Source organism: Cervus elaphus, chromosome 19 (assembly GCF_910594005.1).
Source record: "Cervus elaphus chromosome 19, mCerEla1.1, whole genome shotgun sequence".
Classification (NCBI taxonomy): domain Eukaryota; kingdom Metazoa; phylum Chordata; class Mammalia; order Artiodactyla; family Cervidae; genus Cervus; species Cervus elaphus.
In genome coordinates, this window is record NC_057833.1 from 100,613,770 (window position 1) to 100,685,858 (window position 72,089).

Here is a 72,089-nt window from a genome sequence, read left to right on the forward strand (position 1 = left end):
AAAATCCCGAGTTGTCCCTCGCAACTAGGCAGGAGTCCTGACGTCGCTGAACAAACACGTGGGTGGAAGGGCCATCCCCGTCGTAACTCGAGAATATACCCCAGGTTCCCGCCGCAACTCGAGAAAAACCATGAGACTTCCCCTCGCCGTGAGATGAGGCCCGATTCCCCTGCACTGCATGCAGAGCAATTCCATGTTGCACATCACACATGAAAGGAGCCTTGATTTCCTTGATGGCACTCCAGAGAAACCCCAAGAACACTCTTTCAAGCCTAGAGGGATCCTGAGGTCACTGTAGCAACACGAAAGAGCTCCGTGGACTAAAAATCAACTGGAGATGAGAGGTTAGTCCCTGGCTTCGACTCCAGAGGAATACCACCTTACCACAAGTACCTCAAAAGGAGGATTCTCTCAGCTCTAGGTATGTGAGAGGGACCCTGAGTTTGCGGTCTCCAGTGGAATGCGCACCGCGATGCCCTGACTCGAAATAAGGCCGGATATCCCTGCAGTGACTTGAATGCAGGCTCGTCTTGCATCTCCCAAGATGAAAGGATGTCTGAATCCCCTGTGGAGACTGCAGAGAAAGAGGTAGTTCCGCACTTCATCGCGACCGGAGGACTCACATCCTTTGAAAACTCCAGAGGTACCTGGAGGTCAGTGCCTCCAAAGGAGACGATGCCTCACTCCTCGTGAAACTTGATAGGAGTCCCAGGATTCCTGTGCCAGGTGGAAAGGGACACTTGGTCTCCCGCCTCAGCTGGATAGGCGTCCCAATTGCAATGCCAAGCCTCGAGGAGAATCCCGAGTTGTCCCTCGTAACTAGGCAAGAGTCCTGACGTGGCTGAACAAACACGTGGGTGGAAGGGCCATCCCCGTTGTAACTCGAGAATATACCACAGGTTCCCGCCACAACTCGAGAAAAACCATGAGACTTCCCCCTCGCCGCGAGATGAGGGCCAATTCCCCTGCACTGCGTGCAGAGCAATTCCGTGTTGCACATCACACATGAAAGGAGCATTGATTTCCTTCATGGCACTCCAGAGAAACCCCAAGAACACTGTTTCAAGGCTAGAGGGATCCTGAGGTCACTGTAGCAACACGAAAGAGCTCCGTCGCCCAAAAATCAACTCGAGATGAGACGTTAGTCCCTGCCTTCGACTTCAGAGGAATACCACCTTACCACAAGCACCTCAAGAGGAGGCTTCTCTCAGCTCTAGGTATGTGAGAGGGACCCTGAGTTTGCGGCCAAAAGTGGAATGGACACCGCGATGCCCTGACTCAAAATGAGGCCGGATATCCCTGCAGTGACTTGAATGCAGGCTCGTCTTGCATCTCGCAAGATGAAAGGATGTCTGAATCCCCTGTGGAGACCACAGAGAAAGACCTAGTTCCCCACCTCATCGCGACCGGACGCCTCACATCCTTTGATAACTCCAGAGGTACGCAGAGATCAGTGCCTCTAAAGGAGACGATGCCTGACTCCTCGTGAAACTTGATAGGAGTCCCAGGATTCCTGTGGCACGTGGAAAGGGACCCTTGGTCTCCCGCCTCAGCTGGATAGGCGTCCCAATTGCCCTGCCAAGCCTCGAGGAGAATCCGGAGTTGTCCCTCGCAACTAGGCTGGAATCCTGACGAGGCTGAACAAACATGTGTGTGGAAGGGCCATCCCCGTCGTAACTCGAGAATGTACCCCAGGTTCCCACCGCAACTCGAGAAAAACCATGAGACTTCCCCCTCGCCGTGAGATGAGGCTCGATTCCCCTGCACTGCGTGCAGAACAATTCCGTGTTGCACATCACACATGAATGGAGCCTTGATTTCCTTGATGGCACTCCAGAGAAACCCCAAGAACACTGTTTCACGGCTAGAGGGATCCTGAGGTCACTGTAGCAACACGAAAGAGCTCCGTGGACCAAAAAACAACTCGAGATGAGAGGTTAGTCCCTGGCTTCGACTCCAGAGGAATACCACCTTACCACAAGCACCTCAAGAGGAGGCTTCTCTCAGCTCTAGGTATGTGAGAGGGACCCTGAGTTTGCGGCCTCAAGTGGAATGGACACCGCGATGCCCTGACTGGAAATAAGGCCGGATATCCCTGCAGTGACTTGAATGCAGGCTCGTCTTGCATCTCCCAAGACAAAAGGGTGTCTGAATCCCCTTGGAGACCACAGAGAAGACCTAGTTCCCCACCTCATCGCAACCGGAGGCCTCACATTCTTTGAAAACTTCAGAGGTACGCGGAGATCAGTGCCTCCAAAGGAGACGATGCCTGACTCCTCGTGAAACTTGATAGGAGTCCCAGGATTCCTGTGGCACGTGGAAAGGGTCCCTTGGTCTCCCGCCTCAGCTGGAGAGGCGTCCCAATTGCCCTGCCAAGCCTCGAGCAGAATCCCGAGTTGTCCCTCGCAACTAGGCTGGAATCCTGACGAGGCTGAACAAACATGTGTGTGGAAGGGCCATCCCCGTCGTAACTCGAGAATGTACCCCAGGTTCCCACCGCAACTCGAGAAAAACCATGAGACTTCCCCCTCGCCGTGAGATGAGGCTCGATTCCCTTGCACTGCGTGCAGAACAATTCCGTGTTGCACATCACACATGAAAGGAGCCTTGATTTCCTTGATGGCACTCCAGAGAAACCCCAAGAACACTGTTTCACGGCTAGAGGGATCCTGAGGTCACTGTAGCAACACGAAAGAGCTCCGTGGACCAAAAAACAACTCGAGATGAGAGGTTAGTCCCTGGCTTCGACTCCAGAGGAATACCACCTTACCACAAGCACCTCAAGAGGAGGCTTCTCTCAGCTCTAGGTATGTGAGAGGGACCCTGAGTTTGCGGCCTCAAGTGGAATGGACACCGCGATGCCCTGACTGGAAATAAGGCCGGATATCCATGCAGTGACTTGAATGCAGGCTCGTCTTGCATCTCCCAAGACAAAAGGGTGTCTGAATCCCCTTGGAGACCACAGAGAAGTCCAATTCCCCACCTCATCGCAACCGGAGGCCTCACATTCTTTGAAAACTCCAGAGGTACGCGGAGATCAGTGCCTCCAAAGGAGACGATGCCTGACTCCTCGTGAAACTTGATTGGAGTCCCAGGATTCCTGTGGCACGTGGAAAGGGACCCTTGGTCTCCCGCCTCAGCTGGAGAGGCGTCCCAATTGCCCTGCCAAGCCTCGAGCAAAATCCCGAGTTGTCCCTCGCAACTAGGCAGGAGTCCTGACGTCGCTGAACAAACACGTGGGTGGAAGGGCCATCCCCGTCGTAACTCGAGAATATACCCCAGGTTCCCGCCGCAACTCGAGAAAAACCATGAGACTTCCCCTCGCCGTGAGATGAGGCCCGATTCCCCTGCACTGCATGCAGAGCAATTCCATGTTGCACATCACACATGAAAGGAGCCTTGATTTCCTTGATGGCACTCCAGAGAAACCCCAAGAACACTCTTTCAAGCCTAGAGGGATCCTGAGGTCACTGTAGCAACACGAAAGAGCTCCGTGGACGAAAAATCAACTGGAGATGAGAGGTTAGTCCCTGGCTTCGACTCCAGAGGAATACCACCTTGCCACAAGTACCTCAAAAGGAGGATTCTCTCAGCTCTAGGTATGTGAGAGGGACCCTGAGTTTGCGGTCTCCAGTGGAATGCGCACCGCGATGCCCTGACTCGAAATAAGGCCGGATATCCCTGCAGTGACTTGAATGCAGGCTCGTCTTGCATCTCCCAAGATGAAAGGATGTCTGAATCCCCTGTGGAGACTGCAGAGAAAGAGGTAGTTCCGCACTTCATCGCGACCGGAGGACTCACATCCTTTGAAAACTCCAGAGGTACGTGGAGGTCAGTGCCTCCAAAGGAGACGATGCCTCACTCCTCGTGAAACTTGATAGGAGTCCCAGGATTCCTGTGCCAGGTGGAAAGGGACACTTGGTCTCCCGCCTCAGCTGGATAGGCGTCCCAATTGCAATGCCAAGCCTCGAGGAGAATCCCGAGTTGTCCCTCGTAACTAGGCAAGAGTCCTGACGTGGCTGAACAAAGACGTGGGTGGAAGGGCCATCCCCGTTGTAACTCGAGAATATACCACAGGTTCCCGCCACAACTCGAGAAAAACCATGAGACTTCCCCCTCGCCGCGAGATGAGGGCCAATTCCCCTGCACTGCGTGCAGAGCAATTCCGTGTTGCACATCACATATGAAAGGAGCATTGATTTCCTTCATGGCACTCCAGAGAAACCCCAAGAACACTGTTTCAAGGCTAGAGGGATCCTGAGGTCACTGTAGCAACACGAAAGAGCTCCGTCGCCCAAAAATCAACTCGAGATGAGACGTTAGTCCCTGCCTTCGACTTCAGAGGAATACCACCTTACCACAAGCACCTCAAGAGGAGGCTTCTCTCAGCTCTAGGTATGTGAGAGGGACCCTGAGTTTGCGGCCACAAGTGGAATGGACACCGCGATGCCCTGACTCAAAATGAGGCCGGATATCCCTGCAGTGACTTGAATGCAGGCTCGTCTTGCATCTCGCAAGATGAAAGGATGTCTGAATCCCCTGTGGAGACCACAGAGAAAGACCTAGTTCCCCACCTCATCGCGACCGGACGCCTCACATCCTTTGATAACTCCAGAGGTACGCAGAGATCAGTGCCTCTAAAGGAGACGATGCCTGACTCCTCGTGAAACTTGATAGGAGTCCCAGGATTCCTGTGGCACGTGGAAAGGGACCCTTGGTCTCCCGCCTCAGCTGGATAGGCGTCCCAATTGCCCTGCCAAGCCTCGAGGAGAATCCGGAGTTGTCCCTCGCAACTAGGCTGGAATCCTGACGAGGCTGAACAAACATGTGTGTGGAAGGGCCATCCCCGTCGTAACTCGAGAATGTACCCCAGGTTCCCACCGCAACTCGAGAAAAACCATGAGACTTCCCCCTCGCCGTGAGATGAGGCTCGATTCCCCTGCACTGCGTGCAGAACAATTCCGTGTTGCACATCACACATGAAAGGAGCCTTGATTTCCTTGATGGCACTCCAGAGAAACCCCAAGAACACTGTTTCACGGCTAGAGGGATCCTGAGGTCACTGTAGCAACACGAAAGAGCTCCGTGGACCAAAAAACAACTCGAGATGAGAGGTTAGTCCCTGGCTTCGACTCCAGAGGAATACCACCTTACCACAAGCACCTCAAGAGGAGGCTTCTCTCAGCTCTAGGTATGTGAGAGGGACCCTGAGTTTGCGGCCTCAAGTGGAATGGACACCGCGATGCCCTGACTGGAAATAAGGCCGGATATCCCTGCAGTGACTTGAATGCAGGCTCGTCTTGCATCTCCCAAGACAAAAGGGTGTCTGAATCCCCTTGGAGACCACAGAGAAGACCTAGTTCCCCACCTCATCGCAACCGGAGGCCTCACATTCTTTGAAAACTTCAGAGGTACGCGGAGATCAGTGCCTCCAAAGGAGACGATGCCTGACTCCTCGTGAAACTTGATAGGAGTCCCAGGATTCCTGTGGCACGTGGAAAGGGTCCCTTGGTCTCCCGCCTCAGCTGGAGAGGCGTCCCAATTGCCCTGCCAAGCCTCGAGCAGAATCCCGAGTTGTCCCTCGCAACTAGGCTGGAATCCTGACGAGGCTGAACAAACATGTGTGTGGAAGGGCCATCCCCGTCGTAACTCGAGAATGTACCCCAGGTTCCCACCGCAACTCGAGAAAAACCATGAGACTTCCCCCTCGCCGTGAGATGAGGCTCGATTCCCTTGCACTGCGTGCAGAACAATTCCGTGTTGCACATCACACATGAAAGGAGCCTTGATTTCCTTGATGGCACTCCAGAGAAACCCCAAGAACACTGTTTCACGGCTAGAGGGATCCTGAGGTCACTGTAGCAACACGAAAGAGCTCCGTGGACCAAAAAACAACTCGAGATGAGAGGTTAGTCCCTGGCTTCGACTCCAGAGGAATACCACCTTACCACAAGCACCTCAAGAGGAGGCTTCTCTCAGCTCTAGGTATGTGAGAGGGACCCTGAGTTTGCGGCCTCAAGTGGAATGGACACCGCGATGCCCTGACTGGAAATAAGGCCGGATATCCATGCAGTGACTTGAATGCAGGCTCGTCTTGCATCTCCCAAGACAAAAGGGTGTCTGAATCCCCTTGGAGACCACAGAGAAGTCCAATTCCCCACCTCATCGCAACCGGAGGCCTCACATTCTTTGAAAACTCCAGAGGTACGCGGAGATCAGTGCCTCCAAAGGAGACGATGCCTGACTCCTCGTGAAACTTGATTGGAGTCCCAGGATTCCTGTGGCACGTGGAAAGGGACCCTTGGTCTCCCGCCTCAGCTGGAGAGGCGTCCCAATTGCCCTGCCAAGCCTCGAGCAAAATCCCGAGTTGTCCCTCGCAACTAGGCAGGAGTCCTGACGTCGCTGAACAAACACGTGGGTGGAAGGGCCATCCCCGTCGTAACTCGAGAATATACCCCAGGTTCCCGCCGCAACTCGAGAAAAACCATGAGACTTCCCCTCGCCGTGAGATGAGGCCCGATTCCCCTGCACTGCATGCAGAGCAATTCCATGTTGCACATCACACATGAAAGGAGCCTTGATTTCCTTGATGGCACTCCAGAGAAACCCCAAGAACACTCTTTCAAGCCTAGAGGGATCCTGAGGTCACTGTAGCAACACGAAAGAGCTCCGTGGACGAAAAATCAACTGGAGATGAGAGGTTAGTCCCTGGCTTCGACTCCAGAGGAATACCACCTTGCCACAAGTACCTCAAAAGGAGGATTCTCTCAGCTCTAGGTATGTGAGAGGGACCCTGAGTTTGCGGTCTCCAGTGGAATGCGCACCGCGATGCCCTGACTCGAAATAAGGCCGGATATCCCTGCAGTGACTTGAATGCAGGCTCGTCTTGCATCTCCCAAGATGAAAGGATGTCTGAATCCCCTGTGGAGACTGCAGAGAAAGAGGTAGTTCCGCACTTCATCGCGACCGGAGGACTCACATCCTTTGAAAACTCCAGAGGTACGTGGAGGTCAGTGCCTCCAAAGGAGACGATGCCTCACTCCTCGTGAAACTTGATAGGAGTCCCAGGATTCCTGTGCCAGGTGGAAAGGGACACTTGGTCTCCCGCCTCAGCTGGATAGGCGTCCCAATTGCAATGCCAAGCCTCGAGGAGAATCCCGAGTTGTCCCTCGTAACTAGGCAAGAGTCCTGACGTGGCTGAACAAAGACGTGGGTGGAAGGGCCATCCCCGTTGTAACTCGAGAATATACCACAGGTTCCCGCCACAACTCGAGAAAAACCATGAGACTTCCCCCTCGCCGCGAGATGAGGGCCAATTCCCCTGCACTGCGTGCAGAGCAATTCCGTGTTGCACATCACATATGAAAGGAGCATTGATTTCCTTCATGGCACTCCAGAGAAACCCCAAGAACACTGTTTCAAGGCTAGAGGGATCCTGAGGTCACTGTAGCAACACGAAAGAGCTCCGTCGCCCAAAAATCAACTCGAGATGAGACGTTAGTCCCTGCCTTCGACTTCAGAGGAATACCACCTTACCACAAGCACCTCAAGAGGAGGCTTCTCTCAGCTCTAGGTATGTGAGAGGGACCCTGAGTTTGCGGCCACAAGTGGAATGGACACCGCGATGCCCTGACTCAAAATGAGGCCGGATATCCCTGCAGTGACTTGAATGCAGGCTCGTCTTGCATCTCGCAAGATGAAAGGATGTCTGAATCCCCTGTGGAGACCACAGAGAAAGACCTAGTTCCCCACCTCATCGCGACCGGACGCCTCACATCCTTTGATAACTCCAGAGGTACGCAGAGATCAGTGCCTCTAAAGGAGACGATGCCTGACTCCTCGTGAAACTTGATAGGAGTCCCAGGATTCCTGTGGCACGTGGAAAGGGACCCTTGGTCTCCCGCCTCAGCTGGATAGGCGTCCCAATTGCCCTGCCAAGCCTCGAGGAGAATCCGGAGTTGTCCCTCGCAACTAGGCTGGAATCCTGACGAGGCTGAACAAACATGTGTGTGGAAGGGCCATCCCCGTCGTAACTCGAGAATGTACCCCAGGTTCCCACCGCAACTCGAGAAAAACCATGAGACTTCCCCCTCGCCGTGAGATGAGGCTCGATTCCCCTGCACTGCGTGCAGAACAATTCCGTGTTGCACATCACACATGAAAGGAGCCTTGATTTCCTTGATGGCACTCCAGAGAAACCCCAAGAACACTGTTTCACGGCTAGAGGGATCCTGAGGTCACTGTAGCAACACGAAAGAGCTCCGTGGACCAAAAAACAACTCGAGATGAGAGGTTAGTCCCTGGCTTCGACTCCAGAGGAATACCACCTTACCACAAGCACCTCAAGAGGAGGCTTCTCTCAGCTCTAGGTATGTGAGAGGGACCCTGAGTTTGCGGCCTCAAGTGGAATGGACACCGCGATGCCCTGACTGGAAATAAGGCCGGATATCCCTGCAGTGACTTGAATGCAGGCTCGTCTTGCATCTCCCAAGACAAAAGGGTGTCTGAATCCCCTTGGAGACCACAGAGAAGACCTAGTTCCCCACCTCATCGCAACCGGAGGCCTCACATTCTTTGAAAACTTCAGAGGTACGCGGAGATCAGTGCCTCCAAAGGAGACGATGCCTGACTCCTCGTGAAACTTGATAGGAGTCCCAGGATTCCTGTGGCACGTGGAAAGGGTCCCTTGGTCTCCCGCCTCAGCTGGAGAGGCGTCCCAATTGCCCTGCCAAGCCTCGAGCAGAATCCCGAGTTGTCCCTCGCAACTAGGCTGGAATCCTGACGAGGCTGAACAAACATGTGTGTGGAAGGGCCATCCCCGTCGTAACTCGAGAATGTACCCCAGGTTCCCACCGCAACTCGAGAAAAACCATGAGACTTCCCCCTCGCCGTGAGATGAGGCTCGATTCCCTTGCACTGCGTGCAGAACAATTCCGTGTTGCACATCACACATGAAAGGAGCCTTGATTTCCTTGATGGCACTCCAGAGAAACCCCAAGAACACTGTTTCACGGCTAGAGGGATCCTGAGGTCACTGTAGCAACACGAAAGAGCTCCGTGGACCAAAAAACAACTCGAGATGAGAGGTTAGTCCCTGGCTTCGACTCCAGAGGAATACCACCTTACCACAAGCACCTCAAGAGGAGGCTTCTCTCAGCTCTAGGTATGTGAGAGGGACCCTGAGTTTGCGGCCTCAAGTGGAATGGACACCGCGATGCCCTGACTGGAAATAAGGCCGGATATCCATGCAGTGACTTGAATGCAGGCTCGTCTTGCATCTCCCAAGACAAAAGGGTGTCTGAATCCCCTTGGAGACCACAGAGAAGTCCTAGTTCCCCACCTCATCGCAACCGGAGGCCTCACATTCTTTGAAAACTCCAGAGGTACGCGGAGATCAGTGCCTCCAAAGGAGACGATGCCTGACTCCTCGTGAAACTTGATTGGAGTCCCAGGATTCCTGTGGCACGTGGAAAGGGACCCTTGGTCTCCCGCCTCAGCTGGAGAGGCGTCCCAATTGCCCTGCCAAGCCTCGAGCAAAATCCCGAGTTGTCCCTCGCAACTAGGCAGGAGTCCTGACGTCGCTGAACAAACACGTGGGTGGAAGGGCCATCCCCGTCGTAACTCGAGAATATACCCCAGGTTCCCGCCGCAACTCGAGAAAAACCATGAGACTTCCCCTCGCCGTGAGATGAGGCCCGATTCCCCTGCACTGCATGCAGAGCAATTCCATGTTGCACATCACACATGAAAGGAGCCTTGATTTCCTTGATGGCACTCCAGAGAAACCCCAAGAACACTCTTTCAAGCCTAGAGGGATCCTGAGGTCACTGTAGCAACACGAAAGAGCTCCGTGGACTAAAAATCAACTGGAGATGAGAGGTTAGTCCCTGGCTTCGACTCCAGAGGAATACCACCTTACCACAAGTACCTCAAAAGGAGGATTCTCTCAGCTCTAGGTATGTGAGAGGGACCCTGAGTTTGCGGTCTCCAGTGGAATGCGCACCGCGATGCCCTGACTCGAAATAAGGCCGGATATCCCTGCAGTGACTTGAATGCAGGCTCGTCTTGCATCTCCCAAGATGAAAGGATGTCTGAATCCCCTGTGGAGACTGCAGAGAAAGAGGTAGTTCCGCACTTCATCGCGACCGGAGGACTCACATCCTTTGAAAACTCCAGAGGTACGTGGAGGTCAGTGCCTCCAAAGGAGACGATGCCTCACTCCTCGTGAAACTTGATAGGAGTCCCAGGATTCCTGTGCCAGGTGGAAAGGGACACTTGGTCTCCCGCCTCAGCTGGATAGGCGTCCCAATTGCAATGCCAAGCCTCGAGGAGAATCCCGAGTTGTCCCTCGTAACTAGGCAAGAGTCCTGACGTGGCTGAACAAAGACGTGGGTGGAAGGGCCATCCCCGTTGTAACTCGAGAATATACCACAGGTTCCCGCCACAACTCGAGAAAAACCATGAGACTTCCCCCTCGCCGCGAGATGAGGGCCAATTCCCCTGCACTGCGTGCAGAGCAATTCCGTGTTGCACATCACATATGAAAGGAGCATTGATTTCCTTCATGGCACTCCAGAGAAACCCCAAGAACACTGTTTCAAGGCTAGAGGGATCCTGAGGTCACTGTAGCAACACGAAAGAGCTCCGTCGCCCAAAAATCAACTCGAGATGAGACGTTAGTCCCTGCCTTCGACTTCAGAGGAATACCACCTTACCACAAGCACCTCAAGAGGAGGCTTCTCTCAGCTCTAGGTATGTGAGAGGGACCCTGAGTTTGCGGCCACAAGTGGAATGGACACCGCGATGCCCTGACTCAAAATGAGGCCGGATATCCCTGCAGTGACTTGAATGCTGGCTCGTCTTGCATCTAGCAAGATGAAAGGATGTCTGAATCCCCTGTGGAGACCACAGAGAAAGACCTAGTTCCCCACCTCATCGCGACCGGACGCCTCACATCCTTTGATAACTCCAGAGGTACGCAGAGATCAGTGCCTCTAAAGGAGACGATGCCTGACTCCTCGTGAAACTTGATAGGAGTCCCAGGATTCCTGTGGCACGTGGAAAGGGACCCTTGGTCTCCCGCCTCAGCTGGATAGGCGTCCCAATTGCCCTGCCAAGCCTCGAGGAGAATCCGGAGTTGTCCCTCGCAACTAGGCTGGAATCCTGACGAGGCTGAACAAACATGTGTGTGGAAGGGCCATCCCCGTCGTAACTCGAGAATGTACCCCAGGTTCCCACCGCAACTCGAGAAAAACCATGAGACTTCCCCCTCGCCGTGAGATGAGGCTCGATTCCCCTGCACTGCGTGCAGAACAATTCCGTGTTGCACATCACACATGAAAGGAGCCTTGATTTCCTTGATGGCACTCCAGAGAAACCCCAAGAACACTGTTTCACGGCTAGAGGGATCCTGAGGTCACTGCAGCAACACGAAAGAGCTCCGTGGACCAAAAAACAACTCGAGATGAGAGGTTAGTCCCTGGCTTCGACTCCAGAGGAATACCACCTTACCACAAGCACCTCAAGAGGAGGCTTCTCTCAGCTCTAGGTATGTGAGAGGGACCCTGAGTTTGCGGCCTCAAGTGGAATGGACACCGCGATGCCCTGACTGGAAATAAGGCCGGATATCCCTGCAGTGACTTGAATGCAGGCTCGTCTTGCATCTCCCAAGACAAAAGGGTGTCTGAATCCCCTTGGAGACCACAGAGAAGACCTAGTTCCCCACCTCATCGCAACCGGAGGCCTCACATTCTTTGAAAACTTCAGAGGTACGCGGAGATCAGTGCCTCCAAAGGAGACGATGCCTGACTCCTCGTGAAACTTGATAGGAGTCCCAGGATTCCTGTGGCACGTGGAAAGGGTCCCTTGGTCTCCCGCCTCAGCTGGAGAGGCGTCCCAATTGCCCTGCCAAGCCTCGAGCAGAATCCCGAGTTGTCCCTCGCAACTAGGCAGAAGTCCTGACGTCGCTGAACAAACACGTGGGTGGAAGGGCCATCCCCGTCGTAACTCGAGAATATACCCCAGGTTCCCGCCGCAACTCGAGAAAAACCATGAAACCTCCCCCTCGCCGCGAGATGAGGCCCGATTCCCCTGCACTGCATGCAGAGCAAATCCGTGTTGCACATCACACATGAAAGGAGCCTTGATTTCCTTGATGGCACTCCAGAGAAACCCCAGGAACACTGTTTCAAGGCTAGAGGCATCCTGAGGTCACTGTAGCAACACGAAAGGGCTCCGTGGACCAAAAATCAACTCGAGATGAAAGATTATTCCCTGGCTTCGACTCCAGAGGAATACCACCTTACCACAAGCACCTCAAGAGGAGGCTTCTCTCAGCTCTAGGTATGTGAGAGGGACCCTGAGTTTGCAGCCTCAAGTGGAATGGACACCGCGATGCCCTGACTCGAAATAAGGCCGGATATCCCTGCAGTGACTTGAATGCAGGCTCGTCTTTCATCTCCCAAGATGAAAGGATGTCTGAATCCCCTGTGGTGACCACAGAGAAAGACCTAGTTACCCACCTCATCGCGACCGGAGGCCTCACATCCTTTGAAAAGTCCAGAGGTACGCGGAGGTCAGTGCCTCCAAAGGAAACGATGGCTGACTCCTCATCAAACTTGATAGGAGTCCCATGATTCCTGTGGCACGTGGAAAGGGACCCTTGGTCTCCCGCTTCAGCTGGAGAGGCATCCCAATTGCCCTGCCAAGCCTCGAGGAGAATCCCGAGTTGTCCCTTGCAACTAGGCAGGAGTCCTGACGTCGCTGAACAAACACGTGGGTGGAAGGGCCATCCCCGTCGTAACTCGAGAATATACCCCAGGTTCCCGCCGCAACTCGAGAAAAACCATGAGACTTCCCCCTCGCCGCGAGATGAGGCCCGATTCCCCTGCACTGCGTGCAGAGCAATTCCGTGTTGCACATCACACATGAAAGGAGCCTTGATTTCCTTGATGGCACTCCAGAGAAACCCCAAGAACACTGTTTCAAGGCTAGAGGGATCCTGAGGTCACTGTAGCAAAACGAAAGAGCTCTGTGGACCAAGAATCAACTCGAGATGAGAGGTTAGTCCCTGGCTTCGACTCCAGAGGAATACCACCTTACCACAAGCACCTCAAGAGGAGGCTTCTCTCAGCTCTAGGTATGTGAGAGGGACCCTGAGTTTGCGGCCTCAAGTGGAATGGACACCGGGATGCCCTGACTCGATATAAGGCCGGATATCCCTGCAGTGACTTGAATGCAGGCTCGTCTTGCATCTCCCAAGATGAAAGTATGTCTGAATCCCCTGTGGAGACCACAGAGAAAGACCTAGTTCCCCACCTCATCGCGACCGGAGGCCTCACATTCTTTGAAAACTCCAGAGGTACGCGGAGATCAGTGCCTCCAAAGGAGACGATGCCTGACTCCTCGTGAAACTTGATAGGAGTCCCAGGATTCCTGTGGCACGTGGAAAGGGACGCTTGGTCTCCCGCCTCAGCTGGAGAGGCGTCCCAATTGCCCTGCCAAGCCTCGAGGAGAATCCCGAGTTGTCCCTTGCAACTAGGCAGGAGTCCTGACGTCGCTGAACAAACACGTGGGTGTAAGGGCCATCCCCGTCGTAACTCGAAAATATACCCCAGGTTACCGCCGCAACTCGGGAAAAACCATGAGACTTCCCCCTCGCCGCGAGATCAGGCCTGATTCCCCTGCACTGCGTGTAGAGCAATTCCGTGTTGCACATCACACATGAAAGGAGCCATGATTTCCTTGATGGCACTCCAGAGAAACCCCAAGAACACTGTTTCAAGGCTAGAGGGATCCTGAGGTCACTGTAGCCACACTAAAGAGCTCCGTGGACCAAAAATCAACTCGAGATGAGAGGTTAGTCCCTGGCTTCGACTTCAGAGGAATACCACCTTACCACAAGCACCTCAGGAGGAGGCTTCTCTCAGCTCTAGGTATGTGAGAGGGACCCTGAGTTTGCGGCCTCAAGTGGAATGAACACCGCGATGCCCTGACTCGAAATAAGGCCGGATATCCCTGCAGTGACTTGAATGCAGGCTCGTCTTGCATCTCCCAAGACGAAAGGATGTCTGAATCCCCTGTGGAGACCATAGAGAAAGACCTAGTTCCCCACGTCATCGCGACCGGAGGCCTCACATTCTTTGAAAACTCCAGAGGTATGCGGAGATAAGTGCCTCCAAAGGAGACGATGCCTGACTCCTCGTGAAACTTGATAGGAGTCCCAGGATTCCTGTGGCATGTGGAAAGGGACCCTTGGTCTCCCGCCTCAGCTGGAGAGGCGTCCCAGTTGCCCTGCCAAGCCTCGAGGAGAATCCTGAGTTGTCCCTCGCAACTAGGCAGGAGTCCTGACGTCGGTGAACAAACACGTGGGTGGAAGGGCCATCCCCGTCGTAACTCGAAAATATACCCCAGGTTCCCGCCGCAACTCGAGAAAAACCATGAGACTTCCCCCTCGCCGCGAGATGAGGCCCGATTCCCCTGCACTGCGTGCAGAGCAATTCCGTGTTGTATGTCACACATGAAAGAAGCCTTGATTTCCTTGATGGCACTCCAGAGAAACCCCAAGAACACTGTTTCAAGGCTAGAGGGATCCTAAGGTCACTGTAGCCACACTAAAGAGCTCCGTGGACCAAAAATCAACTCGAGATGAGAGGTTAGTCCCTGGCTTCGACTCCAGTGGAATACCACCTTACCACAAGTACCTCAAGAGGAGGCTTCTCTCAGCTCTAGGTATGTGAGAGGGACCCTGAGTTTGCGGCCTCAAGTGGAATGGACACCGCGATGCCCTGACTCGAAATAAGGCCGGATATCCCTGCAGTGACTTGAATGCAGGCTCGTCTTCCATCTCCCAAGACGAAAGGATGTCTGAATCCCCTGTGGAGACCACAGAAAAAGACCTAGTTCCCCACCTCATCGCGACCGGAGGCCTCACATCCTTTGAAAACTCCAGAGGTACGCGGAGATCAGTGCCTCCAAAGGAAACGATTCCTGACTCCTCGTGAAACTTGATAGGAGTCCCAGGATTCCTGTGGCACGTGGAAAGGGACCCTTGGTCTCTCGCCTCAGCTGGAGAGGCGTCCCAATTGCCTTGCCAAGCCTCGAGGAGAATCCCGAGTTGTCCCTCGCAACTAGGCAGGAGTCCTGACGTCGCTGAACAAACACGTGTGTGGAAGGGCCATCCCCGTCGTAACTCGAGAATATACCCCAGGTTCCCGCCGCAACTCGAGAAAAACCATGAGACTTCCCCCTCGCGCGAGTTCAGGCCCGATTCCCCTGCACTGCGTGCAGAGCAATTCCGTGTTGCACATCACACATGAAAGGAGCCTTGATTTCCTTGATGGCACTCCAGAGAAACCCCAAGAACACTGTTTCAAGGCTAGAGGGAACCTGAGGTCACTGTAGCCACACTAAAGAGCTCCGTGGACCAAAATTCAACTCGAGATGAGAGGTTAGTCCCTGGCTTCGACTCCAGAGAAATACCACCTTGCCACAAGTACCTTAAGAGGAGGCTTCTCTCAGCTCTAGGTATGTGAGAGGGACCCTGATTTTGCGGCCTCAAGTGGAATGAACACCGCGATGCCCTGACTCGAAATAAGGACGGATATCCCTGCAGTGACTTGAATGCAGGCTCGTCTTGCATCTCGCAAGATGAAAGGATGTCTGAATCCCCTGTGGAAATCACAGAGAAAGACCTAGTTCCCTTCCTCATCGCGACCGGAGGCCTTACATCGTTTGAAAACTCCAGAGGTACGCGGAGATCAGTGCCTCCAAAGGAGACGATGCCTGACTCCTCGTGAAACTTGATAGGAGTCCCAGGATTCCTGTGGCACGTGGAAAGGGACCCTTGGTATCCCGCCTCAGCTGGAGAGGCGTCTCAATTGCCCTGCCAAGCCTCGAGGAGAATCCCGAGTTGTCCCTCGCAACTAGGCAGGAGTCCTGACGTCGCTGAACAAACACGTGTGTGGAAGGGCATCCCCATCGTAACTCGAGAATATACCCCAGGTTACCGCCGCAACTCGAGAAAAACCATGAGACTTCCCCCTCACCGCGAGATGAGGCTCGATTCCCCTGCACTGCGTGCAGAGAAATTCCGTGTTGCACATCACACATGAAAGGAGCCTTGATTTCCTTGATGGCACTCCAGAGAAACCCCAAGAACACTGTTTCAAGGCTAGAGGGATCCTGAGGTCACTGTAGCAACACGAAAGAGCTCCGTGAACCAAAAAACAACTCGAGATGAGAGGTTATTCCCTGGCTTCGACTCCAGAGGAATACCACCTTACCACAAGCACCTCAAGAGGAGGCTTCTCATAGCTCTAGGTATGTGAGAGGGACCCTGAGTTTGCGGCCTCAAGTGGAATGAACACCGCGATGCCCTGACTCGAAATAAGGCCGGATATCCCTGCAGTGACTTGAATGCAGGCTCGTCTTCCATCTCCCAAGACGAAAGGATGTCTGAATCCCCTGTGGAGACCACAGAAAAAGACCTAGTTCCCCACCTCATCGCGACCGGAGGCCTCACATCCTTTGAAAACTCCAGAGGTACGCGGAAATCAGTGCCTCCAAAGGAGACGATTCCTGACTCCTCGTGAAACTTGATAGGAGTCCCAGGATTCCTGTGGCACGTGGAAAGGGACCCTTGGTCTCCCGCCTCAGCTGGAGAGGCGTCCCAATTGCCTTGCCAAGCCTCGAGGAGAATCCCGAGTTGTCCCTCGCAACTAGGCAGGAGTCCTGACGTCGCTGAAGAAACACGTGGGTGGAAGGGCCATCCCCGTCGTAACTCGAGAATATACCCCAGGTTCCCGCCGCAACTCGAGAAAAACCATGAGACTTCCCCCTCGCGCGAGTTCAGGCCCGATTCCCCTGCACTGCGTGCAGAGCAATTCCGTGTTGCACATCACACATGAAAGGAGCCTTGATTTCCTTGATGGCACTCCAGAGAAACCCCAAGAACACTGTTTCAAGGCTAGAGGGATCCTGAGGTCACTGTAGCAACACGAAAGAGCTCCGTGAACGAAAAAACAACTCGAGATGAGAGGTTAGTCCCTGGCTTCGACTCCAGAGGAATACCACCTTACCACAAGCACCTCAAGAGGAGGCTTCTCATAGCTCTAGGTATGTGAGAGGGACCCTGAGTTTGCGGCCTCAAGTGGAATGAACACCGCGATGCCCTGACTCGAAATAAGGTCGGATATCCCTGCAGTGACTTGAATGCAGGCTCGTCCTGCATCTCCCAAGAAGAAAGGATGTCTGAATCCCCTGTGGAAACCACAGAGAAAGACCTAGTTCCCTACCTCATCGCGACCGGAGGCCTTACATCGTTTGAAAACTCCAGAGGTACGTGGAGATCAGTGCCTCCAAAGGAGACGATGCCTGACTCCTCGTGAAACTTGATAGGAGTCCCAGGATTCCTGTGGCACGTGTAAAGGGACCCTTGGTCTCCCGCCTCAGCTGGAGAGGCGTCTCAATTGCCCTGCCAAGCCTCGAGGAGAATCCCGAGTTGTCCCTCGCAACTAGGCAGGAGTCCTGACGTGGCTGAACAAACACGTGTGTGGAAGGGCATCCCCATCGTAACTCGAGAATATACCCCAGGTTCCCACCGCAACTCGAGAAAAACCATGAGACTTCCCCCTCGCCGCGAGATGAGGCCCGATTCCCCTGCACTGCGTGCAGAGCAATTCCGTGTTGCACATCACACATTAAAGGAGCCTTGATTTCCTTGATGGCACTCCAGAGAAACCCCAAGAACACTGTTTCACGGCTCGAGGGATCCTGAGGTCACTGTAGCAACATGAAAGAGCTCCGTGGACCAAAAATCAACTCGAGATGAGAGGTTAGTCCCTGGCTTCGACTCCAGAGCAATACCACCTTACCACAAGCCCCTCAAGAGGTGGCTTCTCTCAGCTCTAGGTATGTGAGAGGGACCCTGAGTTTGCGGCCTCAAGTGGAATGGACACCGCGATGCCCTGACTCGAATTAAGGCCGCATATCTCTGCAGTGACTTGAATGCAGGCTCGTCTTGCATCTTCCAAGATGAAAGGATGTCTGAATCCCATGTGGCGACGACAGAGAAAGACCTAGTTCCCCACCTCATCGCGACCGGAGGCCTCACATCCTTTGAAAACTACAGAGGTACGCGGAGATCAGTGCCTCCAAAGGAGATGATGCCTGACTCATCGTGAAACTTGATAGGAGTCCCAGGATTCCTGTGGCACGTGGAAAGGGACCCTTGGTCTCCCGCCTCAGCTGGAGAGGCGTCTCAATTGCCCTGCCAAGCCTCGAGGAGAATCCAGAGTTGTCCCTCGCAACTAGGCAGGAGTCCTGACGTCGCTGAACAAACACGTATGTGGAAGGGCCATCCCCGTCGTAACTCGAGAATATAGCCCAGGTTCCCGCCGCAACTCGAGAAAAACCATGAGAATTCCCCCTCGCCGCGAGATGAGGCCCGATTCCCCTGCACTGCGTGCAGAGCAATTCCGTGTTGCACATCACACATGAAAGGAGCCTTGATTTCCTTGATGGCACTCCAGAGAAACCCCAAGAACACTGTTTCAAGGCTCGAGGGATCCTGAGGTCACTGTAGCAACACGAAAGAGCTCCGTGGACCAAAAATCAACTCGAGATGAGAGGTTAGTCCCTGGCTTTGAGTCCAGAGGAATACCACCTTACGAAAAGGACCTCAAGAGGAGGCTTCTCTCAGCTCTAGGTATGTGAGAAGGACCCTGAATTTGCGGTCTCAAGTGGAATGGACACCGCGATGCCCTGACTCGAAATAAGGCCGGATATCCCTGCAGTGACTTGAATGCAGGCTCGTCTTCCATCTCCCAAGATGAAAGGATGTCTGAATCCCCTGTGGAGACCACAGAGAAAGACCTAGTTCCCCACGTCATCGCGACCGGAGGCCTCACATCCTTTGAAAACTCGAGAGGTATGCGGAGATCTGTGCCTCCAAAGGAGACGATGCCTGACTCCTCGTGAAACTTGATAGGAGTCCCAGGATTCCTGTGGCACGTGGAAAGGGACCCTTGGTCTCCCGCCTCAGCTGGGGAGGCGTCCCTATTGCCCTGCCAAGCCTCGAGGAGAATCCCGAGTTGTCCCTCTCAACTAGGCAGGAGTCCTGACGTCGCTGAACAAACACGTGGGTGGAAGGGCCATCCCCGTCGTAACTCGAGAATATATCCCATGTTCGCGCCGCAACTCGAGAAAAACCATGAGACTTCCCCCTCGCTGCGAGATGAGGACCGATTCCCCTGCAGTGCGTGCAGAGCAATTCTGTGTTGCACATCACACATGATAGCAGCCTTGATTTCCTTGATGGCACTCCAGAGAAACCCCAAGAACACTGTTTCAAGGCTAGAGGGATCCTGAGGTCACTGTAGAAACACGAAAGAGCTCCGTGGACCAAAAAACAACTCGAGATGAGAGGTTAGTCCCTGGCTTCGACTCCAGAGGAATACCACCTTACCACAAGCACCTCAAGAGGAGGCTTCTCTCAGCTCTAGTTATGTGAGAGGGACCCTGAGTTTGCGGCCTCAAGTGGAATGGACACCGAGAAGCCCTGACTCAAAATAAGGCCGGATATCCCTGCAGTGACTTGAATGCAGGCTCGTCTTGCATCTCCCAAGATGAAAGGATGTCTGAATCCCCTGTGGAGACCACAGAGAAAGACCTAGTTCCCTACCTCATGGCGACCGGAGGCCTCACATCCTTTGAAAACTCCAGAGGTACGCGGAGATCAGTGCCTCCAAAGGAGACGATGCCTGACTCCTCGTGAAACTTGATAGGAGTCCCAGGATTCCTGTGGCACGTGGAAAGGGACCCTTGGTCTCCCGCCTCAGCTGGAGAGGCGTCCCAATTGCCCTGCCAAGCCTCGAGGAGAATCTCGAGTTGTCCCTCGCAACTAGGCTGGAGTCCTGACGAGGCTGAACAAACACGTGGGTGGATGGGCCATCCCCGTCGTAACTCGAGAATGTACCCCAGGTTCCCGCCGCAACTCGAGAAAAACCATGAGACTTCCCCCTCGCCGCGAGATGAGGCCCGATTCCCCTGCACTGCGTGCAGAGCAATTCCGTGTTGCACATTACACATGAAAGGAGCCTTGATTTCCTTGATGGCACTCCAGAGAAACCCCAAGAACACTGTTTTAAGGCTAGAGGGATCCTGAGGTCACTGTAGCAAAACAAAAGAGCTCCGTGGACCAAAAATCAACTCGAGATGAGAGGTTAGTCCCTGGCTTCGTCTCCAGAGGAATACCACCTTACCACAAGCACCTCAAGAGGAATCTTCTCTCAGCTCTAGGTATGTGAGAGGGACCCTGAGTTTGCGGCCTCAAGTGGAATGGACACCGCGATGCCCTGACTCGAAATAAGGCCGGATATCCCTGCAGTGACTTGAATGCAGGCTCGTCTTGCATCTCCCAAGACGAAAGGATGTCTGAATCCCCTGTGGAGACCACAGAGAAAGACCTAGTTCCCCACCTCATCGCGACCGGAGGCCTCACATCCTTTGAAAACTCCAGAGGTACGCGGAGATCAGTGCCTCCAAAGGAGACGATGCCTGACTCCTCGTGAAACTTGATAGGAGTCCCAGGATTCCTGTGGAACGTGGAAAGGGACCCTTCATCTCCCGCCTCAGCTGGAGAGGCGTCCCAATTGCCCTGCCAAGCCTCGAGGAGAATCCCGAGTTGTCCCTCACAACTAGGCAGGAGTCCTGACGTCGCTGAACAAACACGTGTGTGGAAGGGCCATCCCAGTCGTAACTCGAAAATATACCCCAGGTTCCCGCCGCAACTCGAGAAAACCTATGAGAATTCCCCCTCGCCGCGAGATGAGGCCCGATTCCCCTGCACTGCGTGCAGAGCAATTCCGTGTTGCACATCACACATGAAAGGAGCCTTGATTTCCTTGATGGCACTCCAGAGAAACCCCAAGAACACTGTTTCAAGGCTAGAGGGATCCTGAGGTCACTGTAGCAACACGAAAGACCTCCGTGGACAAAAATCAACTCGAGATGAGAGGTTAGTCCCTGGCTTCGACTCCAGAGGAATACCACCTTACCACAAGCACCTCAAGAGGAGGCTTCTCTCAGCTCTAGGTATGTGAGAGGGACCCTGAGTTTGCGGCCTCAAGTGGAATGGACACCGCGATGCCCTGACTCGAAATAAGGCCGGATATCCCTCCAGTGACTTGAATGCAGGCTCGTCTTGCATCTCCCAAGACGAAAGGATGTCTGAATCCCCTCTGGAGACCACAGAGAAAGACCTAGTTTCCCACCTCATCGCGACCGGAGGCCTCACATCCTTTTAAAACTCCAGAGGTAAGCGGAGATCAGTGCCTCCAAAGGAGACGATGCCTGACTCCTCGTGAAACTTGATAGGAGTCCCAGGATTCCTGTGGCACGTGGAAAGGGACCCTTGATCTCCCGTCTCAGCTGGAGAGGCGTCCCAATTGCCCTGCCAAGCCTCGAGGAGAATCCCAAGTTGTCCCTCGCCACTAGGCAGGAGTCTTGACGTAGCTGAACAAACACGTGTGTGGAAGGGCCATCCCCGTCGTAACTCGAGAATATACCCCAGGTTCCCGCCGCAACTCGAGAAAAACCATGAGACTTCCCCCTCGCCGCGAGATGAGGCTCGATTCCCCTACACTGCGTGCAGAGCAATTCCGTCTTGCACATCACACATGAAAGGAGCCTTGATTTCCTTGATGACACTCTAGAGAAACCCCAAGAACACTGTTTCAAGGCTAGAGGGATCCTGAGTTCACTGAAGCAAAACGAAAGTGCTCCGTGGACCAAGAATCAACTCGAGATGAGAGGTTAGTCCGTGGCTTTGACTCCAGAGGAATACCACTTACCACAATAACTCAAGAGGAGGCTTCTCTCAGCTCTAGGTATGTGAGAGGGACCCTGAGTTTGCGGCCTCAAGTGGAATGGACACCGGGATGCCCTGACTCGAAATAAGGCCGGATATCCCTGCAGTGAATTGAATGCAGGCTCGTCTTGCATTTCCCAAGACGAAAGGATGTCTGAATCCCCTGTGGAGACCACAGAGAAAGACCTAGTTCCCCACGTCATCACGACCGGAGGCCTCACATCCTTTGAAAACTCCAGAGGTACGCGGAGATCAGTGCCTCCAAAGGAGACGATGCCTGACTCCTCCTGAAACTTGATTGGAATCCCAGGATTCCTGTGGCACATGGAAAAGGACCCTTGGTCTCCCGCCTCAGCTGGAGAGGCGTCCCAATTGCCCTACCAAGCCTCGAGGAGAATCCCGAGTTGTCTCTCGCAACTAGGCAGGAGTCCTGACGTGGCTGAACAAACACGTGTGTGGAAGAACCATCCCCGTCGTAACTCGAGAATGTACCCCATGTTCCCGCCGCAACTCGAGAAAAACCATGAGACTTCCCCCTCGCCGCGAGATGAGGCCCGATTCCCCTGCACTGCGTGCAGAGCAATTCGGTGTTACACATCACACATGAAAGGAGCCTTGATTTCCTTGATGGCACTGCAGAGAAAACCCAAGAACACTGTTTCAAGGCTAGAGGGATCCTGAGGTCACTGTAGCAAAACGAAAGAGCTCCATGGACCAAAAATCAACTGGAGATGAGAGGTTAGTCCCTGGCTTCGACTCCATAGGAATACCACCTTACCACAAGCACCTCAAGAGGAGGTTTCTCGCAGCTCTAGGTATGTGAGAGGGACCCTGAGTTTGCGGCCTCAAATGGAATGGACACCGCGATGCCCTGACTCGAAATAAGGCCGGATATCCCTGCAGTGACTAGAATGCAGGCTCGTCTTGCATCTCCCAAGATGAAAGGATGTCTGAATCCCCTGTGGAGACCAGAGAGAAAGACCTAGTTCCCCACCTCATCGCGACCGGAGGCCTCACATCCTTTGAAAACTCCAGAGGTACACGGAGATCAGTTCCTCCAGAGGAGACGATGCCTGACTCCTCGTGAAACTTCTTAGGAGTCCCAGGATTCCTGTGGCACGTGGAAAGGGACACTTGGTCTCCCGCCTCAGCTGGAGAGGCGTCCCAATTGCCCTGCCAAGCCTCGAGGAGAATCCCGAATTGTCCCTTGCAACTAGGCAGGAATCCTGACGTTGCTGAACAAACACGTGAGAGGAAGGGCCCTCCCCGTCGTAACTAGAGAATATACCCCAGGTTCCCACTGCAACTCGAGAAAAACCATGAGACTTCCCCCTCGCCGCGAGATGAGGCCCGATTCCCCTGCACTGCGTGCAGAGCAATTCCGTGTTGCACATCACACATGAAAGGAGCCTTGATTTGCTTGATGGCACTCCAAAGAAATCCCAAGAACACTGTTTCAAGGCTAGAGGGATCCTGAGGTCACTGTAGTAACACGAAAGAGCTCCGTGGACCAAAAATCAACTCGAGATGTGAGGTTAGTTCCTGGCTTCGACTCCAGAGGAATACCACCTTACCACAAGCACCTCAGGAGAAGGCTTCTCTTAGCTCTAGGTATGTGAGAGGGACCCTGAGTTTGCGGCCTCAAGTGGAATGGACACCGGGATGCCCTGACTCGAAATAAGGCCGGATATCCCTGCAGTGACTTGAATGCAGGCTCGTCTTGCATTTCCCAAGACGAAAGGATGTCTGAATCCCCTGTGGAGACCACAGAGAAAGACCTAGTTACCCACCTCATCACGTCCGGAGGCCTCACATCCTTTGAAAACTCCAGAGGTACGCGGAGATCAGTGCCTCCAAAGGAGACGATGCCTGACTCCTCGTGAAACTTGATAGGAGTCCCAGGATTCCTGTGGCACGTGTTAAGGGACTCTTGGTCTCCTGCCTCAGCTGGAGAGGCGTCCCAATTGCCCTGCCAAGCCTCGAGGAGAATCTCGAGTTGTCCCTCGCAACTAGGCTGGAGTCCTGACGAGGCTGAACAAACACGTGGGTGGAAGGGCCATCCCCGTCGTAACTCGAGAATGTACCCCAGGTTCCCGCCGCAACTCGAGAAAAACCATGAGACTTCCCCATCGCCGCGAGATGAGGCCCGATTCCCCTGCACTGCGTGCAGAGCAATTCCGTGTTGCACATCAGGCATGAAAGGAGCTTTGATTTCCTTGATGGCACTCCAGAGAAACCCCAAGCACACTGTTTCAAGGCTAGAGGGATCCTGAGATCACTGTAGCAACACGAAAGAGCTCCGTGGACGAAAAATCAACTCGAAATGAGAGGTTAGTCCCTGGCTTCAACTGCAGAGGACTACCACCTTACCACAAGCACCTCAAGAGGAGGCTTCTCTCAGCTCTAGGTATGGGAGAGGGACCCTAAGTTTGCGGACTCAAGTGGAATGGACACCGCGATGCCCTGACTCGAAATAAGGCCAGATATCCCTGCAGTGACTTGAATGCCAGCTCGTCTTGCATCTCCCAAGATGAAAGGATGTCTGAATCCCCTGTGGAGACCACAGAGAAAGACCTAGTTCCCCACCTCATCGCGAACGGAGGCCTCACATCCTTTGAAAACTCCAGAAGTACGCGGAGATCAGTGTCTCCAAAGGAGACGATGCCTGACTCCTCGGGAAACTTGATAGGAGTCCCAGGATTCCGGTGGCACGTGGAAAGGGACCCTTGGTCTCCCGCCTCAGCTGGAGAGGCGTCCCAATTGCCCTGCCAAGCCTCGAGGAGAATCCCGACTTGTCCCTCGCAACTAGGCAGGATTCCTGACGTGGCTGAACAAACACGTGTGTGGGAGGGCCATCCCCGTCGTAACTCGAAAATATACCCCAGGTTCCAACCGCAACTCGAGAAAAACCATGAGACTTCCCTCTCGCTGCGAGATGAGGCCCGATTCCCCTGCACTGCGTGCAGAGCAATTCCGTGTTGCACATCACACATCAAAGGAGCCTTGATTTCCTTGATGGCACTCCAGAGAAACCCAAAGAACACTGTTTCAAGGCTAGAGGGAACCTGAGGTCACTGTAGCAACACGAAAGAGCTCCGTGGACCAAAAATCAACTCGAGATGAGAGGTTAGTCCCTGGCTTCAACTCCAGAAGACGACCACCTTTCCACAAGCACCTCAAGAGGAGGCTTCTCTCAGCTCTAGGTATGTGAGAGGGACCCTGAGTTTGCGGCCTCAAGTGGAATGGACACCGCGATGCCCTGACTCGAAATAAGGCCGGATATCCCTGCAGTGACTTGAATGCAGGCTCGTCTTGCATCTCCCAAGACGAAAGGATGTCTGAATCCCCTGTGGAGACCACAGAGAAAGACCTCGTTCCCTACCTCATCGCGACCGGAGGACGCACATCCTTTGAAAACTCCAGAGGTACGCGGAGATCAGTGCCTCCAAAGGAGACGATGCCTGACTCCTCGTGAAACTTGATAGGAGTCCCAGGATTCCTGTGGCACGTGGAAAGGGATCCTTGGTCTCCCGCCTCAGCTGGAGAGGTGTCCCAATTGCCCTGCCAAGCCTCGAGGAGAATCCCGAGTTCTCCCTCGCAACTAGGGAGGAGTCCTGACGTCGCTGAACAAACACGTGGGTGGAAGGGCCATCCCCGTTGTAACTCGAGAATATACCCCAGGTTCCCGCCGCAGCTCGAGAAAAACCATGAGACTTCCCCCTCGCCGCGAGATGAGGCCCGCTTCCCCTGCACTGCGTGCAGAGCAATTCCGTGTTGCACATCATACATGAAAGGAGCCTTGATTTCCTTGATGGCACTCCAGAGAAACCCCAAGAACACTGTTTCAAGGCTAAAGGGATCCTGAGGTCACTGTAGCAACAAGAAAGAGATCCGTGGGCCAAAAATCAAGTCAAGATGAGAGGTTAGTCCCTGGCTTCGACTCCAGAGGAATACCACCTTACCACAAGCACCTCAAGAGGAGGCTTCTCTCAGCTCTAGGTATGTGAGAGGGACCCTGAGTTTGCGGCCTCAAGTGGAATGGACACCGCGATGCCCTGACTCGAAATAAGGCCGGATATCCCTGCAGTGACTTGAATGCAGGCTCGTCTTGCATCTCCCATGACGAAAGGATGTCTGAATTCCCTGTGCAGACCACAGAGAAAGACCTAGTTCTCCACCTCACCGCGACCGGAGGCCTCACATCCTTTGAAAACTCCATAGGTACGCGGAGATCAGTGCCTCCAAAGGAAACGATGCCTGACTCCTCGAGATATTTGAGAAGAGACCCAGGATTTCTGTGGCACGTGGAAAGGGACCCTTGGTCTCCCGCCTCAGCTGGAGAGGCGTCCCAATTGCCCTGCCAAGCCTCGAGAAGAATCCCGAGTTGTCCCTGCAACTAGGCAGGAGTACTGACATCGCTGAACAAACACGTTTGTGGAAGGGCCATCCCCGTTGTAACTCGAGTATATACCCCAGGTTCCCGCCGCACCTCGAGAAAAACCATGAGACTTCCCCCTCGCCGCAAAATGAGGTCCGATACCCTGCACTGCGGGCAGAGCAATTCCGTCTTGCACATCACACATGAAAGGAGCCTTGATTTCATTTATGGCACTCCAGAGAAAGCCCAAGAACACTGTTTCAAGGCTAGAGGGAACCTGAGGTCACTGTAGCAACATGAAAGAACTCTGTGGACCAAAAATCAACTCGAGATGAGAGGTTAGTCCCTGGCTTCGACTCCAGAGGAATACCACCTTACCACAAGCACCTCAAGAGGAGGCTTCTCTCAGCTCTAGGTATGTGAGAGGGACCCTGAGTTTGCGGCCTCCAGTGGAATGCGCACCGCGATGCCCTGACTCGAAATAAGGCCGGATATCCCTGCAGTGACTTGAATGCAGGCTCGTCTTGCATCTCCCAAGATGAAAGGATGTCTGAATCCCCTGTGGAGACCAAAGAGAAAGACGTAGTTCCGCACTTCATTGCGACCGGAGGACTCACATCCTTTGAAAACTCCAGAGGTACGCGGAGATCAGTGCCTCCAAAGGAGACGATGCCTGACTCCTCGTGAAACTTGATAGGAGTCCCAGGATTCCTGTGGCACGTGGAAAGGGACCCTTGGTCTCCCGCCTCACCTGGAGAGGCGTCCCAATTGCCCTGCCAAGCCTCGAGGAGAATCCCGAGTTGTCCCTCGCAACTAGGCAGGAGTCCTGACGTCGCTGAACAAACACGTGAGTGGAAGGGCCATCCCCGTCGTAACTCGAGAATATACCCCAGGTTCCCGGCATAACTCGAGAAAAACCATGAGACTTCCCCTCGACGTGAGATGAGGCCCGATTCCCCTGCAGTGCATGCAGAGCAATTCCATGTTGCACATCACACATGAAAGGAGCCTTGATTTCCTTGATGGCACTCCAGAGAAACCCCAAGAACACTCTTTCAAGCCTAGAGGGATCCTGAGGTCACTGTAGCAACACGAAAGAGCTCCGTGGACCAAAAATCAACTCGAGATGAGAGGTTAGTCCCTGGCTTCGACTCCAGAGGAATACCACCTTACCACAAGTACCTCAAGAGGAGGCTTCTCTCAGCTCTAGGTATGTGAGAGCGACCCTGAGTTTGCGGCCTCAAGTGAAATGGATACCACGATGCCCTGACTCGAAATAAGGCTGGATATCCCTGCAGTGACTTGAATGCAGGCTCGTCTTGCATCTCCCAAGACGAAAGGATGTCTGAATCCCCTGTGGAGACCACAGAGTAAGACCTAGTTCCCCACCTCATCGCGACCGGACGCCTCACATCCTTTGAAAACTCCAGAGGTACGAGGAGATCAGTGCCTACAAAGAGACGATGCCTGACTCCTCGTGAAACTTGATAGGAGTCCCAGGATTCCTGTGGCACGTGGAAAGGGACCCTTGGTCTCCCGCCTCAGCTGGAGAGGTGTCCCAATTGCCCTGCCAAGCCTCGAGGAGAATCCCGAGTTCTCCCTCGCAACTAGGCAGGAGTCCTGACGTCGCTGAACAAACACGTGGGTGGAAGGGCCATCCTCGTCGTAACTCGAGAATATACCCCAGGTTCCCGCCGCAACTCCAGAAAAACCATGAGACTTCCCCCTTGCCGCGAGATGCAGCCTGATTCCCCTGCACTGTGTGCAGAGCAATTCCGTGTTGCACATCACACATGAAAGGAGCCTTGATTTCTTTGATGGCACTCCAGAGAAACCCCAAGAACCCTGTTTCAAGGCTAGAGGGTTCCTGAGGTCACTGGAGCAACACAAAAGAGCTCCGTGGACCAAAAATCAACTCGAGATGAGAGGTTAGTCCCTGGCTTCAAATCCAGAGGAATACCACCTTACCACAAGCACCTCAAGAGGAGGCTTCTCTCAGCTCTAGGTATGTGAGAGGGACTCTGAGTTTGCGGCCTCAAGTGGAATGGACACCGCGATGCCCTGACTCGAAATAAGGCCGGATATCCCTGCAGTGACTTGAATGCAGGCTCGTCTTGCATCTCCCAAGACGAAAGGATGTCTGAATCCCCTGTGGAGACCACAGAGAATGACCTAGTTCCCCACCTCATCGCGACCGGAGGCCTCACATCCTTTGAAAACTCCAGAGGTACGCGGAGATCAGTGCTTCCAAAGGGGACGATGCCTGACTCCTCGTGAAACTTGATAGGAGTCCCAGGATTCCTGTGGCACGTGGAAAGGGACCCTTGGTCTCCCGCCTCAGCTGGAGAGGCATCCCATTTGCCCTGCCAAGCCTCGAGGAGAATCCCGAGTTGTCCCTCGCAACTAGGCAGGAGTCCTGACGTCGCTGAACAAACACGTGGTTGGAAGGGCCATCCCCGTCGTAACTCGAGAATATACCCCAGGTTCCCGGTGCAACTCGAGAAAAACCATGAGACTTCCCCTCGCCGTGAGATGAGGCCCGATTCCCCTGCACTGCATGCAGAGCAATTCCATGTTGCACATCACACATGAAAGGAGCCTTGATTTCCTTGATGGCACTCCAGAGAAACCCCAAGAACACTCTTTCAAGCCTAGAGGGATCCTGAGGTCACTGTAGCAACACGAAAGAGCTCCGTGGACTAAAAATCAACTGGAGATGAGAGGTTAGTCCCTGGCTTCGACTCCAGAGGAATACCACCTTACCACAAGTACCTCAAAAGGAGGATTCTCTCAGCTCTAGGTATGTGAGAGGGACCCTGAGTTTGCGGTCTCCAGTGGAATGCGCACCGCGATGCCCTGACTCGAAATAAGGCCGGATATCCCTGCAGTGACTTGAATGTAGGCTCGTCTTGCATCTCCCAATATGAAAGGATGTCTGAATCCCCTGTGGAGACTGCAGATAAAGAGGTAGTTCCGCACTTCATCGCGACCGGAGGACTCACATCCTTTGAAAACTCCAGAGGTACGTGGAGATCAGTGCCTCCAAAGGAGACGATGCCTGACTCCTCGTGAAACTTGATAGGAGTCCCAGGATTCCTGTGCCAGGTGGAAAGGGACACTTGGTCTCCCGCCTCAGCTGGATAGGCGTCCCAATTGCAATGCCAAGCCTCGAGGAGAATCCCGAGTTGTCCCTCGTAACTAGGCAAGAGTCCTGACGTGGCTGAACAAACACGTGGGTGGAAGGGCCATCCCCGTTGTAACTCGAGAATATACCCCAGGTTCCCGCCACAACTCGAGAAAAACCATGAGACTTCCCCCTCGCCACGAGATGAGGCCCGCTTCCCCTGCACTGCGTGCAGAGCAATTCCGTGTTGCACATCATACATGAAAGGAGCCTTGATTTCCTTGATGGCACTCCAGAGAAACCCCAAAAACACTGTTTCAAGGCTAGAGGGTTCCTGAGGTCACTGTAGCAACACAAAAGAGATCCGTGGACCAAAAATCAACTCGAGATGAGAGGTTAGTCCCTGGCTTCAAATCCAGAAGAATACCACCTTACCACAAGCACCTCAAGAGGAGGCTTCTCTCAGCTCTAGGTATGTGAGAGGGACTCTGAGTTTGCGGCCTCAAATGGAATGGACACCGCGATGCCCTGACTCGAAATAAGGCCGGATATCCCTGCAGTGACTTGAATGCAGGCTCGTCTTGCATCTCCCAAGACGAAAGGATGTCTGAATCCCCTGTGGATACCACAGAGAAAGACCTAGTTCCCCACCTCATCGCGACCGGAGGCCTCACATCCTTTGAAAACTCCAGAGGTACGCGGAGATCAGTGCTTCCAAAGGAGACGATGCCTGACTCCTCGTGAAACTTGATAGGAGTCCCAGGATTCCTGTGCCAGGTGGAAAGGGACACTTGGTCTCCCGCCTCAGCTGGATAGGCGTCCCAATTGCCCTGCCAAGCCTCGAGGAGAATCCCGAGTTGTCCCTCGTAACTAGGCAAGAGTCCTGACGTGGCTGAACAAACACGTGGGTGGAAGGGCCATCCCCGTTGTAACTCGAGAATATACCCCAGGTTCCCGCCACAACTCGAGAAAAACCATGAGACTTCCCCCTCGCCGCGAGATGAGGCCCGCTTCCCCTGCACTGCATGCAGAGCAATTCCGTGTTGCACATCATACATGAAAGGAGCCTTGATTTCCTTGATGGCACTCCAGAGAAACCCCAAGAACACTGTTTCAAGGCTAAAGGGATCCTGAGGTCACTGTAGCAACAAGAAAGAGATCGTGGGCCAAAAATCAAGTCAAGATGAGCGGTTAGTCCCTGGCTTCGACTCCAGAGGAATACCGCCTTACCACAAGCACCTCAAGAGGAGGCTTCTCTCAGCTCTAGGTATGTGAGAGGGACCCTGAGTTTGCGGCCTCAAGTGGAATGAACACCGCGATGCTCTGACTCGAAATAAGGCCGGATATCCCTGCAGTGACTTGAATGCAGGCTCGTCCTGCATCTCCCAAGACGAAAGGATGTCTGAATCCCCTGTGGAGACCACAGAGAAAGACCTAGTTCCCCACCTCATCGCGACCGGAGGACCCACATCCTTTGAAAACTCCAGAGGTACGCGGAGATCAGTGCCTCCAAAGGAGACGATGCCTGACTCCTCGTGAAACTTGATAGGAGTCCCAGGATTCCTGTGGCACGTGGAAAGGGACCCTTGGTCTCCCGCCTCAGCTGGAGAGGTGTCCCAATTGCCCTGCCAAGCCTCGAGGAGAATTCCGAGTTCTCCCTCGCAACTAGGCAGGAGTCCTGACGTCGCTGAACAAACACGTGGGTGGAAGGGCCATCCTCGTCGTAACTCGAGAATATACCCCAGGTTCCCGCCGCAACTCGAGAAAAACCATGAGACTTCCCCCTTGCCGCGAGATGCAGCCCGATTCCCCTGCACTGCGTGCAGAGCAATTCCGTGTTGCACATCACACATGAAAGGAGCCTTGATTTCTTTGATGGCACTCCAGAGAAACCCCAAGAACCCTGTTTCAAGGCTAGAGGGTTCCTGAGGTCACTGTAGCAACACAAAAGAGCTCCGTGGACCAAAAATCAACTCGAGATGAGAGGTTAGTCCCTGGCTTCAAATCCAGAGGAATACCACCTTACCACAAGCACCTCAAGAGAAGGCTTCTCTCAGCTCTAGGTATGTGAGAGGGACCCTGAGTTTGCGGCCTCAAGTGGAATGGACACCGCGATGCCCTGACTCGAAATAAGGAATGATATCTCTGAAGTGACTTGAATGCCGCCTCGTCTTGCATCTCCCAAGATGAAAGGATGTCTGAATCCCCTGTTTAGAGCACAGAGAAAGACCTAGTTCCACACCTCATCGCGAACGGAGGCCTCACATCCTTTGAAAACTCCAGAAGTACGCGGAGATCAGTGTCTCCAAAGGGGACGATGCCTGACTCCTCGTGAAACTTGATAGGAGTCCCAGGATTCCTGTGGTACGTGGAAAGGGATCCTTGGTCTCCCGCCTCAGCTAGAGAGGCATCCCAAATGCCCTGCCAAGCCTAGAGGAGAATCCCGAGTTGTCCCTCGCAACAGGGCAGGAGTCCTGACGTCGCTGAACAAACACGTGTGTGGAAGGGCCATCCCCGTTGTAACTCGAGAATATACCCCAGGTTCCAACCGCAACTCGAGAAAAACCATGAGACTTCCCCCTTGCCGCAAAATGAGGCCCGATACCCTGCACTGCGGGTAGAGCAATTCCGTCTTGCACATCACAGATGAAAGGAGCCTTGATTTCCTTGATGGCACTCCAGAGAAAGCCCAAGCACACTGTTTCAAGGCTAGAGGGAACCTGAGGTAACTGTAGCAACATGAAAGAGATTTGTGGACCAAAAATCAACTCGAGATGAGAGCTTAGTCCCTGGCTTCGACTCCAGAGGAATACCTCCTTACCACAAGCACCTCAAGAGGAGGCTTCTCTCAGCTCTCGGTATGTGAGCGGGACCCTGAGTTTGCGGACTCAAGTGGAATGGACACCGCGATGCCCTGACTCGAAATAAAGCCGGATATCCCTGCAGTGACTTGAATGCAGGCTCGTCTTGCATCTCCCAAGACGAAAGGATGTCTGAATCCCCTGTGCAGACCACAGAGAAAGACCTAGTTCCTCACCTCATCGCGTCCGGAGGCCTCACATCCTTTGAAAACTCCAGAGGTACGCGGAGATCAGTGCCTCCAAAGGAGACGATGCCTGACTCCTCGAGATATTTGAGAAGACACCCAGGATTTCTGTGGCACGTGGAAAGGGACCCTTGGTCTCCCGCCTCAGCTGGAGAGGCGTCCCAATTGCCCTGCCAAGCCTCGAGAAGAATCCCGAATTGTCCCTCGCAACTAGGCAGGAGTCCTGACGTCGCTGAACAAACACGTGGGTGGAAGGGCCATCCCCGTCGTAACTCGAGAATATACCCCAGGTTCCCGCCGCAACTCGAGAAAAACCATGAGACTTCCCCCTCTCCTGAGATGAGGCCTGATTCCCCTGCACTGCGTGCAGAGCAATTCCGTGTTGCACATCACACATGAAAGGAGCCTTGATTTCTTTGATGGCACTCCAGAGAAACCCCAAGAACCCTGTTTCAAGGCTAGAGGGTTCCTGAGGTCACTGTAGCAACACAAAAGAGCTCCGTGGACCAAAAATCAACTCGAGATGAGAGGTTAGTCCCTGGCTTCAAATCCAGAGGAATACCACCTTACCACAAGCACCTCAAGAGGAGGCTTCTCTCAGCTCTAGGTATGTGAGAGGGACTCTGAGTTTGCGGCCTCAAGTGGAATGGACACCGCGATGCCCTGACTCGAAATAAGGACGGATATCCCTGCAGTGACTTGAATGCAGGCTCGTCTTGCATCTCCCAAAACGAAAGGATGTCTGAATCCCCTGTGGATACCACAGAGAAAGACCTAGTTCCCCACCTCATCGCGACCGGAGGCCTCACATCCTTTGAAAACTCCAGAGGTACGCGGAGATCAGTGCTTCCAAAGGAGAAGATGCCTGACTCCTTGTGAAACTTGATAGGAGTCCCAGGATTCCTGTGGCACGTGGAAAGGGACCCTTGGTCTCCCGCCTCAGCTGGAGAGGCGTCCCATTTGCCCTGCCAAGCCTCGAGGAGAATCCCGAGTTGTCCCTCGCAACTAGGCAGGAGTCCTGACGGCGCTGAACAAACACGTGGTTGGAAGTGCCATCCCCGTCGTAACTCGAGAATATACCCCAGGTTCCCGGCATAACTCGAGAAAAACCATGAGACTTCCCCTCGCCGTGAGATGAGGCCCGATTCCCCTGCAGTGCATGCAGAGCAATTCCATGTTGCACATCACACATGAAAGGAGCCTTGATTTCCTTGATGGCACTCCAGAGAAACCCCAAGAACACTCTTTCAAGCCTAAAGGGATCCTGAGGTCACTGTAGCAACACGAAAGAGCTCCGTGGACCAAAAATCAACTCGAGATGAGAGGTTAGTCCCTGGCTTCAAATCCAGAGGAATACCACCTTACCACAAGCACCTCAAGAGGAGGCTTCTCTCAGCTCTAGGTATGTGAGAGGGACCCTGAGTTTGCGGTCTCCAGTGGAATGCGCACCGCGATGCCCTGACTCGAAATAAGGCCGGATATCCCTGCAGTGACTTGAATGCAGGCTCGTCTTGCATCTCCCAAGATGAAAGGATGTCTGAATCCCCTGTGGAGACTGCAGAAAAAGAGGTAGTTCCGCACTTCATCGCGACCGGAGGACTCACATCCTTTGAAAACTCCAGAGGTACGTGGAGATCAGTGCCTCCAAAGGAGACGATGCCTGACTCCTCGTGAAACTTGATAGGAGTCCCAGGATTCCTGTGCCAGGTGGAAAGGGACACTTGGTCTCCCGCCTCAGCTGGATAGGCGTCCCAATTGCAATGCCAAGCCTCGAGGAGAATCCCGAGTTGTCCCTCGTAACTAGGCAAGAGTCCTGACGTGGCTGAACAAACACGTGGGTGGAAGGGCCATCCCCGTCGTAACTCGAGAATATACCCCAGGTTCCCGCCACAACTCGAGAAAAACCATGAGACTTCCCCCTCGCCACGAGATGAGGCCCGCTTCCCCTGCACTGCGTGCAGAGCAATTCCGTGTTGCACATCATACATGAAAGGAGCCTTGATTTCCTTGATGGCACTCCAGAGAAACCCCAAGAACACTGTTTCAAGGCTAAAGGGATCCTGAGGTCACTGTAGCAACAAGAAAGAGATCCGTGGGCCAAAAATCAAGTCAAGATGAGAGGTTAGTCCCTGGCTTCGACTCCAGAGGAATACCACCTTACCACAAGCACCTCAAGAGGAGGCTTCTCTCAGCTCTAGGTATGTGAGAGGGACCCTGAGTTTGCGGCCTCAAGTGGAATGGACACCGCGATGCCCTGACTCGAAATAAGGCCGGATATCCCTGCAGTGACTTGAATGCAGGCTCGTCTTGCATCTCCCATGACGAAAGGATGTCTGAATCCCCTGTGGAGACCACAGAGAAAGACCGAGTTCTCCACCTCACCGCGACCGGAGGCCTCACATCCTTTGAAAACTCCCCAGGGACGCGGAGATCAGTGCCTCCAAAGGAGACCATGCCTGACTCCTCGAGATATTTGAGAAGAGACCCAGGATTTCTGTGGCACGTGGAAAGGGAACCTTGGTCTCCCGCCTCACCTGGAGAGGTATCCCAATTGCCCTGCCAAGCCTCAAGAAGAATCCCGAGTTGTCCCTCGCAACTAGGCAGGAGACCTGACGTCGCTGAACAAACACGTGGGTGGAAGGGCCATCCCCGTCGTAACTCGAGAATATACCCTAGGTTCCCGCTGCACCTCGAGAAAAACCATGAGACTTAACCCTCGCCACGAAATGAGGCCCGATTCCCCTGCACTGCGTGCAGAGCAATTCCGTGTTGCACATCACAGATGAAAGGAGCCTTGATTTCCTTGATGGCGCTCCAGAGAAACCCAAAGAACACTGTTTCAAGGCTAGAGGGATCCTGAGGTCACTGTAGCAACACGAAAGAGCTCCGTGGACCAAGAATCAACTCGAGATGAGCGGTTAGTCCCTGGCTTCGACTCCAGAGGAATACCACCTTACCACAAGCACCTCAAGAGGAGGCTTCTCTCAGCTCTAGGTATGTGAGAGGGACCCTGAGTTTGCGGCCTCAAGTGGAATGAACACCGCGATGCTCTGACTCGAAATAAGGCCGGATATCCCTGCAGTGACTTGAATGCAGGCTCGTCCTGCATCTCCCAAGACGAAAGGATGTCTGAATCCCCTGTGGAGACCACAGAGAAAGACCTAGTTCCCCACCTCATCGCGACCGGAGGACCCACATCCTTTGAAAACTACAGAGGTACGCGGAGATCAGTGCCTCCAAAGGAGACGATGCCTGACTCCTCGTGAAACTTGATAGGAGTCCCAGGATTCCTGTGGCACGTGGAAAGGGACCCTTGGTCTCCCGCCTCAGCTGGAGAGGTGTCCCAATTGCCCTGCCAAGCCTCGAGTAGAATCCCGAGTTCTCCCTCGCAACTAGGCAGGAGTCCTGACGTCGCTGAACAAACACGTGGGTGGAAGGGCCATCCTCGTCGTAACTCGAGAATATACCCCAGGTTCCCGCCGCAACTCGAGAAAAACCATGAGACTTCCCCCTTGCCGCGAGATGAGGCCCGATTCCCCTGCACTGCGTGCAGAGCAATTCCGTGTTGCACATCACACATGAAAGGAGCCTTGATTTCTTTGATGGCACTCCAGAGAAACCCCAAGAACCCTGTTTCAAGGCTAGAGGGTTTCTGAGGTCACTGTAGCAACACAAAAGAGCTCCGTGGAACAAAAATCAACTCGAGATGAGAGGTTAGTCCCTGGCTTCAAATCCAGAGGAATACCACCTTACCACAAGCACCTCAAGAGGAGGCTTCTCTCAACTCAAGGTATGTGAGAGGGACTCTGAGTTTGCGGCCTCAAGTGGAATGGACACCGCGATGCCCTGACTCGAAATAAGGCCGGATATCCCTGCAGTGACTTGAATGCAGGCTCGTCTTGCATCTCCCAAGACGAAAGGATGTCTGAATCCCCTGTGGATACCACAGAGAAAGACCTAGTTCCCCACCTCATCGCGACCGGAGGCCTCACATCCTTTGAAAACTCCAGAGGTACGCGGAGATCAGTGCTTCCAAAGGAGACGATGCCTGACTCCTCGTGAAACTTGATAGGAGTCCCAGGATTCCTGTGGCACATGGAAAGGGACACTTGGTCTCCCGCCTCAGCTGGAGAGGCATCCCATTTGCCCTGCCAAGCCTCGAGGAGAATCCCGAGTTGTCCCTCGCAACTAGGCAGGAGTCCTGACGTCGCTGAACAAACACGTGTGTGGAAGGGCCATCCCCGTCGTAACTCGAGAATACACCCTAGGTTCCCGCCGCAACTCGAGAAAAACCATGAGACTTCCCCTCGCCGTGAGATGAGGCCCGATTCCCCTGCACTGCGTGCAGAGCAATTCCGTGTTGCACATCATACATGAAAGGAGCCTTGATTTCCTTGATGGCACTCCAGAGAAACCCCAAGAACACTGTTTCAAGGCTAAAGGGATCCTGAGGTCACTGTAGCAACAAGAAAGAGATCCGTGGACCACAAATCAACTCGAGATGAGAGGTTAGTCCCTGGCTTCGACTCCAGAGGAATACCACCTTACCACAAGCACCTCAAGAGGAGGCTTCTCTCAGCTCTAGGTATGTGAGAGGGACCCTGAGTTTGCGGCCTCAAGTGGAATGGACACCGCGATGCCCTGACTCGAAATAAGGCCGGATATCCCTGCAGTGACTTGAATGCAGGCTCGTCTTGCATCTCCCATGACGAAAGGATGTCTGAATCCCCTGTGGAGACCACAGAGAAAGACCGAGTTCTCCACCTCACCGCGACCGGAGGCCTCACATCCTTTGAAAACTCCCCAGGGACGCGGAGATCAGTGCCTCCAAAGGAGACCATGCCTGACTCCTCGAGATATTTGAGAAGACACCCAGGATTTCTGTGGCACGGGGAAAGGGAACCTTGGTCTCCCGCCTCACCTGGAGAGGTATCCCAATTGCCCTGCCAAGCCTCAAGAAGAATCCCGAGTTGTCCCTCGCAACTAGGCAGGAGACCTGACGTCGCTGAACAAACACGTGGGTGGAAGGGCCATCCCCGTCGTAACTCGAGAATATACCCTAGGTTCCCGCTGCACCTCGAGAAAAACCATGAGACTTAACCCTCGCCACGAAATGAGGCCCGATTCCCCTGCACTGCGTGCAGAGCAATTCCGTGTTGCACATCACAGATGAAAGGAGCCTTGATTTCCTTGATGGCGCTCCAGAGAAACCCAAAGAACACTGTTTCAAGGCTAGAGGGATCCTGAGGTCACTGTAGCAACACGAAAGAGCTCCGTGGACCAAGAATCAACTCGAGATGAGCGGTTAGTCCCTGGCTTCGACTCCAGAGGAATACCACCTTACCACAAGCACCTCAAGAGGAGGCTTCTCTCAGCTCTAGGTATGTGAGAGGGACCCTGAATTTGCGGCCTCAAGTGGAATGAACACCGTGATGCTCTGACTCGAAATAAGGCCGGATATCCCTGCAGTGACTTGAATGCAGGCTCGTCTTGCATCTCCCAAGACGAAAAGATGTCTGAATCCCCTGTGGAGACCACAGAGAAAGACCTAGTTCCCCACCTCATCGCGACCGGAGGACCCACATCCTTTGAAAACTCCAGAGGTACGCGGAGATCAGTGCCTCCAAAGGAGACGATGCCTGACTCCTCGTGAAACTTGATAGGAGTCCCAGGATTCCTGTGGCACGTGGAAAGGGACCCTTGGTCTCCCACCTCTGCTGGAGAGGCGTCCCAATTGCCCTGCCAAGCCTCGAGGAGAATCCCGAGTTGTCCCTCGTAACTAGGCAGGAGTCCTGACGTCGCTGAACAAACACGTGGGTGGAAGGGCCATCCCCGTCGTAACTCGAGAATATACCCCAGGTTCCCGCCGCAACTCGAGAAAAACCATGAGACTTCCCCCTCGCCGTGAGATGAGGCCCGATTCCCCTGCACTGCGTGCAGAGCAATTCCGTCTTGCACATCACACATCAAAGGAGCCTTGATTTCCTTGATGGCACTCCAGAGAAACCCCAAGAACACTGTTTCAAGGTAGAGGGATCCTGAGGTCACTGTAGCCACACAAAAGAGCTCCGTGGACCAAAAATCAACTCGAGTTGAGAGGTTTGTCCCTGGCTTCGACTCCAGAGGAATACCACCTTACCACAAGCACCTCAAGAGGAGGCTTCTCTCAGCTCTAGGTATGTGAGAGGGACCCTGAGTTTGCGGCCTCAAGTGGAGTGGACACCGTGATGCCCTGACTCGAAATAAGGCCGAATATCCCTGCAGTGACTTAAATGCAGGCTCGTTTTGCATCTCCCAAGATGAAAGGATGTCTGAATCCCATGTGGAGACCACAGAGAAAACCTACTTTCCCACCTCATCGCGACCGGAGGCCTCACATCCTTTGAAAACTCCAGAGGTACGTGGAGATCAGTGCCTCCAAAGGAGACGATGCCTGAATCCTCGTGAAACTTGATAGGAGTCCCAGGATTCCTGTGGCACGTGGAAAGGGACCCTTGGTCTCCCGCCTCAGATTGAGAGGAGTCCCAATTGCCCTACCAAGCCTCGAGGAGAATCCCGAGTTGTCCCTCCCAACTAGGCAGGAGTCTTGACGTCGCTGAACAAACACGTGTGTGGAAGGGCCATCCCCGTCGTAACTCGAGAATAAACCCCAGGTTCCCGCTGCAACTCGAGAAAAAGCATGAGACTTTCCCCTCGCCGCGAGATGAGGCCCGATTCCCCTGCACTGCGTGCAGAGCAATTCCGTGTTGCACATCACACATGAAAGGAGCCTTGATTTCCTTGATGGCACTCCAGAAAAACCCCAAGAACACTGTTTCAAGGCTAGAGGGATCCTGAGGTCACTGTAGCCACACGAAAGAGCTCCGCGGACCAAAAATCAACTCGAGATGAGAGGTTAGTCCCTGGCTTCGACTCCAGAAGAATATCACCTTACCAGAAGCACCTCAAGAGGAGGCTTCTCTCAGCTCTAGGTATGTGAGAGGGACCCTGATTTGCGGCCTCAAGTGGAATGGACACCGCGATGCCCTGACTCGAAATAAGGCCGGATATCCCTGCAGTGACTTGAATGCAGTCTCGTCTTGCATCTCCCAAGACGAAAGGATGTCTGAATCCCCTGTGGAGACCACAGAGAAAGACCTAGTTCCCCACCTCATCGTGACCGGAGGCCTCACATCCTTTGAAAACTCCAGAGGTACGCAGAGATCAGTGCCTCCAAAGGAGACGATGCCTGACTCCTTGTGAAACTTGATAGGAGTCCCAGGATTCCTGTGGCACGTGGAAAGGGACCCTTGGTCTCCCGACTCAGCTGGAGAGGCGTCCCAATTGCCCTGCCAAGCCTCGAGGAGAATCCCGAGTTGTCCCTCACAACTAGGCAGGAGTCCTGACGTCGCTGAACAAACACGTGGGTGGAAGGGCCATCCCCGTCGTAACTCGAGAATATACCCCAGGTTCCCGCCGCAACTCGAGAAAAACCATGAGACTTCCCCCTCGCCTCGAGATGAGGCCCGATTCCCCTGCACTGCGTGCAGAGCAATTCCGTGTTGCACATCACACATGAAAGGAGCCTTGATTTCCTTGATGGCACTCCAGAGAAACCCCAAGAACACTGTTTCAAGGCTAGAGGGATCCTGAGGTCACTGTAGCAACAAGAAAGATCTCCGTCGACCAAAAATCAACTCGAGATGAGAGGTTAGTCCCTGGCTTCAAATCCAGAGGAATACCACCTTACTACAAGCACCTCAAGAGGAGGCTTCTCTCAGCTCTAGGTATGTGAGAGGGACCCTGATTTTGCGGCCTCAAGTGGAATGGACACCGCGATGCCCTGACTCGAAATAAGGCCGGATATCCCTGCAGTGACTTGAATGCAGGCACGTCTTGCGTCTCCCAAGATGAAAGGATGTCTGAATCCCCTGTGGAGACCACAGAGAAAGACCTAGTTTCCCACCTCATCGCGACCGGAGGCCTCACATCCTTTGAAAACTACAGAGGTACGCGAAGATCAGTGCCTCCAAAGGAGACGATGCCTGACTCCTCGTGAAACTTGATAGGAGTCCCAGGATTCCTGTGGCACGTGGAAAGGGACCCTTGGTCTCCCGCCTCAGATTGAGAGGAGTCCCAATTGCCCTGCCAAGCCTCGAGGAGAATCACGAGTTGTCCCTCGCAACTAGGCAGGAGTTCTGCCGTCGCTGAACAAACACGTGTGTGGAAGGGCCATCCCCGTCGTAACTCGAGAATATACCCCAGGTTCCCGCCGCAACTCGAGAAAAACCATGAGACTTCCCCCTCGCCGCGAGATGAGGCCCGATTCCCCTGCACTGCGTGCAGAGCAATTCCGTGTTGCACATCACACATGAAAGGAGCCTTGATTTCCTTGATGGCACTCCAGAAAATCCCCAAGAACACTGTTTCAAGGCTAGAGGGATCCTGAGGTCAATGTAGCCACACAAAAGAGCTCCGTGGACCAAAAATCAACTCGAGATGAGAGGTTAATCCATGGCTTCGAATCCAGAGGAATACCACCTTACCACAAGCACCTCAAGAGGAGGCTTCTCTCAGCTCTAGATATGTGAGAGGGACCCTGAGTGTGCGGCCTCAAGTGGAATGGACACCGTGATGCCCTGACTTGAAATAAGGCCGAATATCCCTGCAGTGACTTGAATGCAGGCTCGTCTTGCATCTCCCAAGACGAAAGGATGTCTGAATACCCTGTGGAGACCACAGAGAAAACCTACTTCCCCACCTCATCGCGACCGGAGGCCTCACATCCTTGGAAAACTCCAGAGGTACGCGGAGATCAGTGCCTCCAAAGGAGACGATGCCTGACTCCTCGTGAAACTTGATAGGAGTCCCAGGATTCCTGTGGCACGTGGAAAGGGACCCTTTGTCTACCGCCTCAGCTGGAGAGGCGTCCCAATTGCCCTGCCAAGCCTCGAGGAGAATCCCGAGTTGTCCCTCGCAACTAGGCAGGAGTCCTGACGTCGCTGAACAAACACGTGGGTGGAAGGGCCATCCCCGTAATAACTCGAGAATATACCCCAGGTTCACACAGCAACTCGAGAAAAACCATGAGACTTCCCCCTCGCCGGAAAATGAGGCCCGATATCGTGCACTGCGTGCAGAGCAATTCCCTGTTGCACATCACACATGAAAGGAGCCTTGATTTCCTTGATGGCACTCCAGAGAAACCCCAAGAACACTGTTTCAAGGCTAGAGGGAAAGTGAGGTCACTGTAGCAACACAAAAGAGCTCCGTGGACCAAGAATCAACTCGAGATGAGAGGTTAGTCCCTGGCTTCAACTCCAGAGGAATACCACCTTACCACAAGCACCTCAAGAGGAGGCTTCTCTCAGCTCTAGGTATGTGAGAGGGACCCTGATTTTGCGGCCTCAAGTGGAATGGACACCGCGATGCCCTGACTCGATATAAGGCCGGACATCCCTGAAGTGACTTGAATGCAGGCTCGTCTTGCATCTCCCAAGATGAAAGGATGACTGAATCCCCTGGGGAGACCACAGAGAAAGACCTAGTTCCCCACCTCATCGCGACCGGAGGCCTCACATCCTTTGAAAACTCCAGAGGTACGCGGAGATCAGTGCCTCCAAAGGAGACGATGCCTGACTCCTCGTGAAACTTGATAGGAGTCCCAGGATTCCTGTGGCACGTGGAAAGGGACCCTTGGTCTCCCGCCTCAGCTGGAGAGGAGTCCCAATTGCCCTGCCAAGCCTCGAGGAGAATCCCGAGTTGTCCCTCGCAACTAGGCAGGAGTCCTGCCGTCGCTGAACAAACACGTGTGTGGAAGGGCCATCCCCGTCGTAACTTGAGAATATACCCTAGGTTCCAGCCGCAACTCGAGAAAAACCATGAGACTTCCCTCTCGCCGCGAGATGAGGCCCGATTCCCCTGCACTGCGTGCAGAGCAATTCCGTGTTGCACATCACACATGAAAGGAGCCTTGATTTCCTTGATGGAACTCCAGAGAAACCCCAAGAACACTGTTTCAAAGCTAGAGGGATCCTGAGGTCACGGTAGCAACACGAAAGAGCTCCGTGGACCAAAAATCAACTCGAGATGAGAGGTTAGTCCCTGGCTTCGACTCCAGAGCAATACCACCTTACCACAGGCACCTCAAGAGGAGGCTTCTCTCAGCTCTAGGTATCTGAGAGGGACCCTGATTTGCTGCCTCTAGTGGAATGGTCACCGCGATGCCCTGACTCGAAATAAGGCCAGATATCCCTGCAGTGACTTGAATGCAGGCTCGTCTTGCATCTCCCAAGATGAAAGGATGTCTGAATCCCCTGTGGTGACCACAGAGAAAGACCTAGTTCCCCACCTCATCGCGACCGGAGGCCTCACATCTTTTGATAACTCCAGAGGTACACGGACATCAGTGCCTCCAAAGGAGACGATGCCTGACTCCTCGTGAAACTTGATAGGAGTCTCAGGATTCCTGTGGCACGTGGAAAGGGACCCTTGGTGTCCCGCCTCAGCTGGATAGGCGTCCCAATAGCCCTGCCAAGCCTCGAGGAGAATCCCGAGTTGTCCCTCACAACTAGGCAGGAGTCCTGCCGTCGCTGAACAAACACGTGTGTGGAAGGGCCATCCCCGTCGTAACTCGAAAATATACCCCAGGATCCAGCCGCAACTCGAGAAAAACCATGAGACTTCCCCCTCGCCGCGAGATGAGGCCTGATTCCTCTGCACTGCGTGCAGAGCAATTCCGTGTTGCACATCACACATGAAAGGAGCCTTGATTTCCTTGATGGCACTCCAGAGAAACCCCAAGAACACTGTTTCAAGGCTAGAGGGATCCTGAGGTCACTTTCGCAACACGAAAGAGCTCCGTGGACCAAAAATTAACTCAAGATGAGAGGTTAGTCCCTGGCTTCGACTCCAGAGGAATACCACCTTACCACAAGCACCTCAAGAGGAGGCTTCTCTCAGCTCTAGCTATGTGAGAGGGACCCTGAGTTAGCGGCCTCAAGTGGAAAGGACACCGCGATGCCCTGACTCGAAATAAGGCCGAATATCCCTGCAGTGACTTGAATGCAGGCTCGTCTTGCATCTCCCAAGACGAAAGGATGTCTGAATCCACTGTGGAGACCACAGAGAAAACCTACTTCCCCACCTCATCGCGACCGGAGGCCTCACATCCTTTGAAAACTCCAGAGGTACGTGGACATCAGTGCCTCCAAAGGAGACGATGCCTGACTCCTCGTGAAACTTGATAGGAGTCCCAGGATTTCTGTGGCACGTGGAAAGGGACCCTTGGTCTACCACCTCAGCTGGAGAGGCGTCCCAATTGCCCTGCCAAGCCCTCAGGAGAATCCCGAGTTGTCCCTCGCAACTAGGCAGGAGTCCTGACGTCGCTGATCAAACACGTGGGTGGAAGGGCCATCCCCGTCGTAACTCGAGAATATACCCCAGGTTCCCGCCGCAACTCGAGAAAACCCATGAGACTTCCCCCTCGCCGCAAAATGAGGCCCGATTCCCCTGCACTGCGTGCAGAGCAATTCCGTGTTGCACCTCGCACATGAAAGGAGCCTTGATTTCCTTGATGGCACTCCAGAGAAACCCCAAGAACACTGTCTCAAGGCTAGAGGGAGACTGAGGTCACTGTAGCAACAAGAAAGAGCTCCGTGGACCAAAAATCAAATCGAGATGAGAGGTTAGTCCCTGGGTTCGACTCCAGAGGAATACCACCTAACCACAAGCACCTCAAGAGGAGGCTTCTCTCAGCTCTAGGTATCTGAGAGTGACCCTGGGTTTGCGGCCTCAAGTGGAGTGGACACCGTGATGCACTGACTCGAAATAAGGCCGAATATCCATGCAGTGACTTAAATGCAGGCTCGTTTTGCATCTCCCAAGACGAAAGGATGTCTGACTCCCATGTGGAGACCACAGAAAAAGAACTAGTTCCCCACCTCATCGCGACCGGAGGCCTCACATTCTTTGAAAACTCCAGAGGTACGCGGAGATCAGTGCCTCCAAAGGAGACGATGCCTGACTCCTCGTGAAACTTGATAGGAGTCCCAGGATTCCTGTGGCACGTGGAAAGGGACACTTGGTCTCCCGCCTCAGCTGGAGAGGCGTCCCAATTGCCCTGCCAAGCCTCGAGGAGAATCCTGAGTTGTCCCTCGCAACTAGGCAGGAGTCCTGACGTCGCTGAACAAACACGTGGGTGGAAGGGCCATCCCCGTAATAACTCGAGAATATACCCCAGGTTCACACAGCAACTCGAGAAAAACCATGAGACTTCCCCCTCGCCGGAAAATGCGGCCCGATACTGTGCACTGCGTGGAGAGCAATTCCCTGTTGCACATCACACATGAAAGGAGCCTTGATTTCCTTGATGGAACTCCAGAGAAACCCCAAGAACACTCTTTCAAGGCTAGAGGGATCCTGAGGTCACTGTAGCAACACGAAAGTGCTCCGTGGACCAAAAATCAACTCGAGATGAGAGGTTAGTCCCTGGCTTCGACTCCAGAGCAATACCACCTTACCACAGGCACCTCAAGAGGAGGCTTCTCTCACCTCTAGGTATCTGAGAGGGACCCTGATTTGCTGCCTCTAGTGGAATGGTTCCCGCGATGCCCTGACTCGAAATAAGGCCAGATATCCCTGCAGTGACTTGAATGCAGGCTCGTCTTGCATCTCCCAAGATGAAAGGATGTCTGAATCCCCTGTGGTGACCACAGAGAAAGACCTAGTTCCCCACCTCATCGCGACCGGAGGCCTCACATCTTTTGATAACTCCAGAGGTACACGGACATCAGTGCCTCCAAAGGAGACGATGCCTGACTCCTCGTGAAACTTGATAGGAGTCTCAGGATTCCTGTGGCACGTGGAAAGGGACCCTTGGTCTCCCGCCTCAGCTGGAGAGGCGTCCCAATAGCCCTGCCAAGCCTCGAGGAGAATCCCGAGTTGTCCCTCACAACTAGGCAGGAGTCCTGCCGTCGCTGAACAAACACGTGTGTGGAAGGGCCATCCCCGTCATAACTCGAAAATATACCCCAGGATCCAGCCGCAACTCGAGAAAAACCATGAGACTTCCCCCTCGCCGCGAGATGAGGCCCGATTCCCCTGCACTGCGTGCAGAGCAATTCCGTGTTGCACATCACACATGAAAGGAGCCTTGATTTCCTTGATGGCACTCCAGAGAAACCCCAAGAACACTGTTTCAAGGCTAGAGGGATCCTGAGGTCACTGTCGCAACACGAAAGAGCTCCGTGGACCAAAAATTAACTCGAGATGAGAGGTTAGTCCCTGGCTTCGACTCCAGAGGAATACCACCTTACCACAAGCACCTCAAGAGGAGGCTTCTCTCAGCTCTAGCTTTGTGAGAGGGACCCTGAGTTTGCGGCCTCAAGTGGAATGGACACCGCGATGCCCTGACTCGAAATAAGGCCGAATATCCCTGCAGTGACTTGAATGCAGGCTCGTCTTGCATCTCCCAAGACGAAAGGATGTCTGAATCCACTGTGGAGAACACAGAGAAAACCTACTTCCCCACCTCATCGCGACCGGAGGCCTCACATCCTTTGAAAACTCCAGAGGTACGTGTACATCAGTGCCTCCAAAGGAGACGATGCCTGACTCCTCGTGAAACTTGATAGGAGTCCCAGGATTTCTGTGGCACATGGAAAGGGACCCTTGGTCTACCGCCTCAGATGGAGAGGCGTCCCAATTGCCCTGCGAAGCCCTCAGGAGAATCCCGAGTTGTCCCTCGCAACTAGGCAGGAGTCCTGACGTCGCTGATCAAACACGTGGGTGGAAGGGCCATCCCCGTCGTAACTCGAGAATATACCCCAGGTTCCCGCCGCAACTCGAGAAAACCATGAGACTTCCCCCTCGCCGCGAGATGAGGCCCGATTCCCCTGCGCTGCATGCAGAGCAATTCCGTGTTGCACATCACACATGAAAGGAGCCTTGATTTCCTTGATGGCACTCCAAGGAAACCCCAAGAACACTGTTCAAAGGCTAGAGGGATCCTGAGGTCACTGTAGCCACACTAAAGAGCTCCGTGGACCAAAAATCAACTCGAGATGAGTGGTTAGTCCCTGGGTTCGACTCCAGAGGAATACCACCTTACCACAAGCACCTCAAGAGGAGGCTTCTCTCAGCTCTAGGTATCTGAGAGGGACCCTGAGTTTGCGGTCTCAAGTGGAATGGACACCGTGAAGCCCTGACTCGAAATAAGGCCGGATATCCTTGCAGTGACTTGAATGCAGGCTAGTCTTGCATCTCCCAAGACGAAAGGATGTCTGAATCCCCTGTGGAGACCATAGAAAAAGACCTAGTTCCCCACCTCATCACGACCAGAGGCCTCACATCCTTTGAAAACTCCAGAGGTACGCGGAGATCAGGGCCTCCAAAGGAGTCGATGGCTGACTCCTCGTGAAACTTGATAGGAGTCCCAGGATTCCTGTGGCACGTGGAAAGGGACCCTTGGTCTCCCGCCTCAGCTGGAGAGGCGTCCCAAGTGCCCTGCCAAGCCTCAAGGAGAATCCCGACTTGTCCCTGGCAGCTAGGCAGGAGTCCTGACGTGGCTGAACAAACACGTGTGTGGAAGGGCCATCCCCGTCGTAACTCGAGAATGTACCCCAAGTTCCCGCCGCAACTCGAGAAAAACCATGAGACTTCCCCCTCGCCGCGAGATGAGGCCCGATTCCCCTGCACTGCGTGCAGAGCAATTCCGTGTTGCACATCACACATGAAAGGAGCCTTGATTTCCTTGATGGCACTCCAGAGAAACCCCAAGAACACTGTTTCAAGGCTAGAGGATCCTGAGGTCATTGTAGCAACACGAAAGAGCTCCGTGGACCAAAAATCAACTCGAGATGAGAGGTTAGTCCCTGGCTTCGAATCCAGAGGAATACCACCTTACCACTAGCACCTCAAGAGGAGGCTTCTCTCAGTTCTAGGTATGTGAGAGGGACCCTGAGTTTGCGGCCTCAAGTGGAAAGGACACCGCGATGCCCTGACTCAAAATAAGGCCGGATATCCCTGCAATGACTTGAATCAGGGCTCGTTTTACATCTCCCAAGACGAAGGATGTCTGAATCCCCTGTGGAGACCACAGAGAAAGACCTAGTTCGCCACCTCATCGCGACCGGAGGCCTCACATCCTTTGAAAACTCCAGGGGTACGCGGAGATCAGTGCCTCCAAAGGAGACGATGCCTGACTCCTCGTGAAACTTGATAGGAGTCCCAGGATTCCTGTGGCACGTGGAAAGGGACACTTGGTCTCCCTCCTCAGCTGGAGAGGCATCCGAATTGCCCTGCCAAGCCTCGAGGAGAATCCCGAGTTGGCCCTCGCAACTAGGCAGGAGTCCTGACGACGCTGAACAAACACGTGTGTGGAAGGGCCATCCCCGTGGTAACTCGAGAATATACCACAGCTTCCCGCCGCAACTCCAGAAAAACCATGAGACTTCCCCCTCGCCACGAGATGAGGCCCGATTCCCCTGCACTGCATGCAGAGCAATTCCGTGTTGCACATCACACATGAAAGGAGCCTTGATTTCCTTGATGGCACTCCAGAGAAACCCCAAGAACACTGTTTCAAGGCTAGAGGCATCCTGAGGTCACTGTAGCAACAAGAAGGAGCTCCGTGGACCAAAAATCAACTCGAGATGACAGGTTAGTCCCTGGCTTCGACTCCAGAGGAATACCACCTTACCACAAGCACCTCAAGAGGAGGCTTCTCTCAGCTCTAGGTATGTGAGAGGGACCCTGAGTTTGCGGCCTCAAGTGGAATGGACATCGCGATGCCCTGACTCGAAATAAGGCCGGATATCCCTGCAGTGACTTGAATGCAGGCTCGTCTTGCATCTCCCAAGACGAAAGGATGTCTGAATCCCCTGTGGAGACAACAGAGAAAGACCTAGTTCCCCACTTCATGGCGACCGGAGGCCTCACATCCTTTGAAAACTCCAGAGGTACGCGGAGATCAGTGCCCCCAAAAGGGACGATGCCTGACTCCTCGAGAAACTTGATAGGAGTCCCAGGATTCCTGTGGCACGTGGAAAGGGACCCTTGGTCTCCTGCCTCAGCTGGAGAGGCGTCCCAAGTGCCCTGCCAAGCCTCAAGGAGAATCCCGACTTGTCCCTCGCAACTAGGCAGGAGTCCTGACGTGGCTGAACAAACACGTGTGTGGAAAGGCCATCCCCGTCGTAACTCGAGATTATACCCCAGGTTCCCGCCGCAACTCGAGAAAAACCATGAGACTTCCCCCTCGCCGCGAGATGAGGCCCGATTCCCCTGCACTGCGTGCAGAGCAATTCCGTGTTGCACATCACACATGAAAGGAGCCTTGATTTCCTTGATGGCACTCCAGAGAAACCCCAAGAACACTGTTTCAAGGCTAGAGAATCCTGAGGTCACTGTAGCAACACGAAAGAGCACCGTGGACCAAAAATCAACTCGAGATGAGAGGTTAGTCCCTGGCTTCGAATCCAGAGGAATACCACCTTACCACAAGCTCCTCAAGAGGAGGCTTCTCTCAGCTCTAGGTATGTGAGAGGGACCCTGAGATTGCGGCCTCAAGTGGAAAGGTCACCGTGATGCCCTGACTCAAAATAAGGCCGGATATCCCTGCAGTGACTTGAATCCAGGCTCGTTTTGCATCTCCCAAGACGAAAGGATGTCTGAATCCCCTGTGGAGACCACAGAGAAAGACCTAGTTCCCCACCTCATCGCGACCGGAAGCCTCACATCCTTTGAAAACTCCAGGGGTACGCGGAGATCAGTGCCTCCAAAGGAGACGAGGCCTGACTCCTCGTCAAACTTGATAGGAGTCCCAGGATTCCTGTGGCACGTGGAAAGGGACCCTTGGTCTCCCGCCTCAGCTGGAGAGGCCTCCCAATTGCCCTGCCAAGCCTCGAGGAGAATCCCGAGTTGTCCCTCGCAACTAGGCAGGAGTCCTGATGTCACTGAAGAAACACGTGGGTGGAAGGGCCGTCCCCGTCGTAACTCGAGAATATACCCCGGGTTCCCATCGCAACTCGAGAAAAACCATGAGACTTCCCCCTCGCCGCAAAATAAGGCCCGATACCCTAGACTGCGTGCAGAGCAATTCCGTGTTGTGCATCACACATGAAAGGAGCCTTGATTTCCTTGATGGCACTCCATAGAAACCCCAAGAACACTGTTTCAAGACTAGAGGGATCCTGAGGTCACTGTAGCAACACAAAAGAGCTCCGTGGACCAAAAATCAACTCGAGATGAGAGGTTAGTCCCTGGCCTCGAATCCAGAGGAATACCACCTTACCACAAGCACCTCAAGAGGAGGATTCTCTCAGCTCTAGGTATGTGAGAGGGACCCTGAGTTTGCGGCCTCAAGTGGAATGGACACCGCGATGCCCTGACTCGAAATAAGGCCGGATATCCCTGCAGTGACTTAAATGCAGGCTCGTCTTGCATCTCCCAAGACGAAAGGATGTCTGAATCCCCTGTGGAGACCACAGAGAAAGACCTAGTTCCACACTTCATGGCGACCGGAGGCCTCACATTTTTTGAAAACTCCAGAAGTACCCGGAGATCAGTGCCTCCAAAGGAAACGATGCCTGACTCCTCGTGAAACTTGATAGGAGTCCCAGGATTCCTGTGGCACGTGGATAGGGACACTTGGTCTCCCGCCTCAGCTGGAGAGGCGTCCCAATTGCCCTGCCAAGACTAGAGGAGAATCCCGAGTTGTCCCTCGCAAATAGGCAGGAGTCCTGACGTCACTGAAGAAACACGTAGGTGGAAGGGACATCCCCGTCGTAACTCGAGAATATACCCCAGGTTCCCGCCGCAACTCGAGAAAACCATGAGACTTCCCCCTCGCCGTGAGATGAGACCCGATTTCCCTGCACTGCATGCAGAGCAATTCCGTGTTGCACATCGAACATGAAAGGAGCCTTGATTTCCTTGATGGCACTCCAGAGAAACCCCAAGAACACTGTTTCAAGGCTAGAGGGATCCTGAGGTCACTGTAGCAACAAGAAAGAGCTCCGTGGACGAAAAATCAACTCGAGATGAGAGGTTAGTCCCTGGCTTCGACTCCAGAGGAATACCACCTTACCACAAGCACCTCAAGAGGAGGCTTCTCTCAGCTCTAGGTATGTGAGAGGGACCCTGAGTTTGTGGCCTCAATTGGAATGGACACCGCGATGCCCTGACTCGAAATAAGGCCGGATATCCCTGCAGTGACTTGAATGCAGGCTCGTCTTGCATCTCCCAAGACGAAAGGATGTCTGAATCACCTGTGTAGACCACAGAGAAAGACCTAGTTCCCCACCTCATCGCGACCGGAGGATTCACATCATTTGAAAACTCCAGAAGTACGCGGAGATCAGTGTCTCCAAAGGAGACGATGCCTGACTCCTCCTGAAACTTGATAGGAGTCCCAAGATTCCTGTGGCACGTGGAAAGGGACCCTTGGTCTCCCGCCTCAGCTGGAAAGGTGTCCCAATTGCCCTGCCAAGCCTCGAGGAGAATCCCGAGTTGTCCCTCGCAACTAGGCAGGAGTCCTGCCGTCGCTGAACAAACACGTGTGTGGAAGGGCCATCCCCGTCGTAATTCGAGAATATACCCCAGGTTCCCGCCGCAACTCGAGAAAAACCATGAGACTTCCCCCTCGCCACGAGATGAGGCACGATTCCCCTGCCCTGCATGCAGAGCAATTCCGTGTTGCACATCTCACATGAAAGGAGCCTTGATTTCCTTGATGGCACTCCAGAGAAACCCCAAGAACACTGTTTCAAGGCTAGAGGCATCCTGAGGTCACTGTAGCAACACGAAGGAGCTCCGTGGACCAAAAATCAACTCGAGATGAGAGGTTAGTCCCTGGCTTCGACTCCAGAGGAACACCATCTTAGTGCAAGCACCTCAAGAGGAGGCTTCTCTCAGCTCTAGCTATGTGAGAGGGACACTGAGTTTGCGGCCTCAAGTGGAATGGACACCGCGATGCCCTGACTCGAAATAAGGCCGGATATCCCTGCAGTGACTTGAATGCAGGATCGTCTTGCATCTCCCAAGATGAAAGGATGTCTGAATCCCCTGTGGAGACCACAGAGAAAGACCTAGTTCCCCACCTCATCGCGACCGGAGGCCTCACATCCTTTGAAAACTCCAGAGGTACGCGGAGATCAGTGCCTTCAAAGGAGACGATGCCTGACTCCTCCTGAATCTTGATAGGAGTCCTAGGATTCCTATGGCACGTGGAAAGGGACCCTTGGTCTCCCGCCTCAGCTGGAGAGGCGTCCCAATTGCCCTGCCATGCCTCGAGGAGAATCCCGAGTTGTCCCTCGCAACTAGGCAGGAGTCCTGACGTCGCTGAACAAACACGTGGGTGGAAGGGCCATCCCCGTCGTAACTCGAGAATATACCCCAGTTTCCCGCCGCACCTCGAGAAAAACCATGAGACTTCCCCCTCGCCGCGAGATGAGGCCCGATTCCCCAGCACTGTGTGCAGAGCAATTCCGTGTTGCACATCAAACATGAAAGGAGCCTTGATTACCTTGATGGCAATCCAGAGAATCCCCAAGAACACTGTTTCAAGGCTAGAGGGATCCTGACGTCACTGTAGCAACACGAAAGAGCTCCGTGGACCAAAAATCAACTCGAGATGAGAGTTTAGTCCCTGGCTTCGACTCCAGAGGAATACCACCTTACCACAAGCACCTCAAGAGGAGGCTTCTCTCAGCTCTAGGTATGTGAGAGGGACCCTGGGTTTGCGGCCTCAAGTGGAATGGACACCGCGATGCCCTGACTCGAAATAAGGCCGTATATCCCTGCAGTGACTTGAATGCAGGCTCGTCTTGCATCTCCCAAGACGAAAGGATGTCTGAATCCCCTGTGGAGACCACAGAGAAAGACCTAGTTCCCCACCTCATCGCGACCGGAAGCCTCACATCCTTTGAAAACTCCAGAGGTACGCGGAGATCAGTGCCTCCAAAGGAGACGATGCCTGACTCCTCATGAAAGTTGATAGGAGTCCCAGGATTCCTGTGGCACGTGGAAAGGGACCCTTGGTCTCCCGCCTCAGATGGAGAGGCGTCAAAATTGCCCTGCCAAGCCTCGAGCAGAATCCCGAGTTGTCCCTCGTAACAAGGCAGGAGTCCTGACGTCGCTGAAGAAACACGTGGGTGGAAGGGCCATCCCCGTCGTAACTCGAGAATATACCCCAGGTTCCCGCCGCAACTCGAAAAAAACCATAAGACTTCCCCCTCGCCGCGAAATGAGGCCCGATTCCCCTGCACTGCGTGCAGAGCAATTCCGTGTTGCACATCACACATGAAAGGAGCCTTGATTTCCTTGGTGGCACTCCAGAGAAACCCCAAGAACACTCTTTCAAGCCTAGAGGGATCCTGAGGTCACTGTAGCAACACGAAAGAGCTCCGTGGACTAAAAATCAACTCGAGATGAGAGGTTAGTCCCTGGCTTCGACTCCAGAGGAATACCACCTTACCACAAGTACCTCAAGAGGAGGCTTCTCTCAGCTCTAGGTATGTGAGAGGGACCCTGAGTTTGCGGTCTCCAGTGGAATGCGCACCGCGATGCCCTGACTCGAAATAAGGCCGGATATCCCTGCAGTGACTTGAATGCAGGCTCGTCTTGCATCTCCCAAGATGAAAGGATGTCTGAATCCCCTGTGGAGACTGCAGAAAAAGAGGTAGTTCCGCACTTCATCGCGACCGGAGGACTCACATCCTTTGAAAATTCCAGAGGTACGTGGAGATCAGTGCCTCCAAAGGAGACGATGCCTGACTCCTCGTGAAACTTGATAGGAGTCCCAGGATTCCTGTGCCAGGTGGAAAGGGACACTTGGTCTCCCGCCTCAGCTGGATAGGCGTCCCAATTGCAATGCCAAGCCTCGAGGAGAATCCCGAGTTGTCCCTCGTAACTAGGCAAGAGTCCTGACGTGGCTGAACAAACACGTGGGTGGAAGGGCCATCCCCGTTGTAACTCGAGAATATACCCCAGGTTCCCGCCACAACTCGAGAAAAACCATGAGACTTCCCCCTCGCCGCGAGATGAGGCCCGCTTCCCCTGCACTGCGTGCAGAGCAATTCCGTGTTGCACATCATACATGAAAGGAGCCTTGATTTCCTTGATGGCACTCCAGAGAAACCCCAAGAACACTGTTTCAAGGCTAAAGGGATCCTGAGGTCACTGTAGCAACAAGAAAGAGATCCGTGGGCCAAAAATCAAGTCAAGATGAGAGGTTAGTCCCTGGCTTCGACTCCAGAGGAATACCACCTTACCACAAGCACCTCAAGAGGAGGCTTCTCTCAGCTCTAGGTATGTGAGAGGGACCCTGAGTTTGCGGCCTCAAGTGGAATGGACACCGCGATGCCCTGACTGGAAATAAGGCCGGATATCCCTGCAGTGACTTGAATGCAGGCTCGTCTTGCATCTCCCATGACGAAAGGATGTCTGAATCCCCTGTGGAGACCACAGAGAAAGACCGAGTTCTCCACCTCACCACGACCGGAGGCCTCACATCCTTTGAAAACTCCCCAGGGACGCGGAGATCAGTGCCTCCAAAGGAGACCATGCCTGACTCCTCGAGATATTTGAGAAGAGACCCAGGATTTCTGTGGCACGTGGAAAGGGAACCTTGGTCTCCCGCCTCACCTGGAGAGGCATCCCAATTGCCCTGCCAAGCCTCAAGAAGAATCCCGAGTTGTCCCTCGCAACTAGGCAGGAGTCCTGACGTCGCTGAACAAACACGTGGGTGGAAGGGCCATCCCCGTCGTAACTCGAGAATATACCCCAGGTTCCCGCCGCAACTCGGGAAAAACCATGAGACTTCCCACTCGCCGCGAGATGAGGCCCGATTCCCCTGCACTGCGTGCAGAGCAATTCCGTGTTGCACATCACACATGAAAAGAGCCTTGATTTCCTTGATGGCACTCCAGAGAAACCCCAAGAACACTGTTTCAAGGCTAGAGGGATCCTGAGGTCACTGTAGCAACAAGAAAGATCTCCGTGGACCAAAAATCAACTCGAGATGAGAGGTTAGTCCCTGGCTTCGAATCCAGAGGAATACCACCTTACCACAAGCACCTCAAGAGGAGGCTTCTCTCAGCTCTAGGTATGTGAGAGGGACCCTGATTTTGCGGCCTCAAGTGGAATGGACACCGCGATGCCCTGACTCGATATAAGGCCGGATATCCCTGCAGTGACTTGAATGCAGGCACGTCTTGCGTCTCCCAAGATGAAAGGATGACTGAATCCCCTGTGGAGACCACAGAAAAAGACTTAGTTTCCCACCTCATCGCGACCGGAGGCCTCACATCCTTTGAAAACTACAGAGGTACGCGAAGATCAGTGCCTCCAAAGGAGACGATGCCTGACTCCTCGTGAAACTTGATAGGAGTCCCAGGATTCCTGTGGCACGTGGAAAGGGACCCTTGGTCTCCCGCCTCAGATTGAGAGGAGTCCCAATTGCCCTGCCAAGCCTCGAGGAGAATCCCGAATTGTCCCTCGCAACTAGGCAGGAATCCTGCCGTCGCTGAACAAACACGTGTGTGGAAGGGCCATCCCCGTCGTAACTCGAGAATATACCCCAGGTTCCCGCCGCAACTCGAGAAAAACCATGAGACTTCCCCCTCGCCGCGAGATGAGGCCCGATTCCCCTGCACTGCGTGCAGAGCAATTCCGTGTTGCACATCACACATGAAAGGAGCCTTGATTTCCTTGATGGCACTCCAGAAAATCCCCAAGAACACTGTTTCAAGGCTAGAGGGATCCTGAGGTCAATGTAGCCACACAAAATAGCTCCGTGGACCAAAAATCAACTCGAGATGAGAGGTTAATCCCTGGCTTCGAATCCAGAGGAATACCACCTTACCACAAGCACCTCAAGAGGAGGCTTCTCTCAGCTCTAGGTATGTGAGAGGGACCCTGAGTTTGCGGCCTCAAGTCGAATGGACACCGTGATGCCCTGACTTGAAATAAGGCCGAATATCCCTGCAGTGACTTGAATGCAGGCTCGTCTTGCATCTCCCAAGACGAAAGGATGTCTGAATACCCTGTGGAGACCACAGAGAAAACCTACTTCCCCACCTCATCGCGACCGGAGGCCTCACATCCTTGGAAAACTCCAGAGGTACGCGGAGATCAGTGCCTCCAAAGGAGACGATGCCTGACTCCTCGTGAAACTTGATAGGAGTCCCAGGATTCCTGTGGCACGTGGAAAGGGACCCTTGGTCTACCGCCTCAGCTGGAGAGGCGTCCCAATTGCCCTGCCAAGCCTCGAGGAGAATCCCGAGTTGTCCCTCGCAACTAGGCAGGAGTCCTGACGTCGCTGAACAAACACGTGGGTGGAAGGGCCATCCCCGTAATAACTCGAGAATATACCCCAGGTTCACACAGCAACTCGAGAAAAACCATGAGACTTCCCCCTCGCCGGAAAATGAGGCCCGATACCGTGCACTGCGTGCAGAGCAATTCCCTGTTGCACATCACACATGAAAGGAGCCTTGATTTCCTTGATGGCACTCCAGAGAAACCCCAAGAACACTGTTTCAAAGCTAGAGGGATCCTGAGGTCACTGTAGCAACACGAAAGAGCTCCGTGGACCAAAAATCAACTCGAGATGAGAGGTTAGTCCCTGGCTTCGACTCCAGAGGAATACCACCTTACCACAAGCACGTCAAGAGGAGGCTTCTCTCAGCTCTAGGTATGTGAGAGGGACCCTGAGTTTGCGGCCTCAAGTGGAATGGACACCGCGATGCCCTGACTCGAAATAAGGCCGGATATCCCTGCAGTGACTTAAATGCAGGCTCGTTTTGCATCTCCAAGACGAAAGGATGTCTGAATCCCCTGTGGAGACCACAGAGAAAGACCTAGTTCCCCACCTCATCGCGACCGGAGGCCTCACATCCTTTGAAAACTCCAGAGGTACGCGGAGATCAGTGCCTCCAAAGGAGACGATGCCTGACTCCTCGGGAAACTTGATAGGAGTCCCAGGATTCCTGTGGCACGTGGAAAGGGACACTTGGTCTCCCCCCTCAGCTGAAGAGGCGTCCCAATTGCCCTGCCAAGCCTCGAGGAGAATCCCGATTTGTCCCTCGCAACTAGGCAGGAGTCCTGACGTCGTTGAACAAACACGTGGGTGGAAGGGCCATCCCCGTCGTAACTCGAGAATATACCCCAGGTTCCCGCCGCAACTCGAGAAAAACCATGAGACTTCCCCCTCGCCGCGAGATGAGGCCCGATTCCCCTGCACTGCGTGCAGAGCAATTCCGTGTTGCACATCACACATGAAAGGAGCCTTGATTTCCTTGATGGCACTCCAGAGAAACCCCAAGAACACTGTTTCAAGGCTAGAGGGATCCTGAGGTCACTGTAGCAACACGAAAGAGCTCCGTGGACCAAAAATCAACTCGAGATGAGAGGTTAGTCCCTGGCTTCGACTCCAGAGGAATACCACCTTACCACTAGCACCTCAAGAGGAGGCTTCTCTCAGCTCTAGGTATGTGAGAGGGACCCTGAGTTTGCGGCCTCAAGTGGAATGGACACCGCGATGCCCTGACTCGATATGAGGCCCGATATCCCTGCAGTGACTTGAATGCAGGCTCGTCTTGCATCTCCAAGACGAAAGGATGTCTGAATCCCCTGTGGAGAACACAGAGAAAGACCTAGTTCCCCACCTCATCGCGACCGGAAGCCTCACATTCTTTGAAAACTCCAGAGGTACGCGGAGGTCAGTGCCTCCGAAGGAGACGATGCCTGACTCCTCGTGGAATTTGATAGGAGTCCCAGGATTCCTGTGGCACGTGGAAAGGGACCCTTGGTCTCCCGCCTCAGCTGAAGAGGCGTCTCAATTGCCCTGCCAAGCCTCGAGGAGAATCCCGAGTTGTCCCTCGCAACTAGGCAGGAGTCCTGACGTCGGTGAACAAACACGTGGGTGGAAGGGCCATTCCCGTCGTAACTCGAGAATATACCCCAGGTTCCCGCCGCAACTCGAGAAAAACCATGAGACTTCCCCCTCGCCGCGAGATGAGGCCCGATTCCCCTGCACTGCGTGCAGAGCAATTCCGTGTTGCACATCAAACATGAAAGGAGCCTTGATTTCCTTGATGGCACTCCAGAGAAATCCCAAGAACACTGTTTCAAGGCTAGAGAGATCCTGAGGTCACTGTAGCAACACGAAAGAGCTCCGTGGACCAAAAATCAACTCGAGATGAGAGGTTAGTCCCTGGCTTCGACTCCAGAGGAATACCACCTTACCACAAGCACCTCAAGAGGAGGCTTCTCTCAGCTCTAAGTATGTGAGAGGGACCCTGAGTTTGCGGCCTCAAGTGGAACGGACACCGCGATGCCCTGACTCGAAATAAGGCCGGATATCCCTGCAGTGACTTGAATGCAGGCTCGTCTTGCATCTCCCAAGACGAAAGGATGTCTGAATCCCTTGTGGAGACCACAGAGAAAGACCTAGTTCCCCACCTCATCGCGACCGGAGGCCTTACATTCTTTGAAAACTCCAGAGGTACGCGGAGATCAGTGCCTCCAAAGGAGACGATGCCTGACTCCTCGTGAAACTTGATAGGAGTCCCAGGATTCCTGTGGCACGTGGAAAGGGACTCTTGGTCTCCCACCTCTGCTGGAGAGGCATCCCAATTGCCCTGCCAAGCCTCGAGGAGAATCCCGAGTTGTCCCTCGCAACTAGGCAGGGTCCTGACGTCGCTGAACAAACACGTGGGTGGAAGGGCCATCCCCGTCGTAACTCGAGAATATACCCCAGGTTCCCGCCGCAACTCGAGAAAAACCATGAGACTTCCCCCTCGCCGCGAGATGAGGCCCGATTCCCCTGCACTGCGTGCAGAGCAATTCCGTCTTGCACATCACACATCAAAGGAGCCTTGATTTCCTTGATGGCACTCCAGAGAAACCCCAAGAACACTGTTTCAAGGTAGAGGGATCCTGAGGTCACTGTAGCCACACAAAAGAGCTCCGTGGACCAAAAATCAACTCGAATTGAGAGGTTTGTCCCTGGCTTCGACTCCAGAGGAATACCACCTTACCACAAGCACCTCAAGAGGAGGCTTCTCTCAGCTCTAGGTATGTGAGAGGGACCCTGAGTTTGCGGCCTCAAGTGGAGTGGACACCGTGATGCCCTGACTCGAAATAAGGCCGAATATCCCTGCAGTGACTTAAATGCAGGCTCGTTTTGCATCTCCCAAGACGAAAGGATGTCTGAATCCCCTGTGGAGACCACAGAGAAAACCTACTTCCCCACCTCATCGCGACCGGAGGCCTCACATCCTTTGAAAACTCCAGAGGTACGCGGAGATCAGTGCCTCCAAAGGAGACGATGCCTGACTCCTCGTGAAACTTGATAGGAGTCCCAGGATTCCTGTGGCACGTGGAAAGGGACACTTGGTCTCCCGCCTCAGATTGAGAGGAGTCCCAATTGCCCTGCCAAGCCTCGAGGAGAATCCCGAGTTGTCCCTCCCAACTAGGCAGGAGTCTTGACGTCTCTGAACAAACACGTGTGTGGAAGGGCCATCCCCATCGTAACTCGAGAATAAACCCCAGGTTCCCGCTGCAACTCGAGAAAAAGCATGAGACTTTCCCCTCGCCGCGAGATGAGGCCCGATTCCTTAGCACTGCGTGCAGAGCAATTCCGTGTTGCACATCACACATGAAAGGAGCCTTGATTTCCTTGATGGCACTCCAGAAAAACCCCAAGAACACTGTTTCAAGGCTAGAGGGATCCTGCGGTCACTGTAGCCACACGAAAGAGCTCCGCGGACCAAAAATCAACTCGAGATGAGAGGTTAGTCCCTGGCTTCGACTCCAGAAGAATATCACCTTACCAGAAGCACCTCAAGAGGAGGCTTCTCTCAGCTCTAGGTATGTGAGAGGGACCCTGATTTGCGGCCTCAAGTGGAATGGACACCGCGATGCCCTGACTCGAAATAAGGCCGGATATCCCTGCAGTGACTTGAATGCAGGCTCGTCTTGCATCTCCCAAGACGAAAGGATGTCTGACTCCCCTGTGGAGACCACAGAAAAAGAACTAGTTCCCCACCTCATCGCGACCGGAGGCCTCACATTCTTTGAAAACTCCAGAGGTACGCGGAGATCAGTGCCTCCAAAGGAGACGATGCCTGACTCCTTGTGAAACTTGATAGGAGTCCCAGGATTCCTGTGGCACGTGGAAAGGGACCCTTGGTCTCCCGCCTCAGCTGGAGAGGGGTCCCAATTGCCCTGCCAAGCCTCGAGGAGAATCCCGAGTTGTCCCTCGCAACTAGGCAGGAGTCCTGACGTCGCTGAACAAACACGTGTGTGGAAGGGTCATCCCCGTCGTAACTCGAGAATATACCCCAGGTTCCCGCCGCAACTCGAGAAAAACCATGAGACTTCCCCCTCGCCACGAGATGAGGCCCGATTCCCCTGCATTGCCTGCAGAGCAATTCCGTGTTGCACATCACACATGAAAGGAGCCTTGATTTCCTTTATGGCACTCCAGAGAAACCCCAAGAACACTGTTTCAAGGCTAGAGGGATCTTGAGGTCACTGTAGCAACAAGAAAGAGCTCCGTGGACCAAAAATCAACTCGAGATGAGAGGTTAGTCCCTGGCTTCGACTCCAGAGGAATACCACCTTACCACAAGCACCTCAAGAGGAGGCTTCTCTCAGCTCTAGGTATGTGAGAGGGACCCTGATTTTGCGGCCTCTAGTGGAATGGACACCGCGATGCCCTGACTCGATATAAGGCCGGACATCCCTGAAGTGACTTGAATGCAGGCTCGTCTTGCATCTCCCAAGATGAAAGGATGACTGAATCCCCTGGGGAGACCACAGAGAAAGACCTAGTTCCCCACCTCATCGCGACCGGAGGCCTCACATCCTTTGAAAACTACAGAGGTACGCGAACATCAGTGCCTCCAAAGGAGACGATGCCTGACTCCTCGTTAAACTTGATAGGAGTCCCAGGATTCCTGTGGCACGTGGAAAGGGACCCTTGGTCTCCCGCCTCAGCTGAAGAGGCGTCTCAATTGCCCTGCCAAGCCTCGAGGAGAATCCCGAGTTGTCCCTCGCAACTAGGCAGGAGTCCTGACGTCGCTGAACAAACACGTGGGTGGAAGGGCCATCCCCGTCGTAACTCGAGAATATACCCCAGGTTCCCGCCGCAACTCGAGAAAAACCATGAGACTTCCCCCTCGCCGCGAGATGAGGCCCGATTCCCCTGCACTGCGTGCAGAGCAATTCCGTCTTGCACATCACACATCAAAGGAGCCTTGATTTCCTTGATGGCACTCCAGAGAAACCCCAAGAACACTGTTTCAAGGTAGAGGGATCCTGAGGTCACTGTAGCCACACAAAAGAGCTCCGTGGACCAAAAATCAACTCGAATTGAGAGGTTTGTCCCTGGCTTCGACTCCAGAGGAATACCACCTTACCACAAGCACCTCAAGAGGAGGCTTCTCTCAGCTCTAGGTATGTGAGAGGGACCCTGAGTTTGCGGCCTCAAGTGGAGTGGACACCGTGATGCCCTGACTCGAAATAAGGCCGAATATCCCTGCAGTGACTTAAATGCAGGCTCGTTTTGCATCTCCCAAGACGAAAGGATGTCTGAATCCCCTGTGGAGACCACAGAGAAAACCTACTTCCCCACCTCATCGCGACCGGAGGCCTCACATCCTTTGAAAACTCCAGAGGTACGCGGAGATCAGTGCCTCCAAAGGAGACGATGCCTGACTCCTCGTGAAACTTGATAGGAGTCCCAGGATTCCTGTGGCACGTGGAAAGGGACCCTTGGTCTCCCGCCTCAGATTGAGAGGAGTCCCAATTGCCCTGCCAAGCCTCGAGGAGAATCCCGAGTTGACCCTCCCAACTAGGCAGGAGTCTTGACGTCTCTGAACAAACACGTGTGTGGAAGGGCCATCCCCATCGTAACTCGAGAATAAACCCCAGGTTCCCGCTGCAACTCGAGAAAAAGCATGAGACTTTCCCCTCGCCGCGAGATGAGGCCCGATTCCTTAGCACTGCGTGCAGAGCAATTCCGTGTTGCACATCACACATGAAAGGAGCCTTGATTTCCTTGATGGCACTCCAGAAAAACCCCAAGAACACTGTTTCAAGGCTAGAGGGATCCTGCGGTCACTGTAGCCACACGAAAGAGCTCCGCGGACCAAAAATCAACTCGAGATGAGAGGTTAGTCCCTGGCTTCGACTCCAGAAGAATATCACCTTACCAGAAGCACCTCAAGAGGAGGCTTCTCTCAGCTCTAGGTATGTGAGAGGGACCCTGATTTGCGGCCTCAAGTGGAATGGACACCGCGATGCCCTGACTCGAAATAAGGCCGGATATCCCTGCAGTGACTTGAATGCAGGCTCGTCTTGCATCTCCCAAGACGAAAGGATGTCTGACTCCCCTGTGGAGACCACAGAAAAAGAACTAGTTCCCCACCTCATCGCGACCGGAGGCCTCACATTCTTTGAAAACTCCAGAGGTACGCGGAGATCAGTGCCTCCAAAGGAGACGATGCCTGACTCCTCGTGAAACTTGATAGGAGTCCCAGGATTCCTGTGGCACGTGGAAAGGGACCCTTGGTCTCCCGCCTCAGCTGGAGAGGGGTCCCAATTGCCCTGCCAAGCCTCGAGGAGAATCCGAGTTGTCCCTCGCAACTAGGCAGGAGTCCTGACGTCGCTGAACAAACACGTGTGTGGAAGGGTCATCCCCGTCGTAACTCGAGAATATACCCCAGGTTCCCGCCGCAACTCGAGAAAAACCATGAGACTTCCCCCTCGCCACGAGATGAGGCCCGATTCCCCTGCATTGCGTGCAGAGCAATTCCGTGTTGCACATCACACATGAAAGGAGCCTTGATTTCCTTTATGGCACTCCAGAGAAACCCCAAGAACACTGTTTCAAGGCTAGAGGGATCCTGAGGTCACTGTAGCAACACGAAAGAGCTCCGTGGACCAAGAATCAACTCGAGATGAGAGGTTAGTCCCTGGCTTCGACTCCAGAGGAATACCACCTTACCACAAGCACCTCAAGAGGAGGCTTCTCTCAGCTCTAGGTATGTGAGAGGGACCCTGATTTTGCGGCCTCAAGTGGAATGGACACCGCGATGCCCTGACTCGATATAAGGCCGGACATCCCTGAAGTGACTTGAATGCAGGCTCGTCTTGCATCTCCCAAGATGAAAGGATGACTGAATCCCCTGGGGAGACCACAGAGAAAGACCTAGTTCCCCACCTCATCGCGACCGGAGGCCTCACATCCTTTGAAAACTACAGAGGTACGCGAACATCAGTGCCTCCAAAGGAGACGATGCCTGACTCCTCGTTAAACTTGATAGGAGTCCCAGGATTCCTGTGGCACGTGGAAAGGGACCCTTGGTCTCCCGTCTCAGCTGGAGAGGCATTCCAATTGCCCTGCCAAGCCTCGAAGAGAATCCCGAATTGTCCCTCGCAACTAGGCAGGAATCCTGATGTCGGTGAACAAACACGTGGGTGGAAGGGCCATCCCCGACATAACGCGAGAATATACCCCAGGTTCCTGCCGCAACTCGAGAAAAACCATGAGACTTCATCCTCGCCGCGAGATGAGGCCCGATTCCCCTGCACTGCATGCAGCATAATTCCGTGTTGCACATCAGACATGAAAGGAGCCTTATTTTCCTTGTTGGCACTGCAAGGAAACCCCAAGAACACTGTTCAAAGGCTAGAGGCATCCTGAGGTCACTGTAGCCACACTAAAGAGCTCCGTGAACCAAAAATCAACTCGAGATGAGTGGTTAGTCCCTGGGTTCGACTCCAGAGGAATACCACCTTACCACAAGCACCTCAAGAGGAGGCTTCTCTCAGCTCTAGGTATCTGAGAGGGACCCTGAGTTTGCGGCCTCAAGTGGAATGGACACCGTGAAGCCCTGACTCGAAATAAGGCCGGATATCCTTGCAGTGACTTGAATGCAGGCTAGTCTTGCATCTCCCAAGACGAAAGGATGTCTGAATCCCCTGTGGAGACCATAGAAAAAGACCTAGTTCCCCACCTCATCACGACCAGAGGCCTCACATCCTTTGAAAACTCCAGAGGTACGCGGAGATCAGTGCCTCCAAAGGAGTCGATGGCTGACTCCTCGTGAAACTTGATAGGAGTCCCAGGATTCCTGTGGCACGTGGAAAGGGACTCTTGGTCTCCCGCCTCACCTGGAGAGGCATCCCAATTGCCCTGGCAAGCCTCGAGGAGAATCCCGAGTTGTCCCTCGCAACTAGGCAGGAGTCCTGACGTCGCTGGACAAACACGTGTGTGAAAGGGCCATCCCCGTCGTAACTCGAGAATATACCCCAGGTTCCCGCCTCAACTCGAGAAAAACCATGAGACTTCCCCCTCGCCGCGAGATGAGGCCCGATTCCCCTGCGCTGCATGCAGAGCAATTCCGTGTTGCACATCACACATGAAAGGAGCCTTGATTTCCTTGATGGCACTCCAGAGAAACCCCAAGAACACTGTTTCAAAGCTAGAGGGATCCTGAGGTCACTGTAGCAACACGAAAGAGCTCCGTGGACCAAGAATCAACTCGAGATGAGAGGTTAGTCCCTGGCTTCGACTCCAGAGGAATACCACCTTACCACAAGCACCTCAAGAGGAGGCTTCTCTCAGCTCTAGGTATGTGAGAGGGACCCTGATTTTGCGGCCTCAAGTGGAATGGACACCGCGATGCCCTGACTCGATATAAGGCCGGACATCCCTGAAGTGACTTGAATGCAGGCTCGTCTTGCATCTCCCAAGATGAAAGGATGACTGAATCCCCTGGGGAGACCACAGAGAAAGACCTAGTTCCCCACCTCATCGCGACCGGAGGCCTCACATCCTTTGAAAACTACAGAGGTACGCGAACATCAGTGCCTCCAAAGGAGACGATGCCTGACTCCTCGTTAAACTTGATAGGAGTCCCAGGATTCCTGTGGCACGTGGAAAGGGACCCTTGGTCTCCCGTCTCAGCTGGAGAGGCATTCCAATTGCCCTGCCAAGCCTCGAAGAGAATCCCGAATTGTCCCTCGCAACTAGGCAGGAATCCTGACGTCGGTGAACAAACACGTGGGTGGAAGGGCCATCCCCATCGTAACTCGAGAATAAACCCCAGGTTCCCGTTGCAACTCGAGAAAAAGCATGAGACTTTCCCCTCGCCGCGAGATGAGGCCCGATTCCTTAGCACTGCGTGCAGAGCAATTCCGTGTTGCACATCACACATGAAAGGAGCCTTGATTTCCTTGATGGCACTCCAGAAAAACCCCAAGAACACTGTTTCAAGGCTAGAGGGATCCTGAGGTCACTGTAGCAACACGAAAGAGCTCCGCGGACCAAAAATCAACTCGAGATGAGAGGTTAGTCCCTGGCTTCGACTCCAGAAGAATATCACCTCACCAGAAGCACCTCAAGAGGAGGCTTCTCTCAGCTCTAGGTATGTGAGAGGGACCCTGATTTGCGGCCTCAAGTGGAATGGACACCGCGATGCCCTGACTCGAAATAAGGCCGGATATCCCTGCAGTGACTTGAATGCAGGCTCGTCTTGCATCTCCCAAGACGAAAGGATGTCTGACTCCCCTGTGGAGACCACAGAAAAAGAACTAGTTCCCCACCTCATCGCGACCGGAGGCCTCACATTCTTTGAAAACTCCAGAGGTACGCGGAGATCAGTGCCTCCAAAGGAGACGATGCCTGACTCCTCGTGAAACTTGATAGGAGTCCCAGGATTCCTGTGGCACGTGGAAAGGGACCCTTGGTCTCCCGCCTCAGCTGGAGAGGGGTCCCAATTGCCCTGCCAAGCCTCGAGGAGAATCCCGAGTTGTCCCTCGCAACTAGGCAGGAGTCCTGACGTCGCTGAACAAACACGTGTGTGGAAGGGTCATCCCCGTCGTAACTCGAGAATATACCCCAGGTTCCCGCCGCAACTCGAGAAAAACCATGAGACTTCCCCCTCGCCACGAGATGAGGCCCGATTCCCCTGCATTGCGTGCAGAGCAATTCCGTGTTGCACATCACACATGAAAGGAGCCTTGATTTCCTTGATGGCACTCCAGAGAAACCCCAAGAACACTGTTTCAAGGCTAGAGGGATCCTGAGGTCACTGTAGCCACACGAAAGAGCTCCGTGGACCAAAAATCAACTCGAGATGAGAGGTTAGTCCCTGGCTTCGACTCCAGAGGAATACCACCTTACCACAAGCACCTCAAGAGGAGGCTTCTCTCAGCTCTAGATATGTGAAAGGGACCCTGAGTTTGCGGCCTCAAGTGGAATGGACACCGCGATGCCCTGACTCGAAATAAGGCCGGATATCCCTGCAGTGACTTGAATGCAGTCTCGTCTTGCATCTCCCAAGACGAAAGGATGTCTGAATCCCCTGTGGAGACCACAGACAAAGACCTAGTTCCCCACCTCATCGTGACCGGAGGCCTCACATCCTTTGAAAACTCCAGAGGTACGCAGAGATCAGTGCCTCCAAAGGAGACGATGCCTGACTCCTTGTGAAACTTGATAGGAGTCCCAGGATTCCTGTGGCACGTGGAAAGGGACCCTTGGTCTCCCGACTCAGCTGGAGAGGCGTCCCAATTGCCCTGCCAAGCCTCGAGGAGAATCCCGAGTTGTCCCTCACAACTAGGCAGGAGTCCTGACGTCGCTGAACAAACACGTGGGTGGAAGGGCCATCCCCGTCGTAACTCGAGAATATACCCCAGGTTCCCGCCGCAACTCGAGAAAAACCATGAGACTTCCCCCTCGCCGCGAGATGAGGCCCGATTCCCCTGCACTGCGTGCAGAGCAATTCCGTGTTGCACATCACACATGAAAGGAGCCTTGATTTCCTTGATGGCACTCCAGAGAAACCCCAAGAACACTGTTTCAAGGCTAGAGGGATCCTGAGGTCACTGTAGCAACAAGAAAGATCTCCGTGGACCAAAAATCAACTCGAGATGAGAGGTTAGTCCCTGGCTTCGAATCCAGAGGAATACCACCTTACCACAAGCACCTCAAGAGGAGGCTTCTCTCAGCTCTAGGTATGTGAGAGGGACCCTGATTTTGCGGCCTCAAGTGGAATGGACACCGCGATGCCCTGACTCGATATAAGGCCGGATATCCCTGCAGTGACTTGAATGCAGGCACGTCTTGCGTCTCCCAAGATGAAAGGATGACTGAATCCCCTGTGGAGACCACAGAGAAAGACCTAGTTTCCCACCTCATCGCGACCGGAGGCCTCACATCCTTTGAAAACTACAGAGGTACGCGAAGATCAGTGCCTCCAAAGGAGACGATGCCTGACTCCTCGTGAAACTTGATAGGAGTCCCAGGATTCCTGTGGCACGTGGAAAGGGACCCTTGGTTTCCCGCCTCAGATTGAGAGGAGTCCCAATTGCCCTGCCAAGCCTCGAGGAGAGTCACGAGTTGTCCCTCGCAACTAGGCAGGAGTCCTGCCGTCGCTGAACAAACACGTGTGTGGAAGGGCCATCCCCGTCGTAACTCGAGAATATACCCCAGGTTCCTGCCGCAACTCGAGAAAAAGCATGAGACTTCCCCCTCGCCGCGAGATGAGGCCCGATTCCCCTGCACTGCGTGAAGAGCAATTCCGTGTTGCACATCACACATGAAAGGAGCCTTGATTTCCTTGATGGCACTCCAGAAAAACCCCAAGAACACTGTTTCAAGGCTAGAGGGATCCGGAGGTCACTGTAGCCACACGAAAGAGCTCCGCGGACCAAAAATCAACTCGAGATGAGAGGTTAGTCCCTGGCTTCGACTCCAGAAGAATATCACCTCACCAGAAGCACCTCAAGAGGAGGCTTCTCTCAGCTCTAGGTATGTGAGAGGGACCCTGATTTGCGGCCTCAAGTGGAATGGACACCGCGATGCCCTGACTCGAAATAAGGCCGGATATCCCTGCAGTGACTTGAATGCAGGCTCGTCTTGCATCTCCCAAGACGAAAGGATGTCTGACTCCCCTGTGGAGACCACAGAAAAAGAACTAGTTCCCCACCTCATCGCGACCGGAGGCCTCACATTCTTTGAAAACTCCAGAGGTACGCGGAGATCAGTGCCTCCAAAGGAGACGATGCCTGACTCCTCGTGAAACTTGATAGGAGTCCCAGGATTCCTGTGGCACGTGGAAAGGGACCCTTGGTCTCCCGCCTCAGCTGGAGAGGCGTCCCAATTGCCCTGCCAAGCCTCGAGGAGAATCCCGAGTTGTCCCTCGCAACTAGGCAGGAGTCCTGACGTCGCTGAACAAACACGTGGGTGGAAGGGCCATCCCCGTCGTAACTCGAGAATATACCCCAGGTTCCCATCGCAAGTCGAAAAAAACCATGATACTTCCCCCTCGCCGCAAAATGAGGCCCGATACCCTGCACTGCGTGCAGAGCAATTCCGTGTAGCACATCACACATGAAAGGAGCCTAGATTTCCTTGATGGCACTCCAGAGAAACCCCAAGAACACTGTTTCTAGGCTAGAGGCATCCTGAGGTCACTGTAGCAACACGAAAGAGCTCCGTGGACCAAAAATCAACTCGAGATGAGAGGTTAGTCCCTGGCTTCGACTCCAGAGGAATACCACCTTACACAAGCACCTCAAGAGGAGGCTTCTCTCAGCTCTAATTTTGTGAGAGGGACCCTGAGTTTCCGGCCTCAAGTGGAATGGACACCGCGATGCCCTGACTCAAAATATGGCCGGATATCCCTGCAGTGACTTGAAGGCAGGCTCGTCTTGCATCTCCCAAGACGAAAGGATGTCTGAATCCCCTGTGGAGACCACAGAGAAAGACCCAGTTCCCCACCTCATCGCGACCGGAGGCCTCACATCCTTTGAAAACTTCAGAAGTACGCGGTGATCAGTGCCTCCAAAGGAGACGATGCCTGACTCCTCGTCAAACTTGATAGGAGTCCCAGGATTCCTGTGGCACGTGGAAAGGGACCCTTGGTCTCCCGCCTCAGCTGGAGAGGCGTCCCAATTGCCCTGCCAACCCTCGAGGAGAATCCCGAGTTGTAACTCGCAACTAGGCAGGAGTCCTGACGTCGCTGAACAAACACGTGTGTGGAAGGGCCATTCCCGTCGTAACTCGAGAATATACCCCAGGTTCCCGCCGCAACTCGAGAAAAACCATGAGACTTCCCACTCGCCGCGAGATGAGGCCCGATTCCCCTGCACTGCATGCAGAGCAATTCCGTTTTGCACATCAAACATGAAAGGAGCCTTGATTTCCTTCATGGCACTCCAGAGAAACCCCAAGAACACTGTTTCAAGGCTAGAGGGATCCTGAGGTCACTGTAGCAACACAAAAGAGCTCCGTGGACCAAAAATCAACTCGAGATGAGAGGTTAGTCCCTGGTTTCGACTCCAGAGGAATACCACCTTACCACAAGCACCTCAAGAGGAGGCTTCTCTCAGCTCTAGGTATGTGAGAGGGACCCTGAGTTTGCGGCCTCAAGTGGAATGGACACCGCGATGCCCTTACTCGAAATAAGGACTGATATCCCTGCAGTGACTTGAATGCAGACTCGTCTTGCATCTCCCAAGACGAAAGGATGTCTGAATCCCCTGTGGAGACCACAGAGAAAGACCTAGTTCCCCACTTCATGACGACCGGAGGCCTCACATCCTTTGAAAATTCCAGAGGTACGCGGAGATCAGTGCCTCCAAAGGAAACGATGCCTGACTCCTCATGAAACTTGATAGAAGTCCCAGGATTCCTGTGGAACCTGGAAAGGGACCCTTGGTCTCCCGCCTCAGCTGGAGAGGCGTCCCAATTGCCCTGCCAAGCCTCGAGCAGAATCCCGAGTTGTCCCTCGCAACTAGGCAGGAGTCCTGACGTCACTGAAGAAACACGTGGGTGGAAGGGCCATCCCCGTCGTAACTCGAGAATATACCCCAGGTTCCCGCCGCAACTCGAGAAAACCATGAGACTTTCCCCTCGCCGTGAGATGACGCCCGATTTCCCTGCACTGCATGCAGAGCAATTCCGTGTTGCACATCAAACATGAAAGGAACCTTGATTTCCTTGATGGCACTCCAGAGAAACCCCAAGAACACTGTTTCAAGGCTAGAGGGATCCTGAGGTCACTGTAGCAACACGAAAGAGCTCCGTGGACCAAAAATCAACTCGAGATGAGAGGTTAGTCCCTGGCTTCGACTCCAGAGGAATACCACCTTACCACAAGCACCTCAAGAGGAGGCTTCTCTCAGCTCTAGGTATGTGAGAGGGACCCTGATTTTGCGGCCTCAAGTGGAATGGAGACCGCGATGCCCTGACGTGAAATAAGGACGGATATCCCTGCAGTGACTTGAATGCAGGCTCGTCTTGCATCTCCCAAGACGAAAGGATGTCTGAATCCCCTGTGGAGACCACAGAGAAAGACCTAGTTCACCACCTCATTCGGACCAGAGGCCTCACATCCTTTGAAAACTCCAGAGGTACGCGGAGATCAGTGCCTCCAAAGGAGACGATGCCTGACTACTCGTGAAACTTGATAGGAGTCCCAGGATTCCTGTGGCACGTGGAAAGGGACCCTTGGTCTCCCGCCTCAGCTGGAGAGGCGTCCCAGTTGCCCTGCCAAGCCTCGAGGAGAATCCCGAGTTGTCCCTCGCAACTAGGCAGGAGTCCTGACGTCGCTGAACAAACACGTGGGTGGAAGGGCCATCCCCGTCGTAACTCGAGAATATACCCCAGGTTCCCGCCGCAACTCGAGAAAAACCATGAGACTTCCCCCTCGCCGTGAGATGAGGCCCGATTCCCCCGCACTGCGTGCAGAGCAATTCCGTGTTGCACATCACACATCAAAGGAGCCTTGATTTCCTTGATGGCACTCCAGAGAAACCCCAAGAACACTGTTTCAAGGCTAAAGGATCCTGAGGTCACTGAAGCATCACGAAAGAGCTCCGTGGACCAAAAATCAACTCGAGATGAGAGGTTAGTCCCTGGCTTCGACTCCAGAGGAATACCACCTTACTACAAGCACCTCAACAGGAGGCATTTTTCAGCTCTGGTATGTGAGAGGGACCCTGAGATTGCGGCCTCAAGTCGAAAGGACACCGCGATGCCCTGACTCAAAATAAGGCCGGATATCCCTGCAGTGACTTGAATGCAGGCTCGTCTTGCATCTCCCAAGACGAAAGGATGTCTGAATCCCCTGTGGAGACCACAGAGAAAGACCTAGTTCCACACCTCATCGCGACCGGAGGCCTCACATCCTTTGAAAATTCCAGAGGTACGCAGAGTTCAGTGCCTCCAAAGGAGACGATGCCTGATTCCTCGTGAAACTTGATAGGAGTCCCAGGATTCCTAAGGCACATGGAAAGGGACCCTTGGTCTCCCGCCTCAGGTGGAGAGATGTCCCAATTGCCCTGCCACGCCTCGAGGAGAATCCCGAGTTGTCCCTCGCAACTACGCAGGAGTCCTGCCGTCGCTGAACAAACACGTGTGTGGAAGGGCCATCCCCGTCGTAACTCGAGAATATACCCCAGGTTCCCGCCGCAACTCCAGAAAAACCATGAGACTTCCCCCTCGCCACGAGATGAGGCCCGATTCCCCTGCACTGCATGCAGAGCAATTCCGTGTTGCACATCACACATGAAAGGAGCCTTGATTTCCTTGATGGCACTCCAGAGAAACCCCAAGAACACTGTTTCAAGGCTAGAGGCATCCTGAGGTCACTGTAGAAACAAGAAGGAGCTCCGTGGACCAAAAATCAACTCGAGATGAGAGGTTAGTCCCTGGCTTCGACTCCAGAGGAATACCACCTTACCACAAGCACCTCAAGAGGAGGCTTCTCTCAGCTCTAGGTATGTGAGAGGGACCCTGAATTTGCGGCCTCAAGTGGAATGGAATCCGCGATGCCCTGACTCGTAATAAGGCCGGATATCCATGCAGTGACTTGAATGCAGGCTCGTCTTGCATCTCCCAAGACGAAAGGATGTCTGAATCCCCTGTGGAGACCACAGAGAAAGACCTAGTTCCCCACTTCATGGCCACCGGAGGCCTCACATCCTTTGAAAACTCCAGAGGTACGCGGAGATCAGTGCCCCCAAAAGGGACGATGCCTGACTCCTCGAGAAACTTGATAGGAGTCCCAGGATTAATGTGGCACGTGGAAAGGGACCCTTGGTCTCCTGCCTCAGCTGGAGAGGCGTCCCAAGTGCCCTGCCAAGCCTCAAGGAGAATCCCGACTTGTCCCTCGCAACTAGGCAGGAGTCCTGACGTGGCTGAACAAACACGTGTGTGGAAGGGCCATCCCCGTCGTAACTCGAGATTATACCCCAGGTTCCCGCCGCAACTCGAGAAAAACCATGAGACTTCCCCCTCGCCGCGAGATGAGGCCCGACTCCCCTGCACTGCGTGCAGAGCAATTCCGTGTTGCACATCACACATGAAAGGAGCCTTGATTTCCTTGATGGCACTCCAGAGAAACCCCAAGAACACTGTTTCAAGGCTAGAGGATCCTGAGGTCACTGTAGCAACACGAAAGAGCACCGTGGACCAAAAATCAACTCGAGATGAGAGGTTAGTCCCTGGCTTCGAATCCAGAGGAATACCACCTTACCACAAGCTCCTCAAGAGGAGGCTTCTCTCAGCTCTAGGTATGTGAGAGGGACCCTGAGATTGCGGCCTCAAGTGGAAAGGTCACCGTGATGCCCTGACTCAAAATAAGGCCGGATATCCCTGCAGTGACTTGAATCC